The following is a 72,089-nucleotide window of genomic DNA, read 5'->3' as shown; positions in this document are numbered from 1 at the left end:
CCCATTGCGAATTTTGGATTGACTGCTATAAATTTTATTTCTCTGGAGGTGGTAAACTATTTCAATAAACTTGTAACAAGGATATTTTTTATTCATGGTATCTCCCAATGGTACATCTTTATAGACATTATGTCAAACAATTGGGGTGTGTCATGTATTCTAAAGCCTTCCATTAAACAATTTGGACTCATTCTTTAGGATTTCACATGTGTAATCATATCAATCAATCCATTTTCTAAAGGCTTCTACAAATTTGGTTCAACAATCCATTTTTGGCAAATCTTGTTGTCAATGCATTTCATGAGATGAAATCCCTTTGATTTGTTCAGCCATATCTTTCATAAGTTTCTAAAACACATGTAGTTGAAATTTTCTAAATTCTTTTTAAGAATTCAATGTGCAAATCCAGCAATAATTATTCTATGGAGTCACATTTGTTAATGATATTTTGTCAAAGAATTCATATGCCAAGTCGACACCTTATCATCTAATTACAAATTGGCCAGGGTATTATCTAGCTGATGTTAGCTCTCTAGAACTAACTACCTGATCATTTCAATGATGTGGAAAAATCAATAAAGAATTCTACTAGTAATCATTCTTAAATGCAAGAGTAGATCCCAATGGAAAATGGGGAATAAAAAATAAACTTGGATAAGAAATTTTTATACATTAGGTGAGACAACAATAGTTATCAAGAAGGTAGGTGTCTATAGCATATGTGTGTGGAATATCACATTAGGCTTTATTAATTTTGTCTCTATATGATATATGTGCTCAAATTTTATTGTAATCGTGATTCTTTTCAATTTTTATATATAGTTAATTTTATTTAACATATCCTCTATTGTGAAAAAAGAAAAAGATTAAAATCTCAATATATATTAAAAAAGGAATTGAAAAATATGATTTGGACAACTAAAATGAATAATTGCATTTTTGAAATGTTATAACTATCTTTAAGAGCTAACTATTATTATAAGTGAAAAAAATTCACTCTAAGAATGTTAAATTTTATTTCATTAATTCTATAATAATTAAAATAATGAGACATATAAGAATATTAATATTCCTTCATTTAAAAAGATAACTTTTAGATAAATATTTTTTATAAATTATTATTATTTAGAAAGTCTGGAACAAAAAATATTGAATAAATAAATATAACCATTAATAATTGAATTTTGAACTAATTTAGAAAAAATATTCAATAAATAAATATAATAATTAATCATTGAATTTTGAACTAATTTTTTTAAATAAATATATCTATACAAAAAAGGAAATTTAATTTATATAAATACAAATAATAATAAAAATTAATATTCTAAAATTAATTATGTTTTTGAAAGAATGATTTTTGTTGTTTGTCATTTCTTACCTCCAATCGGTCCTAAAATTAATTTGTCAAGTGTGAGTGTATCGATAATTGACTGGTGGCCATACAATCCAATCTTTTACCTTGAGGCTCCTCTTTATAAAGAGGAAGGAAGTCATTTTGATTCCCACATATACAACATTTAGTTTAGAACTCCAAAGAATTGCACTCCTAAAACTTGTTGGGGAATCAACAAGTTATATCATACAACAACATTGTACAATCAAATTTGTGACACTTAATTTTGTTGCATACAATGCTCTTTCAAATATTATACATGCTTGTAAAATAAGAATTAAGAAAACTATTTATCATCTACTATTTTGTTGAGTAAACAAAGATTTGTCCTCATTTGTGTTGAAACTAAATTTCTTATCCTAGCTTTATCTATTTAAAATTTCAATTAAATACATACGACCACATCCCTTGCACCTTCTATTGGTGGAAGTGCTAATCACTAGTCCACAAAACAAAATTAATTTTGGAAACAAATAATGCATTCTCCCCAAAAGATGAATGATAGTGTTGAATATCACATAAAGATAAATGACGGCTTCCCGTAATGTGTGCAAAAATATTTGAATTAGAAAGAAAGTGACAAGAAACCAAACATAGAGTTTTTATTATTAAATTTTTGAAAAGGGATGATACTAGAGAGTAATAGATGCTTCCAATCCCCTTACAGGTGGTCAATTATTGGCGATGTTTATCCATGGTTCGGCTCACAGTCAATGGGGACTTTGGAGATGGTTAGGCCAAGGACTGGAGGTGAGAAAGGCTCCACACCCACCACTCGGCCACATGTATTTTCAGTTAGTAAAATGACTTTGGAGGGAGCTCCAACAAATTGAGCATGAAAATAATGGCCCAAAAATAATAACATAGAAGATCAAGCAACTAGATCTATTGATAAATAAACAACTTGAAATACTTTCTATACAATTATAGACAAAGTCATTCGAGGAGAAAGACAACACATCTGGGATAAGGGAAATGAGGAGGAAGAAGCAAGAAATCTAGCGCCTTATTGTAATGGACTATCAGGGTGTGTGAAATGTCTAAAACAACTAGTGTTAAGTGAGAGAACACAATTCTAGTGAGATTCAGCATGTTTGTCTTAGATTTAATCATCCTCTTTCTTTGAGATGAAATTTTGGCCACTGTCTACAGTACATAATGTAGTGGTTCCACTGAGACTAACTTTGGTTCTTAAAATCTCAACCAGCTGAAGCAATGCCTTCGATGCATATGAATACATCTGAGTTCTTCTCAAGAAGCTTCTAGACCACATACAAGAAAATTCTAGAGAAGGGAAAAAGAAAAATTGTCATTTTTTGGAAGGGCTAAGGCAAATCATCAGAATGCAAAATTCATGCTCATTCAAAGATCCGTAGCCGTATAAATCTCCTTCCTGCACCATCTCTTCTATTTTCAAATCTATCAAAGATTCCACCCCTAAAATTGCAGAAATTTTCCTCAGATTTTTAACAGTAATTAAACCCCGTTGTGGATCCGCCAACAGATGAAACCCTTTACATAGTTTCCCCTAATTGCATTCGGTCACACCCACTGTCTTTTTTTTATTTTTTATTTCCAATTGATAAAGTTAAAAAAGGAATGTTTTGGAGAGATCTGAATTTCTATTATTTTTCTAAATTTAAAAAATAGTTAAACCCTTGGGAAAAAAGTCTCATCCAATCAGATAAAAGAAATTAACACATAAAAATTGATTTTGAAAATAGATCCTTTTAAACATTAGAGATTTGAAATGTTTTTAGATTATAGATTAATCGACAAGTGCCACTGGGATCATTAGTTCTCTGGGACTAAGAATGCAACTCATTCAATGTTGTTAAAATATGTAATGATGTTATGCAAAATAATTTAGGAGATGTCGAATTGTATTCTTGTGACGAAAGTAAAAAGTCGATGCCAATTTCCAGTCATGATGTGCCATGAATTTGATTTCAAAAATTATCTGTAGCATGCATTTAGTTATTCAATACTTTTTTCAACGCATTCTCACACTCCCCGACAATTGAGTCCCAAGTTATCATGCTCTAAAAAATCATATTTCGCCTCTTTATTGCGACCGAAATTTTTCAATCAACGGAAAGCCCCACAAATGTAATTTTCAAATTTAGTGAAAACATAGCCAAGTTAAATTGTTTGATTCAGACAAAATTATACTATGGGAAAATTATTGTAATACGAAGATGGGCTTGCCCCCAATATCTGCCCCTTCTTTCTTGGATTGGTTAACTTTCTTGTATGTTACCAAACTATTTACTTCAATTGACATAAATTTTCAAGATCACAACTTTTCATAAATTCACTATTCTTGGATCATCAAGCAGAAGTTGCGACAAGAAAATCAGTTTAAGAGAAACAAAAAGAAGATGAGGAAGAATGTTTATGGACTATGCCAAGCCTATAGCTACGCAGCAATCTTCACTGCCGTTTACTGCTATCCTTGTGTGATTCTGAACCTAATCATTCTCACCTTTTTGAATAACAAATTGAATAATTAATTTGATTATGTTTAAAATATAACTTTACAATTTATATCATCATTAGGTTTAGTATTAGGATTACTATTACTATATATTTATTATTATAATAATTAGGGATAAGGTTTAGTGTTAATGTGTTTACGAATGGAAATATGCTTAGTGTTAGTATTAAAGTTAGGGATAGGTTAGGGTCAAGGCCTAGACTTATATTATGATTAAAAAAATGTACTCAAGTTATAAATATAGTTTTGTTTATGATACCATTTACAATTACAATTTAATGTTAAGGTTTATTGTTAGGGTTAGATTTATGTTAAGGTTGGATTTATGATTAGGGTCATAATTTATTTTTATGGTTATAATTGCGTTCAACCTTTAAATCAAAGTTGAGGTTACGGTAGGGATTAAGGTTAGAATTATGATTAGGGAAATTGAATAGTTAGGATGGAGAATATTATTAATATTTTTATGATATAATAATAGTTATTATAGGTCAAATAGTTAAGATTAGGATTACCTGTTAATGTTAGAATTTAGATATTGGACAATTTTTAGATTTATATTATTGTTAGGATTATGCATATAATTAGGACTTGCTTTGAGAGACATTTAGATTTTTGTTTATTTTTGGTATATATATTATAAATAATATTTCATGTATATTTTCCACATACATTTAAAGATAACATTTAATGTTATCCATTTTAGAATTATATTAATGATACATATTATATAAAGCTATACAAACAACAATTGTTAGGTTAATATGATTAGGATTAGTGTTAATATAAGACTTCAGATATTGCACAATCTTAAGATTTATATTATGTTTAGGATTATGAATATAATTAGGAGTTTCTTTGAGAGACATTTAGATTTTTGTTTCTTTTCGGTATATACATTGTAAATAATATTTCATCTATATTTTCCACATACATTTAAAGATAACATTTAATGTTATCCATTTTAGAATTGTGTTAATGATACATATTATATAAAGCTATACAAACAACAATGGTTTGGTTTAGGATTTATACATGATGTTTAGGATTATGCATAGAATTAAGATTTATTACAAATAAATTTAATGTTTGATTAATTTTTGTTACCACATATTTGTCACTTCCATATAAAGCAATATTTTGATACCAAACATATTAGAAAGTTGTGCATAAATACTTACGAAAGTATAGCCTACAAATCTTTCGAATCTAGCGTAATGAAAGTATGCTATGCACATCACATGAAGAATTAAAAAAACTCAATTTCCTTTCATTCTAAGATAAGTTATAAAGGAATATGGAAGACATTTATAAAACCACATATATATAAAAATGAATTGTTGATTGTCAAACTTACATAAATCAAAGAGAAAAGAGATGTTCTAGTACAATCATATTTAATAAGCAATAAGTACCAAAGGTCAAAGAAGGAATAACTAAATGTAAAGCACTTTTTCTTAATGATGTAAGTATATGACATGATCTTCAATGATCAGATAGGTATTACGACCTTTATTTGTGAAATGATCACAATGAACTTCTTTCATCATTCATGGAAATGCATCTACATAATGAGATGCCTCACGAACCCTTTTTTGCAACATCCACCATTTTCCATATTTATAGCTCATTGAGATCATCAATCATTAAGGCCATGTGTTCAAGATTTTTCATGATACCTTTGTAGTACTCTATAACCAATCTTACACAGTTGTCAATATCAAATTCAAAGTAAGCATTAGAATTTATGGAGCCATTTAGGCTTCCAATGATGATTTATGATTTGTTTTTTGAAGCATCCATTGTTTTAATTATTTACTACAAAAAATCTAAAAATACAAAATATGAGTATTTCAAAATTATGAGTGTAAAATTATCCATAATTTGTAAAAGTAAGAGTTAGAATAAATAATGTTTAGGACTACATTTTGTGCTAGAAATATTAAAAATACATAGAATAAGAGATTAATATTTTTTACAAGGTGAATCGTCACAAAAATAACTTGAGATAGAAAAAAAAAAAAAAAAATTATAAGGACGTGATGCTATTTTCTCACCAATTTCTAAATCTTTCTTTAGTCTAGATCCTTGTAAATTCAATGGCCATGGTGCATTATACCTATATTTCATTAACATATTTTTATTGGTAAATACAATGATATGTTAAAGGAGAAGAATATTAACATTTTGAATGAACAAAATTTGGTAGGAAGTGTTTACCTACAAACTAATTTCCCTATCTTTTGGAACAAACATGCACCTTCTTTACACATTATGCGTCTTTGTACAATATTTACAATCTCATTGTAGTTCGTGTTGAAATCACTTTTTACCAATTGTCTCATGTTTTTCAAACATGGGTGTAGACTGAAATTTTGATATGCCTAAAACATAAATTTAAATATTTAATATCATATATGTTCTTATCTAAAGTTACCACAATAAAGAATGTTTAGTTTTATAACTTTCTATAATCATATCTGTATATTCCAAAGGTGTGTATCTCGTCAAGGGTTACATGCATGAACCAAATCATGGAGATATGATGCAACATAATATAAATTATCTTGATTGTTCCAATCAATACTTTCCATTTTTGGTGCTCCTTTTAACCATATAAAACCATGGACAGGTCTAGATCCTATGTGCTGCCATTCATATCTGAACCAGTAGTCTTCAACATTCATACCATTCTCAAGTATCTCTTTTTTGAAAGTTGTATTTCATAAATGTATGTATTTTGCAACAATGTGTGGATAGTCAGTGATAGTTTTTTTCCTCCACATTTGTGCTTCTTGTGGATCACTTGGTTGTGTTCCAGGCATCATTGCACACAAATGTGGCTAGTACAAGTCTGCTACACTTAATGTAAAAAATATTGTTGGTGTTCGAAGTTGATGAAGTAGGTCTATTAATATTGTTTGATACTTTGTCCAAAATTACCATGTTCCCCTTAAAATAGTTCCAAAATGCATCAATCTATCTGCTAGATGGGAGTGTGGTGTTTTGTCCATGTGCTCACATAACTCTTGTATTGTGATTGGTATTTTGTATAGACTTCTTTTCATGCAAACACTTGTTGAGCTATGGGCTTGTTGTCTCATGATAATATTCATCATGTAGTAAAAAAACTTTGGATTCTTTCCAAATCTATTATCTCTATATCGAATTACATGCTTAACATATTCTTGAACTAATGTAACACCTTCACCTTCCACTACATGTAGACATGATGTTATGAATTTAAGCCTATTAATGAGTTCCTTGAGTTGATTCAGAACATCACTTGCCAACTTTTGAACTTCTATAACTGTAAAATAATTTGAATCAATACTCAAATGTGGGCTCATGACTTAATTTTTAGAATTGACATCTGCAATCTTGGAGATTTCTACTTCTAGAAGATTTTTGATGTTTGGATTCTTAGCCATGTCTATTTCATCAATATAACTTTCCATGACCTAGATTAAATAATAAAATGATTATTTACATATGTAAATAAAATATTTATGTTTAAAATCTCATTCTTATGTTAGGAACCAACATTTTAAATTATAAATTATACTCTAATTGTAATTAAATTGTTGATTTCTACCAGATCTTCTCCGCTACACCAGTCGTACAACCAATCGACTCCATATCAAAGCCTTTTCTATTTTAGAGATGCCATTTTAGAGATATTAATTCTAAAAGGGTTTCAAGTACTATTGACAAGTCAATCTTCAAAGGGAAAGCAATTGTTCAACTTGCAAAACCTTTTTTCCTTAATCCTCATTTTCATGATCATCGGTTGTAGCTGACATCTAAATGTCCTCCACCTTTTAAACCTAGGACTTCCCCTTACTTTGAAAAAGGTGAATCATCCCATCATCATCAGCAATCTCAGCTACCAAATTCCTTTAGGCGGGACAATCTTTTCCACAATAATCCCTCAACGGTTCATTCATTTCAGCAGCGTAACATTTTCGATTCATATTCATTACTATCTATAAAGGTGAATGTGTGACACAAATCTACCTTTGCATAGAGGAGTGACAACAGAAAGGTGTTCAAAAAACAACCAGTATTTGATATATGTGAAGGTGCTCCTTTTGGCTCTTCTATTCAAATGCAATCTATTCAGATCCAAAAAGGTCTAGCTCAACAAAAGTTAGTCTCAACAATCGATAGAGTCCCCTTCATACCAAAAAAGATTTGGAAGAAAAAAGATAAGGGTAAGGTAGATCAAGGTCATCAACATCTTGCACAGGGTCCACAATTACATGGTCCATAATTACTAGATAATAGTCAAGAGAAATATCAGAATAATTTGGACCAAAATTTGGAGCAAGATCCTTGAACTCTTCACAACAATAGTTACATGTTAATTTTTCAAATCAAATGTTAAAAAATTCGATCTTTACTCTTTAGCAAAAAGCTCTCATAGGTAAGTTTTCTTCTGCTTTGTTATCTTTTTTAGATATCAAGAATTGGGCTTTCAACTTCTGGTCTGGCCTGATAGATATTTTTTATCATGATTTGAAATCCAATTTCTTTATTGTTATCTTTAGTTCAAAAGAAGAAAGAGATGCTATAAATAAGCAGAAGGGTTGGTTTTTTCATGGTGTGGGGTTATTTACCATGTTGTGCATACAAAACTTTAACCCTGAAGATATAAATATCCAATTCTTTCCATATTGGATTTCTTTTCCTTCTTTACCTTTGAAATATCATGATCTTGAGATATTGGAAATTATAGCTAACAAGTTGGGAATTTTTCTAAAGCATGATTTGATTCCGTATGAATGCCCTCATTTGGAAGTTAGGGTGTGTTTATTGAGTAATATGCATAAATCATTTCCTTAATCTATAGCTCTCATATCCAAATGGGGAAAATGGATATAGTTAGTTAAGCTCCAGGATCCTTTTGTGATTCTAAAATTCCAAGATAATCTTGGTCATTTCAGTTATAGGTGCCAAACTAGTCAACAAGATGTCTTACAAGTTTGTCTAGATCATTCTTTAGACCCTAACATTTTTTCTCAAAAATTTAAAATGATGAATTGCAATACTTCTAAGGTAAAAAATATAGTCTCCAGGATAGAGGGCCAATATTATTCAATAGATAGCTTTATATATGAAGAGAATTTGCATGCAGCTCAATTTATGTCAGACTCATTCATGATCTTTCTTCAACAATTTTTTTGGCTCTTTGCTTTATTCAAGAGTGTATACTGCAATAGTAAACTTTTTATGTTGGAGTATGCCCCTCCATTTCAAATGGATTCCTCTATAGATGTGAGCTCAAATTTGTCTCCTCTAGTAGACCTTCCACATTGTGTATCTTCAAAGTCATTAAGTTTGATCACTTTCCAGAACAAAGTTTTTTCACCTTCAATACTAAGGTAGCCCATTTGGTGCCTTTCTATTTATCCTTCTCTTGTCATATTGACTTTTATTTGTGATCAAATTTTATCTAAAATTACTACCTCTATCATTTTTTATATTTCCAAAGAGGAAGGTTTGCATGCTAAAGATTATAAGTCACCTATGATTGACAACTTGCTTCCAAAATTTTAGGTTTGGAATAAATTGATCCCAAGTCAGGCATTTGAAAAATAGACAGTTCTTAACAGTCTTCCTCAAGATTCTGGTGTAGGAATTGTAAGCTCAGTGGTAGGAGATTCCATGGGGTTAGAGTCCAATATTTATCAACTAGTGCAAAAGTCTACGGTTTTGTCTCCTCAAGAGATTCATCTTCAAGATTTTCAAATACAAGATAGCTTTAAAATTCAGCCTTTATCTATAGTGAAAACCCCATCTACATCAGCTTCTCTTGCTAAAACACCAAAGACCAAAGGTCAACAAAAAGGTTCCAAAATTAAATCAAAACTTGCAGCAGGTATTCAAACTACATTGGATGATAGTTTCACTTTTATCAGAAGATTGACAAGGAGAACTAGGTGTTCTTGTTGTCCTCAATGAAAATCATCTCATGCAATGTTAGAGGTTTAAATTCCTTTGACAAGAGACAAAGAATCAAACAAGCCATTGATTCTTTGTAGGCAGATATTATTTTATTGCAAGAAACCAAATTATCGCAAAACAATTTTGAGAAAACCATTGCAAGATGGAAAAAATGGAAGGCCTATCATATGCAAGGTTTGGGTGCCTCTAAAGGTATAGTAGTTCTTTGGAATCCCTTTACAGTTAATCCTTAGCTCTTTCTAAAAATTCAAAAAAATAAAAATAGAAAAAGAAAAAAAGCAAAAAAAATAAAATAGAAAATGTGCCTGGTGAAAACCACTTCTTGTGGCACCTTGGTAGAAAAAGTGAAGAGAAATAAAATTTATCCTATGGTGAAAAATACTTCTTGTGGCACCTTGGATAAGTGACATGATGAAAACCCGATAAACATGCATCATGCATAATTCTTCCATCATCCATCTATTCCCTCTTCTCTCTTTGATCTTGACAATCTTGAGCTATCTTTATATATTGGCTATCTTATCCATGACATTTTCTATTGTTCTCTCTCATTCACTCATAGCCTCCATCTTGAGCTTTATTCTTATTGCTCTATCCCATCACTATCCTATCTAGTTGACCCCTTGGCCTTGATCACAACAAAGAAAAACATGGTTCTCATAGGTGTCTTGACATGGCTACTCTTTTGGACTACATGCTTCATGCTATCTCACTTGTTGACTTTACTACTTATTCTACATGTTGTCTTACTCATTACTTCCATTGCTTATCCAAAACATACTTCATCTGACTATTTCACCTCTTTCCCCAACTTGGTTACTCTTGAGGAGTCAGTCCTTCATGATCACTTTCACTTGCTTCATAATCCTTTCTTATATGTCTTTTTTTATCTACCATCTCGTTACTCCATCATGTCCTATACATTGCTAAACATTGGAGAAAATGATGTGATCTTACTTGAAATATCTAAAACATTCTAAAAAAAATTGAAAAATCATATATGATGCTGAAAAAACCCTTAAAATTAGAAAATGTCCTAATAAAATGATCATCTTAGTGAAAACCTAGCAATAGGATCTTTGATGTATCACCAAAATAATTTAAAAACAAGAAAACAAAAAAAATTGAAAAAAGTCCTAACAAAATTTACCAAGTGGTGAAAACTTGGAAACAAGTGCTACTTGAGACCATTGCACCTATGTCTATCAGTGTCAATCACACACTCTGCAACACATTTCCTAGCTTGGAATTGTTTCTTGTCCTCATCTTGGGAGCACAACTACTTATCCTATTTGAGGTCTCCTTGTGCATTAGGGTTTGTGTGGAAACTCACAAAATAGTGTTTCTCAACACTACCCCCAACCTGACATCAAGTGTTTCTCAGCATTTTTCACATAGTTTACCTACAGTCTCTAATGTTGCAATATTTCTCACTATCATATTCATGTCTTAAAGAAATGGCCATATGACTTACACAAACACACACTTCAACACTTAAACTACTAAGATGTGATGAACTTTATCTTCTTTTTGTGTTGTCTATGATGATTTATTTGCTATGTGTTCCCTCCCTAATAAGTGTTTCAAGGATGTCATGGACTAGAAGACTAGGGGCATGGGGCATGTTTTACTTGTTTTCTTCTTATGGCTATACTTTTTTAGTCTATAGTGTTTTGAGCGTTCATGCTTATCCTACTTAACAATTTGGCTTAAAAATGCAGATCATCCTTGACTATTTTTTGCAAGACCACACTCAAGGGTTATCTTGGCATTTATGCCTTGATATAGGTGTAATATTGCTATACTAAACATAGGGAATCTAATTGCTTAGTCATTTTTACTTATACATCTTTGATGCTGAGGTTGGATTCCCACATTTCTATCTAACATAGATCATAATCATATCCTCATAGTTATACTAGTGATGGTTGTATGATCTCATGATGTCCCTAATAAGGCTTGATGATAAAAATTAGGACCTACTTATGTAACCCTTGCAATTACGCCTTTTCATACTAGCTTGCATTATATGGTTCATTCTAGCTTAGCTTTTGTAATGCCCCACTAAGGGGTCCAAAGAATTAATCTAAAGTTTTCCAAACATTTTTTTTATTTAAAAAAAAACATCAAAGTAAAACTATTCATAATAGCTATGGAAGCAATAGTAACGTCCAACTAAAAGTAAACATAACATAATAGATTGCATTCTTTAAAGATCCCTTAACATTGAATTACATCTAAATCAACCATTCATCTAACATCACATCCTTATGATTCATATACAAGTGTCCTTTTTGTAATTACTGTTTAATTTAGCTCAATCATCCACTGTACATGTTACAAGGTATGAAAGGCTTAAAAGAATAACCATCTGTGTAAATAAAGTACATCAACATCCAATATTAATCCATGATGCAATTAAAGTAAATGAAACCACATGTCATGCATGGTACATCATCACAAAAGATATAAACACCCATCATAAAAGATAACCATACATCACAACATAAATAACTAAGTGCATGGTTCCTCCCAACCATTAATAGCATCATTAGACCATCGTGGATCCTAGCCATCCCTCCGTGTGTAACATTCCAAAGCACTGAAGAGATTATCGGTATTATCATAGTAGGAATGTCACTCCTAAAACATCCTACTAACATACAAAGTAAAGCATAAGATAACATCATCTAACATATGCAAATCATCAATATAAGAAACATACCAATAAATACATCCATCATAATGTATATCATCAATCATAATGATCCAAGAACAAAATGAAGATAAATACCAACCAAGAAAGCTCTAGCCACGGTGTCTCGGATGGATCTCAAATGATACGAGTGGAAAAACACTACCACCCAACCGCGTGGAACCTATGTGATCCACTCCCACCGTGTTAAGGAGATAATCTCAAGTCCCAAACAAGATATCAATTCACAAAGCACAAATCTCTATAAGTCCAAGAATCCTAAAAGTATACCAACTCAAAGGTTCCATCACACAAAACTGACATCTAATTCCTAGAGGCACACAATGAGATGTAGGAAACCTAATCTGCAAGCGAGAAAGTGTCATCACATTTATCACGTACAAGTTACCCTAGTAGTTAGCTAAACTCCACGGGTCCATACTGATCTCATGCGGCCACTAGTATCATCTCATACTGGTGAGGCATACTACAGAATGCAAGGTCGTAACCATGCGTTCTCTCTAATCCCATCCTAGTCTGTACAAGCACTCATGGCATGGGTGAGAACATCAAAACAATTATCTTTTTAGGTTCATTTAATCCTCGTTTAGTGTGTAAATGTTATCACTTATTAATCAAACTTACAATGAGTTACCCTAGCAGCCACTTAGGGCCCCGGCCTCCATTGGAAGCCACTTCCTGACACTACAAGTAGATAACCTACCCTAAGCTCATGGAATCATAAAATCACCACAGTCCTGTACAAGCGACTGTAAAGAAAATCCAAAAGATAATCCATAAAAAGAATCATCAAATATCCACAATATAAGCATCAAATATCCATAATAAGAATCATCAAATCTCCATGAGCATCTGAAAAAGCATCCATAGAAAATCATGACCACAACAGTTCTCTATTGGTAACTGAAGGAATCACTGATAATCATAAGTATCCATTGGTTCTTAATAATCAAAATATATCTCAAAATAAATCACAATATCCATTGGTTCTCAACAAGAAACCAAGAATATCTCAAAATCATACTGATCGAAGACTCCAAAATGGTTGAGTCAAACATGTCACAACATGATATCATCAATAAATAAATTAACATTTCAGTCCCATCATGGCGACTAGAAAATAATCCAAGGATAACTGATCGATGACTCAAAAATGATTAGCTCAAGTGTCTCATATACATACATCTTAGCTTCACACGTGAAGACTGATAAACAATAACAATCAGTAAATACAAACATTTCATAGAGCACACGATCACATAACCATGGTTGGGATTATAAAGATCGAGACCAAATAAGATCAACATGCCATCATATCTCATAACCCCCGAGCCTCTAGTAACAACCTAGGACTAGTCATCACTAGTCAACCCAAAACCCAAAACAAGAAGCATAGAGAATACATGATGCAAACACATGTTTTAGTTTTGCTAAAATCACATAGCTGAATAATGTGTGGAGTTTCAGTTTTCCATTTGCAAGTATACTTCAAGTGTCTTAAGTTTCATCATTTGACCTACAAGTCAACCCCTTTGTACTCCGATAGCATTATCCTTCTATTATTCAAAATAACTTTCTAAGAATAACTCAAGGATAAATATTCACTAAACTAATCATCATTGACCTTTAATTGAATTGCTTTCTTTATTTAACTCAGATCCATATTCTAATTGATTAACTTTTCTTTAATGTTATTTCAACTTTTCATCATAACCAAAGGATCATTATTCGTTTATAAGAGAACCAATTATCAATCTTTGAATAAGAAGATTGTAACGTTATTAAAAAACTCAATTAACAAACGTACACAGTCCATGACCTTCCAACATTCTATTAGTTCTCAATTAGAAACTTAATTAAGTATTAATAAAGTTTGAACCTTTTAATTTATTTTTTATCATCATTGACAACCATATAATATCTAAAGTCATTATTCAAGTCATGAGAGTACGACTTGTCAACTTTGATATACATACTTCACAACTTTCCTAGAGGAATCGATAGTAGCATATCAATAAAAACTTTATTACATAACTTTATTAACTAAATCTAATTAACTCTAATTAATTTAATTAATAATTACATATCCATGGCAATGTTCCAATTAATATTAGTTGACTAATAACAAACTATAATTTTTTAAGTTAAAAGTCAACTATAATCTAGTACACAAATATTCATATTCATAGTTCAATAATAATAACTTGTTAATATCTAATAACAAGCTATATTGGGAATCTTATTAATAAATCTATAATGACCACATTCATCATTCTTTCAACAATGTTCCCATTTTTATTTTAATAATAACAAGTTATAATAGATCCCCAATACCAAGTATTATTATCTCAAATAAGTTTCTCCTATGTACGTTGATTCAATTAATTAATACTCCTCCAAATTATTAACCAATTCAATTTGATTAATATCTGTTACAGTACTTCAATCATTAACTAATCTCCTCTAGATTAACTCTGATTGTATTAATTGATAACTATTTATACTATTTATACTATTATTTATTAATAGTTTATTAGACCCAACAAACATTAATAAATAATAAACTCATCAAAACTATTATTAATCAATCTAGAGAACTTTACATAAGCTTCATTAGTTAACTCTTAATACCATTAAGGTATATCAATAATTTAGTTAATAATATATAACGTATCAATAATACCATAGTAATTCAAATTATAACAATGTTATAACAATGACTCCATGTCAATTAAATCTTAATCCATTATCATTAAAGTCTCGTAATATAAAATTATCATCTCTAAATTATTTAATATATATTAAATAGTATTTAATATATATTATAAAAATTCCACTATATAAACTATATTAAAATCTCTTTTCTTTTAATTTTCTCTCATTTAAAAAATCTACTTACTTAGATTGACTAATAATTAATTACACTTCTTCTACTATTAACTAATCTTAATTAAATTTGATTTAATTAGATTAGATAATAAAGCATATAAAACTAATGCATATTAATATGATTCTACTAAGGGAATATTGCAATAATATCTTAATTCATTCCATGCTTTGATATATTATTTTTGTGAAGTTTAACCATAAAGAACTCTTGGTTATGGGAAATAGAGAAATATCTGTCCTTAAATAAAACAATCCCAGTATGAGGGCCATATCTCCTAAATGAATGGTTGGATTGGGCTGAAATTGAAATATGTTGGAGAGGGCCAAGTTGCGCCAATTCTAATTGGAGTGATCGAATAAATTTGATCATGATAAAAAGTTATCAATGACAAAGTTCGGGTCTATCCAAGGGGCAGCGATAGGACAGTTTGTAATGAATTAAGAATTTCTCCTAAAAGGTAATTGTTCTCTAAATTTACCCATTCATCCATCTAATAGGTTTATCCATACGCATCTAAAAATATAATTTTATAGAAAGATTACATCTAACTATTCAAATTTTCAACTTAGAATTTCTATTTTAATTTCAAATCTTGTCTATCTAATTTCACAATATAAATTCGAACCCAAAGCTGATTCAGATCTAATTTCTTTCCTAAATTGGATCTAGGGTTTTCTACTGTTTTCTTTGCAACCAAATAAAATATCTAGATACCAATTCAAATTGTAGATTCAACCACAAAGAGTATTCAGACACATATAACAGACACGATGAAGATAGGAAGAGGAATAGTGCAAAGAGAATATGCGAATATCACGAGTGCACCTAGACATTGATGCTAATCCGCCATGCCTCAGAAGTCCATAGAAAATCCCTTCCTTCTCCATCATTCACAATTCCTCCAAGATCCAAGCCAACCGAATCCTCCAAATGACTAGAAGTGCTAGAAGAAGCATAGTAGCATGTAGGAACATATGAGCATATGAGCTTCTCCAATGCATGTAAGCTTGAAGCTTGAGGCTTCCATTTTAGCTTGAAGCTTGTAGCTTCCATTAACCTTGTCCAAACACACTAGGAGAGCCTCTATTTAAAGGCCTCTAAGATGTATCTAGAGTGTCTCTAGAAACAACTAGAAGATAAGCATGACAACCAAGCATGGATCTTCTCCAACCTTCTAGATGAGTCTTAAGGTTGTAGAAGCACAATATATACTAAACTAAACAAGCAATGGCAGGAAGTGGTGCATCATGTAGATCTCGACTAGAAGGTGACTATGACTCCCTTCCTTAACCACATCAAACACGCCATACAAAAGCAAACATGCACACCATACACATGCAAGTATGGGGTAAGTATCCATAAGAAAACACATATGATAATAAAAACCATCCAGCTAATAACCATCAATAACTGAAATCACTGAAAATAATCATCATGCATACATGAAATATAAATTCTAAGTGATCTCATCACATAATAAACTGAATCCATAGCACAATATCAAAACAATGTTGCTAACCATCAACATGAAACTAGCACCAAAAGAGCTTGACAATGACAACAAAAATGCAACCTAGGGGCAGACACTATAGCTTTGCATTTTTCATGTTGAGAGAGCTCTCTTCTTTATCTTTCATGGACTTGTTAGCTAACTACATTCATCCTTCTCTTGTATCTTCTAGATCTTATCTTATCTCTTCTTTCCTATTTCTCGCTTCTTTTCTATCTTACCATCTCAGCTATGCTTTTGACCTATCTTTGTTAATCTTGGCATCCTAGATCCATTTTTGGGATTGAAATCATTATTTCTACTCTCTTCCACTTGACCTGATTCTTATACTTTATCTTTCTTGGTCAAAGTTAGTCAAACTAAGGCATATCTTCATTGTTTGGTGGTCACTCTTTGGTTCTAATCCTCTATTTGTCATCTTGGACATTGCTATATCCTGATTTGCTCATATCTTGCTCTTTTTTGCATCCCCTTATCTCATTTTGATTTCAATCCTGAGGGGGCAAAAATATTCTATCATCACCTGCTGCAACTATCTATTTCTTAAGAGCATTTGTTTGATCTATTCATTTACTCTTGGTCTATCTACTTTGCTAGGTGTTAGCATTCTTCTTGAATTCTAACATCATCTTTTTTCTAATTTTTAGTACTATCGCTATTAGGTTGTACATTCAAGATGTGTTATCTCTCTCTGTATGTCATTCTTTGGAATCAGATATCTATATCTATTGCTCCCATCTTCGCTTCTTCATTCTTTGACATCATGTGTTCTTAGATCGATCACACATTAGTCAAAGAGGGGCAAATATAATCAACTAAAAATGGTCATCCAGACTATGAGGCCCCTTTCTTGCATTTTTTCATAACTTATATAATGGTTGTTCTTTATCAAATCCTCAAAAATCTATTTATTTGATTATAAACTTTGGTATGGCCACTTTATCTCAAGTTCATATTTAATTAAAAGAACATGTCCCCCTTTTAATTAAATAAAATTCCCCACTCATCTCTTATCCTAAGTGCACACACATAAAGCATTATTCCTATTTTAGAAATAAAAGAAAAGGTACTTTTGTCTACATATGAATTCACATTTTTTTATGTGAGAGGAATCTTCTACATTTAAAAAAACTATAATTCTCCTCCACAAATTTTAAACCCTCTCAAAAGTCAACAATTAATTGTGATTGGTTGAGATGCTTGTGCACATGGATCACTCCCACTTTCAAGCTCCACCCTTGATTACATTCATCTTTCCTCTTAATCTCTACCATCTATTTTTCTTTAAAGGGAGGGCTCTCTCCTTATTCAAAAATTCTTAGTCTCATGCTATTGTTATGCTACTTGTTTTCGTGGTGATTTTGGAGACTTGGAGCATTCTTGCATTTTTGTATTTTAGCTTAGCTCTCATTCTACTTACATTATTAAATACTATTTAACTTAGTTTCATCTATGCTTTAGCTTAGTTCTCTTTGTTAGCTTGCATTTGCATTGCATTTTATTCTAAATTTTGGGATATTGGCACTCTTGCCTCTACTCTTTGAATCTCTCGTTCTATGGTGCACCTTGCAAGGGTTACATATTTTGGTTCATTTGAGAGCCACCATCTCATAGCCTTTGCACATCATAGATAGAGAGATATAAGCCAGCTCTTGAGACTCCCTCTTTCATGGGTTCTCTCAAGAATAATGGTTTATAAAAGTGTGACACTTTTATGCACACACACATAGTCCATAAGAGGCTACTTCAACTGCATTCAAGTTTGTATATGAAAATTTGTCATTAGATGCTTTGGCTACAAAATATTCATCCAAGTTCTTCTACACATTATTGATCTTTTGTGTTGTGTTCTCTGAGAAGTGAGAACCATTTTATTACCCTTTATATTCTAAGCCCAATGATTTTAATGTCATCGTGAACTTTTGATACTCTTGCCTCAAGTTCTTCAATAATTTTCTAAGCTCAATGATTTTAATGTCAGTGATTGAAGTTTATTTACCTTTGAACTGACTTCATCATTTATATCTTTCAGATATTTTTATAACATGATGCATTTTCCATATAACTTCATTCCTTTCTCTAGACATCTTCTTAACTCCTTGATGCTAATATCAAGAGTCTGCAAATCATTTCTAACATTACTGCATACTATAGAAAACAACAGTGCATCGTGTCTGATTTGAGATTGGATTGATGAAATGTTGATAGATTAGTGAATTCCACATCAAAATATTTCACTAATTCCTTTTCTTTCAACTTTAATTCATTCTCTATCACCTTGGTCATGACTATTTTCTATAATTTCTCAAGAACTTCTTCCAAAGTCTTCTCTAGATTTATGAATTTCTTGTTCTTCTCCAATAGTTTTCTCATTGATGATATAACTCATTTTTGATCATCATCATCATCTGATGAAATGGATAATACTACTATCATAGGATATCTTCCTTTCTTAGGTGTAGCCAATAGAACATTAGCCTCATGATGGGACTTAAATTTGTCATATTCTATTGTAACATGTTTGGGCTAAGGTTTAAATGTTCATTCTTGCATCACAACTTTCCATTTGTGCTTTATTCTTTCATCCTTCTCTTGCTCAACTTTCCTCCTCTTTTCTTTATCCTTTTTCTATTCTTCCTCTTCCATCTTCCTCTTCTCTCTTTATCTTTCCTTACATTTTCCTCATCTTATTTTCTTCTTTGTTCATCTACTCTAGCTTTCTTTTTTTCCTCTTCTTCTAACCTTTCTTCTTCTTCTATCTTCTTTTCTTTCTCTTCCTCTACATTGTCAAAAAATGGTGTAGTCAACAAAATTTTCAACAATGGCTTCACCATAATCTTTGAATGGATTCTCCTTATCATCAATTCATATATGTGTATCGTCTACTTGCATGGTATCAGTACTAATTGTAATCTATGGTGATGATTCAGTCACCATAGTGTCTTTGGCCTCCTCTATCATTGATGTATCTACTAGTAAATTCTCAGTAGCCTTCTCTTTTGTTATTGTGTCCCTCATCTAGTATGCTCTTATCCTCTGTAATATGGATTGCTCCCCCTAAGTCCTTGCTCTTCTTTGCAATAGTGGGTGTGGAGGTAATGAATTTAATTATTGCTTTCTTTGTCTCCTCATTCACTTCCTAATAATTACCACACATCAACAAAATTATTCTTATTTTTTTCTCAACAAGGGATCAATACCCTTCATTATTCTTTTCATGTCTTCATCATTGTTAACTTCAAAAAATTTCCTTATCTAATTTTCTCTTATTCCTTTATCCTCATCTACCACTCTTTGTTTTCTATTAATCAAACTATTATACAAGTCTCGTGGTATGTATTTTTGAATATCTTCAAATCTCTTCTTTGTCAAAATCATATCTCTAACTAATGCATTTGCTAACTACATTCTATCCATGTTACTATACAAAATTATTGTTATCAATAATATGGACATTCAAGTTTTCAACTTTTGGTTTCCAGGGCTTCTTACTAGAAGTTGCCTTTGTTTTAGTCACAACCTTCTCAAGTAGTCCATCCTCAAATTTCTTTGACTCTTCTTCAAATTTATCTGACTCAATCATCTGCAATGCTTTCCTCCTTTTTCTTGGACCACTAGATAATTGATTTGTTCTCTTCTAGGAAGGTGACTTTGTTGCCTCTTGTTTCACCTTGGTGAGTCTTTCTGATTTCCTTGTGCCTAGAGGAGTGATTTTTTGTTCTCCTATTATCCTGACCTTCTCCTCATCTGTCTCCTTATGAATAATTTGTACAATAGTAGGTTGCACCTGTGCTACTGTGACACAAGGTGCACTTGGTATATGAGCGGATGGTCTAGATACTATGACCCCTTATTTTTCTCCTACAAATGCCAAAGTTGTAGCTACCAAAACCTCAGTTTGTCTACTTGCTCTCATTTCCATAGCTATGCCCATTGCCTCTCTTTATTCCTCCATTGTAATGCTTGTCTCCTTAAGAGTTACATCAATTTTCTTCTCAACTTTCTTCTTGATATCTTTGTTATGAAGTTCACTATGAACTTCCTTGACTTTCTCTTCATATGTTCCCCATCTAGGACATTCCTTATCTCTTTTTGATTCCAATATAATCAATGATGAAACTAAACAAGAAACCCTGTATCTTTCTTCAACATAAATTTTTTCTTATTTCACTTATATATATTTTTTGGTACGTATTCTTTTTTCTTTTTGTTTCTTCTATTTTTAATTCCTCTTACTACACCCTTTTTAGCTATTTTCTTTTTGACCACATATCTCTTTCATTATCACACAACCCCACTTCTCAATACGGGTGAATGAGGCAGGGAACTAATGTTGCTAAATGTTGTTCTCGATACGGGTAGCCAATTCTCATGGCTACAATGCACACAATCTTCACTACATTCCCCTGTACACCATTTTCATGAATCAAGGTTGGAAAAATCCAGGTTAGCATTCTGAAATCAATCTTGTTGTTGGATCATACTGGCACCAACCAAACGATAATTTATTTGAGCACTCAATATACTTCTTCGTGCCACCTATTCACCACTCAAGGAAGAATTTGTGCAATAGAATAATCTAATTTTGAATCAGAGTCTCAGCAAAGAATTTGTGGATCAAAAACATGTGACAAAGAATCCCGATACATTGGCCATGTGAAAAATCAACATCCACATAGCTATCATTGTGTAGTGCACACGGAAAAATCAAATTGTCTTGTTTTCTATAGATGCTTCTGGAACATCAATATATAAACATTACAAATTAGTGAGTTCAAAATCAGTAGGTACTTGATTTAATAGTTGGAAATAAGAGATTTTTGTATGGAGACAATAGTGTTATTTGTGAATGGGAGACTAATTTAGTAATAGTAAAAGAAAATATAGAATAAAAATATGAATATTATATTTATAATTTCTAATTTCTAATTTTTTTCAAAATTAATGCATACAAAAGTTTTTCTTAAAAATGTGTATAATTCTAAAATGATGTTTAAAATGGAATGTTAACATTTAATGTTATTCTTGCATTTAGCAATCTGTATTAAAGTACTTTAATATTTACTTTTTAAATTATTTACAAATACAATTTGATTAAATGAATATATAAATTAAAACTATTTTAATTTTATGTTTACATTTAAAATTATTTAATAAATTTAAATATACTTACTTACATAGTTTTCCTTATTTTTAGGAAAAAAATTAAATTTACAGATTATTATTTTAATAGAAAATCTCTCTCTCTCTCTCTTTCTATTATTTTAAAATTTTATCTATCTAAAATCTCACTCATAGCTTGATCTTTAATCAAATCAAACATTATCCATTCAGATTGATAAACTTATTAAGTGAAACTTATTAAGTGAATCTATATATCTGTTAATTTATTTTTCTTTCAAAATATGCTCTGGACTCAAGTTCAACGAGCCCTTTTTAAAAATAGAATATATTTCTTTTCATAAATGTATTCTTATCACATTTATAATTCTTCTTAAAATATCAAATGAAAGTAGGTACTAGGGGTAACAGTCCAATTTCAGCCTAAGGTTCAGTAAAGACCCCCCATGTTTTTCTATATTGCCGGGAGTGGGCAACTAAAACACGTCTACCTAAACCCTCCCGTTATGTGCTATTTTCGTCATGAAATTTTCAACCGTTATGTATTGCCGACATTGCTTTGTTCTGGTGGGCCCGCCCATGTCTTATGCGCCTGATGTTAGACATTTATTTCAATTTTGCTCTGGCGGCTCCATCAAGCCGCGTCGTTGGTGAAATCCTCTATAAATTGGGCTTTCACTCCCCATTCTGAACACATTCAACTCTCTCTCACTTCATAACTAGGTATATCACATCTCTTGAGATTCCTGTGTTTTTATTTTGGGGGTGTTTCTATTTCTTCACAAACTCTCTCTCTCTTGCAATGGCGGATTCAAATGCAGCAGAGCATCAGGATCGTGGGCTTTTCGGCTTGTTTGGGAAGAAGAAAGAGGAGGAGACACATCAACAGCATGGAGGTCCTGTGGAGGGACACGTGGCTGGTGTAGCTCCACATGAGCAAGGCCACCTAGGCGAGGCTCACCCTACCCCTGTGTCTCACGGCCATGTTGGCCGAGCCGAGCCTCACCCTGTGTATGGCCACGTCGGCGAGATTCACCCTGCACCAGTGTCTCATGGCCACGTGGAGGAGGGGAAACTCCATGGCGACGGTGAGGAGAAGAAAGAACAAGGGGGACTCATGGGAAAGTTGCATCGCAGCAACAGCTCTTCCTCAAGCTCTGTAAGTTTTGCATGCCCATAACTTCTTCCATAATATGTTTTAATTTCAAAGTTACACATATTTTAATGTGTTTTATGTGCATAAACATATTTGGTGTACATGCCGAATTTTCAAAAGTATTATACATCGTGCTTTTGCATTCTCATTTCTGCAAGTGCTTGCATAGATTCCTTTCATTGTTCTTCATGAGGAGAAAGTGCATTCCAATTATTAGGTCTACTGTTTATGTAAGTGTAATGTATCTGATCTGATGAAATGCATGTGTTGACAGTCCAGCGATGAGGAAGAGGATGAAAAGGGAGAGAAGAAGAAGAAAAAGAAGGGTGGATTGAAGCTACATGGAGAGAAGAAAGAGAAAGAAGAAGACGGTCATGTGAAGCCTGAAGAAGAAGGGGGAGAGAAGAAAGGTTTGATGGAAAAGATCAAAGAGAAGCTCCCTAGAAACCACAAAGAGGGAGAAAAGGAGCATTGAAGAAGAAACTGGTTTTTCATTTTTATGGGGTTTGATTTTTCATTTTTCTTGTTTGAAGCATACTATGGGCTGTGTGTATGTATGCTGTGTTTTTGTATAAATTAATATAATAAGATTGTAACGATGGTTACATTTTTCTAATTGCAATGTTTTGCTGAGCACTCTTTGTTTCTTTTTTCATATTTATTACAGAGATGGAGAGATGCGTTTAATCACTTGAGATGAAGTAACAGAAAACAGTATTAATAATAATAAACAAATTTTGAAATTTTTAAATAAAAAGGTTTGCAAGATTAGAATTCTGCCTGGAAGACATGAAATGCATTTTCTTTGGTTAATTTTTTTGACATGTCATATGTGCAATATTTTTACAAAGGCATACAAGTATAAAAGAGTGGGGTTCATTTGGCATCTTACATGAAAAAAATGATTTCTAAATGGTGGATCTTCCACATCATAAAAAAACAAGGGGCGCAAGTGCCAAAGTCCCTGCCTTTAGTGGCGGGAACTTGAAATAGAATGCCAAATGTTGTGGAGAGATTTTGATTTGTGAAGGTGATGAAATGCAATGCGAAATGGCATGGAGAGCGTTTAATTTGTGAAGATAAGCTACATGAAATTTACTTATGAGCTTAGATGTTTTTTTTATTTGAATTAGGTTAATTTAAGTAGCCTAACTTAATGTATAGAAGGAAGGCAATAATACTCTCATGATAAGTCATTAGCATTAAGGGTTGTAGAAAATACTACCATATTTTAGGAAACTGCATAAAAGAAATTGTTGAAAACCAACAAAAAGGTTTAAAATAAAATTTTAATTAGATTTTATTGCATGCATTAATACGCATTGTCTAAATATGTAAAAAAGAAATAAAATGTAATATTAAAAACCACAGTTTATTTGAATATAGTGATTGATGAGGCTAAAAAGGAAGAAATAGTAAAAATTCAAGCTAATTAGAACATGAGCAATGCCATCAAATTTAACAAGACAACTATCATCAAGTAGACTTAGTTGATGTCAGCCAAAAATCTAGAACATCATAGCATAGTAAAAAAGTTAACTCGAGTTGTCCTATGCACGAAGATGATGAAGAGAATCTAACAAGTGAAAACCATTATATTCTTGGAGTTGTCCTATGCACGAAGATGATGAAGAGCATCTAACAAGTGAAAACCATTATATTCTTGTTATTATTAATAATTAATTAATGGTAACCATAGTGTGCTCGAACAGAATGATTTGTATGAATGATACAAACATGTGTTGGTCAATGCTTGCAAGGTTTGCATGCTGCACACACGTATTTCTTTGGCATTAAGATCATTTTAATGTTAAAAACATTCTATTGTAGTTTGAAGAAGACATCTGGGCAAAAAATCATCAAGCTTCATGCAAAAATCTTTTTAATAAGAGTTTTATCATCATATTGATTTGAAAAATTAAAATGGTAATTAGAAGGGGTGATTGTGACCAAAACAGATGAAATAACTTTTCTTAGTCACAATTGTCCTGAATTAAGAGCCCAAAGAAGACACTCCTCTGTTATTATTGCTGTTAAGTTTCTTTTGCAGTTCAATTTCCATCCACTTTGATAACCATGTTGGTTTCCTAATAAATGTTCTTCTATATTAACCATGTTTGATTTCAGCAAAGTATGTGAGCCAACTGCTGGAAATTCGTTATGTTTACAACATAATTGCAACAAGGATAGGCTATATATTGTCAAGATTTACTATGTTGTATAGAAATTCAAGCTGATTGACTATTGATTTTGACTGTGCAGGTCATTGCATGACTCATTTGACATGCATTGCAAAATTGGTCCTTAACATTTGACAGTAAAGGCAATTTATCATGTCTGTATTTTTTTTCTTTTAATTGATGAGCTCAAATCATGTTTACTTCAACTTTTTTCTAGAATACAACATAGTTATATGAATATGTTTCATTATAATTTACTGGGTTTTCCAAACTAAAGTTTTAGCCACATTGATGTCCTAGACATCATAAAGTGAATGCACTTTGATATTGATAGCTCGGAAAGACAGGTTATCTATATATCCCCAATAGCTATGTAGTAAGATTACTGGAGTGGATAACATTGAGCTTTGCTCAATTTTCAAGCTAGGGAAGTGAGGAGCTGCATTTGTACTATTATGCATTAGCACTAGAATGTGTCTATAATCCACTTTCCAAACAATTAAAGGAGTTTTCATGATCCCAAGTTTTCTCAGCTCCGTGTGGAGCTTCAGGCATTTCTTTAACTTCTTTAGGAAACCTACTACAAGGGATTTGCTTCAGGCTTTTCTTCATGTTTGATTCGGTGTTTCAAGTGAACCTTCCCTTTCTCGGGGAGTGTTTCATGCAAGAAACCCCTTTAATTTTTTGACAGTTGTTCCAGATGATTTGACATTGACAAAATGTTTATGTCTATGTTTGATGTTGTTAAAAACCCCATTGAGGAGGGTGGGAATTCATCAGGGGAAGAGGTTGTGGATGCGTTCTTGGAACAAAAGGCTTTCAAAATGGAGTACTTTGTAGAGGAACTAGATGTTGTTTTGTCTATTATTGAGTAGTGTAATGTATGGAAATACCGGGAGGATGTGGATAGAAATGACAAGCACCATATTAAAAGATTGATGCAATTGGCATCTAACACAGGCATTAGGGGTCAATCTATTTTTAACTCGCTCCTTGTCTATAGTAACTTCGGTTTCACTCTAAATGCCAAAGACTCAAAGAAGAAGCTGACATTAGTGTTCACTTGAAGAACATCACAATGAATGTTTCATTAAATTTCACTGCATTATCAGATCCAAGACAAACTGATACCAAAGATTAAAGATATGAAAAAGATCCCATCGTGCCCTAGCGGATTCATAAGGGATTTCAAATGCTCCTCATTCAGACGCTACAACTTCTATTGTTAACTTGTACATTGGGTTCTTGCCCTTTCAATGAGAGCGACAATCTAAAAGTCTTCGGAGAGGGCACTAAATTCTGGGGGAAGGTGTCAATGCTCACGAACAAACATTGTTGGAAAGATCTGCTCCCAGAACATTCTGGAAGCTCATTGCAATTTTTGGCTTATTTTTTGTTTGTCAAATTGAATTTTTTCCTTGCCATTTTTCGTGAGAGCCAATACCATAAAGGATATCTATCATTTTAAGAATTTTTAAAAATATATAGATTTATAAACTTTAGTTTAATCTTCATTGTTTGAAAAATAATTTAATATGATTGGTTGTTGATTGGCCGAATTAATTGACTATATGCATCCAACGAATGCAATAGTATACTGCCTATGGCAGGAACTAATAATGCTGGAATTGGAAAATGATTCAAGTGTTCCATTTTGTTTGGTTTTATTTCCAAAATCTCTTCTAGGATTTTTTTTAAAGAAAATAAGCTTTTCATTTTGGCAGTATTGTAAGGGTGGTATTATACATTTAACTCAAAATTGTGTGTGTTTTGTTTGAATTTATAAGTGTTAAAATAGACTATTTTCCTCTCCTTTTGGTATTTAAGGTTTGACGATTTGATTCTAAAAATAAACAATTCAAGAGTAAGTTATATGTTATGCTCCACTTGCAAAGTTTTTACTAATTAATAAAGTTGAATTACAAAGTTTTTATTGATTAATAAAGTTGAAGCTATACATCACACAAAACTCTATATAATCATTTTTAAGACTTAGAATTTACTTTCATGTAAATTTGAAAAGCAAAAGAAAATGTTAATTTTTACTTTACAATCCTTTCTATCAAACATTTGGAATACTCCTCAATATGGTCACCATTTAGTAAGTTATGCTCCACTTACAAAGCTTTTACTAATTAATAAAGTTGAAGCTATGCATCACACAAAACTCTATATAATCTTTTTTAAGGCTTAGAATTTAGTTTCATGTAAATTTGAAATACAAAAGAAAATGTTAATTTTTACTTTCCAATCCTTTCTAACTCTCATTTGGAATACTCCTTGCTACGGTCATCATTTCTTTTGCTCCACAACAAACTCATCAATTCACCCTTCAGAAAGCTTTGAAAGTTGTCCAGGTAACAACCCTTCTACATGTTGAGCCAATTCTCCATTCCAAACTCTTTCTTTGTAATTATACAAACACATGTTTGAGATGAAAAATAGAGCCTTGGTTGCCAACCTTCTCTAATGAATTGCTTCATTATGCACTATTATTTCCCTATTGTGCTTCATTGTCTTAATTTTTTATTTATTTATATGATTTTGATGTAACTTGTTTAAAATGGAATCGATGATTTGTCCTTAAGCTATAATTTTGTATGTTACAAATTATATGTATGTTCATATTCAAGGTATTTTTTTGTGGCTAATATTTGCTAATTGGCTAATTTTAGAATTTTTTGGCTAGTAATTTGGCTAGTAATTTAAGATTTGATGCAATCTAAATTGCCACATTTTTATAAAATTTAGTTACAAAATATTTAAAATTTCTTAGTAATTTATTTTATTTAAAAATGTAAACTCAAAGATTCGCCACAATATTTGATACATGATTAGATTTGATTCACCTAAATATTATATTTTCTTGGATAAATTAAAATTAATTCACCAATAATTATCATAATTATTAGTTATTTTAGGGATATATCACATTTATTTAGTTTTCCCTATTAATTTAAAATATAATGTAATATCAATTTTGATTTTTTATATTCCATGGTGATTAATGAACTTCCTACTATTATTGAGATTTCTCAATATTTTCAATAAAAAAATTTTATGATTCTAAATAATTGCCAAAATGAATAATATTTAAAATTAAAAAATTTAGTGGTTTGCCAAAAGAAATAATTTTGTTTTTCAAAATAATGAAAGATTTGCCAATATTTTCTATCTTTTTATGGAGGGGGGTTTCTTAAAGTTTACATTGTTTATATTCATAGTAATATATTTCTTATATTCTAAAATTGAGACATTTGATGAGAAAACATTTCTATGAGGTATTATTTAAACATTTATTTGCTAGTATCCTAACATGCCTTGTCAAAAACCAACCAATGATATATCAAAAAAACTTAACCTTTGTTTCATGAAATTTAAAGAGGGGGCAATTAAATGTCAATTTATTGAAATATGCTGATAAAACCATGGTAGTTATTTAATGGAGCGTGATAGTTTAATATAGTTTAAACTTGGTAGTAACATGAATTTAATACTAGTGTGGTTCTTATAAATGCTCTACTACTTAGACAATTAAAAAATCATCAAAAAGCCATCTATGATAGATAACGTAGTATGAAAACATTTGTAAGAAATCTTATAAAAGATGAATAGGTGCTTACTCTAATTTGATATTGATTGTATACTTTTATAAAGGAATTAGGTTGAATTTAGATTTTTGATTTCTTTTTAATTTTATTTTTATCAACATTTAAAATCATGTTTTATCGTCTGTAAATAAAACAAGTTAAGTACCATGTAATTTGTTAAAATGTTTGTATGGTGAGCTAGCAACCTTTAGTGCAAGATTTGAACATGCAAAAACTTAGCACTCTCTATCCATGTAAGTCTCAAATCACCACCAATGTTTCTACTCATTGACTTAATTTGTCTTGCCTTCATCTTGTAGCTCATATTTGCAAGACCTTAAACTTTTAGTTTTTCTTATTTTAAAAGTTGTTAGCTCATTGGAAAAGTGTATGTATTACAAGAAGCGAGATGGTGGTTTGAGTCCATCATGCTCTAACATGAATTAGTTAAATATATTAGTGTTTATATTTAATAATGATTTTATTTATTTATTATTTTATACTATCTATCTAATCATCTTAAGAAAGACAATAAGTGAGACTAAAGGTATATTCATTTCTATAAAGACATAATTGAAATTATCTCTAAAAGATAATAATATTGTCATTCCTTATTGTCTTTATAAGATAATAATTTAAGATGCTAGTTTAAGACATACACTTAAAGACAATATTTAAGACAACATGCAACTTTATATTTCCTCAAGTCTAGAGAATTCACTTGAAAATTATCTCAAAAATTGTCTTGAGACCCCACTTTATGTTGTAATGATGTTTTCATTGCATGGGAGGGCCATTTCTTCATAACATCTTTAAATCTTTAGTAGGACTCGAAGTGGATTTAAATAGTCTTGTTACAATATTTTTTTCAAGAAAATTGGTCTACTTTTAAACCATCCACCATTCCATACTATCAACAATATTGTTTCTCCCATTGGCCCACCCACATCTTATCTACATATTGTTGATATTTATTTTACCAACATATGAATGTCATGCATCAGTCAAATATTTTTCAATGGCACCAACAAGTAATGTCCTAATTGTGTTGCTCATGAAATCCTATAAATTAGCATTCATTTCTCAATCTAACTTAATCAACCACTCAAAAATATTTTCCATCTCTTGATATTCATATTCTTTCCTTTTGTTGAGTTTGTATTTCATGAAAAGTTTCTTTATATTGCAATGGTAGAGGAAAATACATAAATCATTAGGACCATGGGCTATTTGGCTTGTTTGGTAAAAGGAAAGATGATACACGTCAATAGTATGGTGATGTCATGGTGTGCCACATGGTGAGTGTAGCTCCTCATGAGCAGGGACATGTAGGAAAGACTCACTATAACCATGTGTTTTATGACCAAATTGGCATAAGTGAAACTCACCATGTGTATGGCCATATTATCAAGGCTCATCCTATATCCATGTCTCATGGCCTTGTAGGTGAGATTCACCTTGTGCATGTGTACAACCACATTGACAAGATTCACCCCACACTTGCTCTCATGTCTCGTGGAAATGTAGAAGAGGGAGAAGTCCATGGAAAAGGTGAGGAGAAGAAACATGAAGAGGGTGCCATGGTAAAGTTGCATCATAACAACAACTATTCCACTAGCTTTGTAAGTTATTGTTTCCTACTCACTTCCCTAATATATTGTAGTTTGAAATTTTAATTAGATGTTTTTTTTTGTGCATAAAAACTATTTGTTATGTGTGCCTAATTTTTCAAAATACTATACATCCTACTTTTGCATCCTATTTTTTTATTACTAAGCATAGATTCATTTCATTGTTCATATAGAGAATGTACAATCCATTTAATATCTAGTTCATTTTATTGGAATGTAATATGAGGAAATGAATGTTTGGACAGTCTAGTAATAAGGAAGAGGGTAAAAAGGGAGATAAGAAGAATAAAAAGAAGGGTGGATTGAAGGACAAGTTAAAGCTTTGTAGACATCAGAAAGAGGAAGAACATTCTCATGAAAATTTTGAAGAATGGGGAAAGAAGGAAGATTTGGTGGAAAAGATCAAAGAGAAGCTCCCTGGACACCAGAATGAGGAAGAAAAAGGGCATTAAGAAGTAACTATAGATTTTTTGTTTGCTTTGACCTTATGTTTGGGCGTTTTTCTTTGGTGGAATTGGGCTGGAAATGGGATGGAATTGTCCTTGTCAAATATGGGAATCAACATATTCTATGTTTGTTTTGAATACATGAAAATATTATAGGGATTTGTTAATTATCCTTCACCCCCAAAAACATCATTTTAATCTTCCATCCAAAAAGGTAGAATTTTGGAAAATGAATTTCAATTCCACTTAAATGGAAATTGGGTGTGAATCATTTTTAAATTTTTTATTCACATGTGCCTTTTACCATGTCACTTCTCTCTTCCTTGTCTATTTCAAACTTTGTAGAATTTTTGTTGAGAAGTTGTTAATGAATTCTCACAAACCATCGATACAATGTATGAATTGACTATCAACTCACCATAAAAGGAATAAGTGTGACTTCTAAACCTAATGTGTATCCAAGCCAAAAGTGTAGTACATGATAGTGGATAAACTTAGATATTATTGAGAAATTTGGGGAGGCAAAAAAAGTTTTGATGTTGCAAGAAGTTATCAACAAGTTCGTGTAGAATATTTCTATGGTGAACATAGCACTTGGAAAAAAACAAATTATAGATTAGTAGACTACATATGGAAGGCTCTCTGTCTGAGATGCATTAAGTGAATTGAAATTTATTCTTGAATCAAAATATTATGAATAAAGATCTCAAGGATACTTTGAAAAAACTAATGGAAGAAAAAAATAAATGAAATTTGAGAGAAGGATTACTCCATATCTCCACCTAATAAGGTAGGGTACTTGATGGGATTAGAGAAATATGTATATTAGTTGAAACAACTTGTGTTGGAGCCTTAAAAAGATGCAGTTGGAGTTACAATGATTGGGGGAGTGAGAAAATCCTAACTGGGTACTGCCATTTTTCATCATCCACAAATCCAAGTCAGGTACCAATGGCTTCTACTCGAGCTATCACTTTGTTTGTAAAAACAAATAAATTTAATTATAACTTTACTTTTCTTTCCTTTAATGATTGTGGTTATTGTTGGCTATTTTTGCCCCCATTCAGCCCCACATATAACCAATCTAAGAGATCTTCAATGGTCTAGATTCTTTGGTAGGTTAACACATTAGTTGGCTATTGACTAGTCATGTTATCCTTAGTGTTTTTTTCTGAGTCTCTCTATCTGTTCTTCTCCTGAGTAGCTTAGGTACTGGTTTAGTCTTTTCTTTGGCTGAGTAGCTCGGTCTCTTCTCTTTCCATGTTGCATGTTATCCCTTCTCGCATTTTTTTCACAACAACACGAATAGACTTCTTCCGGCCATGATATGTTACAAGGATAGTTCATTTAATGTTAAGCAACTTCTTGATCCTTTTTGACATGATGCTAATGCATCTCCATGCCTCTTTAATGCATATAACGATCAAATATTTTGGGATTTAATCTCTTATGGCTAGGTGCATTTATTTTTGGTTGTTCTTGTCATTTGAAACGGAAAGTTGCACTTCAAGATCAAGTTTTATTCTGATATGAAATTTATTGCTTTCTCTGTAAATCAACTCCAGCCTTGTTGGGGTTTGAACATAAATTTTAGATATGAGTCATGCTTGAGCTCTTTAAAAAGAAAAGTTGTAAATATTTTCTAGGTTCTTCTTTGGTTCTTTTGCAGCAACTTATGCTCTACAACTGTAATTTCTTATTTTACCATGCATTAATGAAATCTCTTGTTTTACCTTTTTTTATATTCAAATATCTTGCACATATTCTTATTGCCCTATGTTGAGTGATTCTTGTCTCCATCTTTATCTTATATGTTGTGTTACTCGGCTAGTAGTTGTTGTCTTGTGAATGTTATTCCTGCAATGGGTGAACCCACAATAGTGGGTTACACTTTTTTGCCTAAACTGACACTAAACTCTGAATTTTTAAGAAAACGTTCACTTTCAAATGCAAATCCATGTTTAACGGTTAGGAATTTGAAGATGAAGTAAACTAGATTCTTTTAGGATTTTGGTCTAGATTCTAAATCATTTTTTTTTTTGAAAAAAAAATTATTTTATTGAATTATTTTTTCTCCTACGAAAATTGGTATGATATCAAAAACCTAATTTTTAAAGAGTGACACTGTTTTTGACACACATAATTTTTTTTCTACAATAGATATCAATGTTATTCTTTTGAACTTAGTTTTTTAACATCTATACCTAAACCGTAGAGTTGGTCTTATATCTTTATCATTAGTATTTCATATTTTATTGTAGTTTAAAGTTGGCATAACACTAATTTAGACATACGTGGCTTTTGACACATGTAACTTATTATATATTTACCCAATATTTAAAAAGTAAAATTTGATTGAAAGGTGACTCAAATACGGAGACCGTACTTATTTTTCAAAAAATTTATTTTTATATTTACTATTTTTCCATGAGCATTGAATATCTTAGTTTATTTTTTACAATAAACCTATATTTAATTCATGTTAAAAAATATATACCTAAAATTTTTGAAAAGCACCAAATTCATAGTCATTAGAAAGCTAGTTCAGAGTACTTCAATCATGTACAATTTTAGGTCTTTAGTGCTCCATTTGAACCTGGTAATTCAGCTCCAAAGAAAGGAAATCATTGAAAAAACTTCAAACTATTCATGGGGGCTTCTAACTAGCTAGTTTCGATAGAAACTTACTTTCTATCGAAATTATTTTACAAAATTTCGATAGAAACAAAATTTCTTAGTTTCTATCAAAACTATTGGCAGCTTAACCACGCAGTTAGCAAACCACTTTCCTAGTTCCGATCAAAACTATCCACCTAGTTTCGATCGAAACTAGGAAAGTGGGTTAACCCCTTAGAAGCATACCATAGGGGTGTTTTTCTAGTCAGATCCTTAGGATTTTTCCCTAGTCGGCTAATAAAGAGGTTTTTAAAAAAAATAAAAATTTGTATATAAATATGAGTTTCATTTTTTACAATTTGCATTTATGTGAAATCAAGTTATTGGCCTTTGAATTGGGTAGAAAGAAATATTTGACAAACTTCAACCTATTTTCAAATTTTGGAGGAAGAATTTACGACATAGGCAATAAAGATAAAAGAGAAAGTAAATATGCACGAAGAAGAACTAAGGAACAAGAAGATGAAAATCATCAAAAAACGCTAGCAAGATACTATCTTAGATCAGGTACATATGCACAATCTTTTTTCCAATGTATTTAATTAGTTTATTTAGTTAGGATTACGGTTTAAATCCAATTAGGAATATCATATTTATCTTAAATTAGCATTACTAGATTAACTTAATATTAAGAGTTTATTTGAAATTATGTTCATATTTAGGCCATTAGGGTTTATCCAATTATGTCCATATTAGTCCTTAGGGTGAATATTACATTATGAATAAATTTAAATTATGAATTTATTTAGCATAGGAATTACCTTGTTTATTCAATTATGTTAATAATTTATAGTCCATTAAGGTTTATTAGATTATGATTAAAATTAAATAAATGAATTTATTTAGGACGTAGTCAACCAGGACAACCTATCGACATTGGAGAAGGTTCATCCCAAGTTCAAACAGGTACATGTGCATCTCTTGCAAGTATATAATATAGATCTTTCTAGAATTCTAGGTCTCTATCAAACTTTATATCTTTAATTTTTAAATTTAGTGAGCGATATTTCCTCTTATAAACTTACTTGATTTTATTTGTTATATCGTGCACGTGCAATTCTAGTAGATGATGAAAATGTTGGACATGAGGAAATTGAAGATGAAGCAATGGATATTGAAGAAGGACCATCTGAAGGATAGATAATTTAATCAAGTACATAATATTTCACTCTTGAGTTAAACATGTATATATGTATACATATATGTCCCCTAAAGAGATTGTATCTTAAGACTTTGTTTCATTTTTTCTTGTGCAGCCCGAGATCAAACAACAAATGAGAATGTTAATTTAGCTCAAAGATTGAAGAGAAAAATTAATTATAGAAACATAGATCATTTAATTTAAATGGATGTGGAAAAATTGAGAGAATATGCTAATCAACCTACACATACTACGAAGAGGAAATTGAATAAAAAGTCTAAAGACATAATTGCACAATTTGAGAATCTATCAACAGTGGAGAAAACTCAACTATTATCAATTTCACTTCTCAAAGATGAATTAAAAGAGCCACTGAGACTATTGGGTATAGATACAAGTATAAAAAAGATGAGGACTTCTAAACTAGAAAAAGATATTGTTGAAAGTGTTAAGGAAGGGTTACATTCCATTGGGAAAAAAACTAGATCTGCAGATAAATCCATTGCACGAAGAGTGATACTAACATCTATTTTAAATAAGAAAACATCCCAAAATAGACAGATCTCTTCATCATCATCTCATTTCGGGTATAGTCGGAAGACAGTACTACATTATCTGAAAAGGAGAAACAATTTGAATGATAGTACATTAGAAGGCAATTGGGCACTAATGTGTAGAGCTCCTCGATCTGACATGATTGGGGAAACAGTTAAGAACTTAGTTATTCAATTTTGGATTGATAATACTCGTCCTTCACCAAATAGAAGAGATATCATCAAGAAGAGGATTGGGCCTAAGGAATATATTCAAAACGCAAAACATTGGTTGGATGTCACTCAACATGAATTGTATCTCTCATTTTGTAATTTAAATCCTAACATAAAGATTGGACAAACAATGTTTGAAAGATTGAAGCCCTATTTTTTGAAGATAAATAAATCTTTTGAAACATGTTGTTGTCAATATCATGTTGAATTTGATCTGTACTATGAAGGGTTTCGAAAGATGATAGAAGAAAGTGGTGAAACTTCTCAAAATACTTTTCCTAAACGACCGAGTCAATTCATAACATCAATCTTATGTGACAAACCAAATGATTGTGTCCATGAAATAGATTGCATAAGAGGAACTTGTGAAACATGTGGTAACTTGACTAAATTTCCTTTGAGAGAAGAAGATACTAATACGACAAGGATGGTAAAATGTAAGAGATATAAGTACATAAAGTTAGAAACAAAAGCTGGAAAAGAATCAACAAGGTTAGAATATGTAGAGGATGAGATATCGGCTGGAGAATTTATGTCAAATTTTCGTAAATTGATTCAACCATATATACGCCATGCATTTATTGCTAAGTGGAAAGTAGAACAATTTCAAACACTAAGAGAAACTTTCCCACTTGGAACAATTTTATCTGTTGTTGACTTTACAGAGAATTACTCTTTCGTATCTCAAAAATAACTTCAAGCAGAATACTACTATACAGAGCAGGTTACTATTATGGTTCAAGTGTCTTATCGACATCCACAAATTGATCTGGATGGTGTGGAAAGTACAAATCAAGCACGAGTCATTAAAAAAGAGTATCACTTTTATATTAGTGATGACAAAGAACATGACACACATTTTGTGGAACATTGTTTTAAGACATTTTTTGAATATTTGAAAAACAAAAACATTCAAATAGAAAAACATTTGGTATGGTCAGATGGATATGCAGCACAATTTAAATCAGCTAGACCATTTTATGCATTATGTAGATATCATCGATACCTTAATATACCACACATTTGGAGTTTTTTTGAGAGTGGACATGAAAAGGGTGAGCATGATGGTGTAGGAGCTTGTATCAAACGTGCTTTAAGAAAGTATCAAATGGACTATAAAGGATATCACATTAATAATGCTCATGATGTGGTTGAGTGGTGTAAAACACATTTTTTGGTGCCAACAAATATAGATAACACATCATCAGAAGCAGATCGAGTCATACCATTTAGAGTGTTTTGGGAGGTATCAGGTATATATAAATTAATTTGTTCATATTTTTAAATTGAATCTTAAATTTATATTTAATATGTTACCTTAGATGATCCCTAACTAAATTATGGACCTTGTGTACACATTCAGGTGTTGATAGAAGATCAATGCATGCATGCAAGAGGGTATAGAAGACACGATCTTTGCATTCAGTCATGAGTACAAATAGTAATGTGTGGTCATTGTATACAAGAGAATACAATTTTTTTTATCCTAATTGTATTGATGAAGAAAATGGTGGTTGCATTAATCAAGAACGTGGATATGTGGGTGAATGGACTTTGGTGCCACTAGATGTTATTAATACGAATGAGTTTGAGGACGAAAACTATGATGATATTCCATTGGTTTCTAGTGATTATAACCATATTTCAGGATTGATCAGAGTTGGTATGTATGAACTATATATATACTTGGATCATGTACATGTATACATTTTTCATAATTTTGGTTAATTTTTATTATATATATGCACTCATGTAAATGACGTGTATCCAGAATTTTGACATATATAAGTTTGTGTAGGAAATGTTTTTGTAGTCATAGCAGAATCGAAAAATGTAGAAGGTGCTAGCTATTATTTATTACATTGCACCATGGAAAGAGAGAAGCTAACAAAGACTGAAATAAGTGATGAAATTGTTTTTCCCACAGGTTAGTATATAGTTGAATTATGTATATATGTATGTCAAGTATCTATGTTTTTAATGAATTCAAATTCTTTGACTTAAATTCAAGATTGATGTATTTTTTTAATGTGTACATGTGCACGTTCTGTTGTTGTACAAGGAACATATTTGAAGCAAATAAAAGTACTTAAAAGTGGGATTCATTTCACCGATTATCAACCTAACAATAAGGTATATCAATATAGTAACCATGTTATTGCCACTGGTCTAACTCTCCATCTAGTCAAAGGACCTGGAATACGTAAGTGGAGGCTCCATATTGATGATCATGATAAAATATTAAATGTTATCCAAGAACGTGTTGATCCACTTGATATGAGATAGAAACAACTCCTAATTTGAAATGTAACTCAAGAAAAATTTGAAATTTGGTTGAACAATCATTTGATCAATTTGAAATTTTGAGGAATAACTAATTTTCTAAATTGAACTTTTACTCTTTCATTTTGAATTTTCTAAAGTAACTGATTATAGAAATTATGAACTTATATGTACATGTGTGTACACTAATTACCTGACATGTGCACCTTGAGGGAAAGAAATTCGAACACCACTTGTCTTAAGAGGATGAAATTAGGAGTTTGTAAAATTAATTATATTGAACTTTCTATTTCACTTAACTTGTCAATTTTTGGACACATGTACACTTTCAATTTAACTAATTAGGACATGTGCTTTCAATTTCAGGACATGTGAGCTTTCAATTTAACTAATTACCTGACATGTGAGCTTTCAATTTTAGGACATGTGAGCTTTCAAGTTCAAATTGTGATTTTTTTAACTAAATTTTGAGCATGTACATATTTTAAGTTGGACTTGAATTAGAACATTGGGCTTAAGGGGATAAAATCCTAGGATACATGTGTGCACTTGAATTAAAATTTCACTATGATTAAAATTTGAAATGTAACTCAAGAACAATTTGAAATTTGGTTCAAACTATTTCAAATTGTAACTAATTTTCTAAATTGAATGTTTACTCTTTCATTTTTAACTCAATGCAAGAATTCATTTAACTTTCTATTATATTGAACTTTCTATTTCATTTAACTTTTCAATTTTAGAACACATGTACACTTTCAATTTAACTAATTAGGACATGTGCTTTCAATTTTAGGACATGTGAGCTTTCGATTTAACTAATTACTTGACATGTGATCTTTCAAGTTCAAATTGCAATTTGTTTAAACTAAATTTTGAACATGTACATGTTTTAAGTTGGACTTGAATTTTACAACATTGGGCTTAAGGGGATAAAATTCTAGGATATGTGTACAAATAAAAGGGATGAGTTCTATAGATTTACTCGAGTTAGGAATTATGTACAACTAATTACCTTATACTTTAACATTTAATACATGTTCAATATATTACCAAACATTTAAATTACATGAACTATATATATATATATATATATATATCTAAATTTAATCAATATATTAAACGTGCACGTACATATCTAAATAAATTACTTACATATCTGAGATAGAAACAATTTATAATATACTAGATCTAGATCTAGTATGTACATTAGATTCAACAACATAATGCAACATGTATCTATCTAGAGATCTATCAGAAGATAATATCAAATATAAATATAGCGTGCACACATGTAGACATGTAAATCCAGGTACATCTATATCAAATCAAATATAAATATAACATGCATCATGTGTGTATATAAAGTGTCTATCTAACATATATGAATGTCTCTCTGGATGAAAGTCTACAAAAAATCATCTAGATAAAAAAAACTATAGATCATCACGTGCAGGACTATCATCGCCACGCCTCCTCACAACGCGCTCTAAAGACTGACTACTATCAAGGTGCTCACTAGGATGTGCTGAACCCTATATATAAATTCAAGAGAAAGTGATATTGAAATACATGTACATGTATTTAATCAAAACATAAATAAACATTACCTATCCACTACTGACATCATCTAATGAGTCTCGATGACCTACACGATCTGGCATCAAAGCTGGAGTAAAAATAGGCACGTCCCCCTACATTGTACACATGCACAGGCAACACATCAAATTAAAATTTCTCTACATGATTACATTTGAATCTATGTGCATGATATACATGTACGTGTGCACACATGCACATGTCTAAATTAAATTAGTTTGAAATCATTGAAATTTTAACATGAACTTGAAATTTTTTTTACTTGTGTAGATGGTGGCATCTGATAATACTCGGACTGCCTAGCATTGATCGTCTCCACTAATGCATCCAGATTTCATTGCGTCACATCAAGCTCAATCTCTGCATCTATGCGGGCCCCATGGCTGGTGATTGGCACATGTCCTAATAATGACGAGCCAAGTGGACTATGTACATGAGATGGCATAGAAGTAGAATCATCACGTGTCAACAAGTCCATCCACCCTGTGGTTGACAAGCTCAAATCAACATCATCAAGGCCCACATCTGAACTCTGAGCCTACACTGTAACACTAGCTGAAGGGTCTGTGGTATGTATATGTCTCTGTGGAGCAAAAGAGTGGTCAGTAGATGGATCATCATGTGCACTACCACCATGACCACTACCTGATCGATGAGAGGAATATGGCTGAGGATGTGTCCTAGTACTACCATGGACACGACCTCGAACATCTGATATGGGTATGCCAAGATGCTCTAATACAAATCTATATGTATCTAATAAATCCTTAGCTAAACATATCATAGTATCTTGTGCCAACACTCCAGTGAGACCCTCTAAGCTAGCCACTGAAGGGATGCCTGCTGCACTATACAAGTCTCTTGAAGATGAAGCATAGAGGATGATCTGGAATGCCGACAAGAAATCAAATACTCACCAACCTCATCACTCGAAATAGATCTGACAGCTGCTGCAATCTCTCCAACTCCCTGAAGGACCCCACGTAACTGAGTGGTATGCATGGCCTCATCAGCTGATGGACCTAACACAGGGGAAATAGTAGGTGCCCTCTCTCCGACAATCGATCTATGTGCCAGTGGGGGATGACCTGGCTGCCTATCAACCAATCTACCATGCCCCTATCCTAAATGTCCTGGTAAATCCATGTAGTTCACCACCTTGCATAAGCAAACATCTGCATAAAGCTATCAGGCAAAATAGAGTGGAATTTGGTCGTTATTTGGATAACGACCATGGACAGCAAGGAAGCATGGGTATATCAATGCAGCCATCTATGGATTTGTACACTTAAGGGGAGAATACCCCTTCACATACTTTTGTGAAAGATAATGAGGGAAACATTCCCTCTTCAGGACATCTTTGGGCACCAAGCCCTGCACCTCCTGGAGTGAAAGACCATAGGAGACCTCTCATCTCTTACTGTCAAGGACAACCTGTATAGTATGTGCAGAATATGGGGCAGTGCCATGAATCTCATCTCAAATAAATTTCAAGCTGCGTAAGATAGTCTAGCATGTACCACTATAAACACTGGAGCATGTGCCACTAGTCAGGGATTCCTGGAGTCTATGAATCTCCTGGTTAGTGCGATCATAGAGCTCCTGAGGTGGGATAGGTAGCTGATCACGGGGGACATGATGCTGCTCAGGGGGGATAGGCTGTTGCTCAGGGCCTAGGATAGGCTGCTCGAGCCTAGGTATAGGCTGCTACTCAGGGCTCAGGATAGGTTGCTCGGGCCCGAGTATAGGCTGCTGGAGGGGGACAGGCTGCTCGGGGGGGATAGAAGGCTGTTGATCAACCATGTCAATGTATGTAGGTGTGTGTATAATGTGTAAACCTGAAAATTAAAATTAAAATGTATGAAATTTAATAAACTTGAAATTTATATTAACATATATTTATGTACAATTTGACAAAATTAAAAAACTTGTATCTAAATTGTTTTAATAAAATTAAACATGCACGTACATGTCTACATATATATAAAAGTCCTAAAACTTAAATGAACATATACCTTAAAAGAAAACTAAATTTTAAAACACATATGTTGTTATATATATATTGTTTGTAACTCAGGAACCTTTTAAGAACTACATGTGTGCAAGTTATATATCTATCTAAGTTAGATTGAATGTTCAAAGGTTTTAGACATATGTGTGCACATAAACTTGTCAGATGTAATTTAGGTCCACGAAGTTTAAATATGTGCATATATATGTATATATAGATATATGTGTATATACATGTACATGATATGTATATTTGCACATATAGATCTATCATGCACATGTGTATATATACATGCATACGTGTGCATATATATATACACGTGCACATGATATGTGCAAATATATATATCATGACACATATGCATATATAGATCTATTTGTGTACATATATATAACATTGATGTATCATTTTGAAACCTTGATATCAATGTTTAATTAGTTTTAGGATTAGGGTTCAATTTGGTTTGTACTATTTGATTAGGTTTACATGCTTAGGTTTCAATTAGGACAAGAGTTAATAAATTGAATTAACGTTTCAATTAAATCTTAGGGTAACGGTTCAATTTTGTTAATGGTTGGGGAAAGGATTTAAGGTTAAATTCAAGGTTTCTACTATTAACTTGGGATATATAATTACCTATTTATGATCATGGTTTAATTCAATTTGGTTTATAAGTATAATATTAATTAGTTAAGGGCCAAGGTTACCTTTCAATCTAGTTTGATATATTCAATTTGGTTTAAGGTTGACCCAGGGGTTAGTTTATTTTAGTGTTAAATATTAAGATATAATGCTAAATTATGATATCACTCATTTTTTGATATTTTGATATGATGGACATGTCATAAATGACATTTCTATATGATTCTTTTGATATGATATACATGGATTATATATATATATATAATCTTATGATTTAGCCTGTAAATTATCATTTATAATATAAGGGTTTAGAAATTAAATTTTAAGATCTTGAGGTTAGGGTTAGGGTTTGGATAATTAAATTTTAGTTTTAGGTTTAGGGTTAGAGTTAGAATTATGGTTAGGGCTATGATTTAGGATTGAGACCACGATTAAAGGGTTAGGATCATGTGGTCGGAGGTCCCAAGTACCTGAGTAGAAATTATAGTCTAGATCAATTAGGGTTAGTAAAGTAGGCAAGTTAGCATTTAGGATTTAGGGTTATAGTTATGATTCTAGGGTTAGGGTACATTGGGTTTACATTTCTATTACTACTATTTATAGGGTTAGGATATGGGTTGACATTGGTATTAGTATTATTTTTAGGGTTATGGTTTGTACATCAGGGTTTAAATTTATGGATCTAGGATTATCATTAGGGCTTATAATTTAGGATAAGGGTTGGGGCTTATCATCTAGTATAAGGGAACTTACCATTATAATTTATGATTAGGGTTAGAATAATGGTTTAGTACTTAAATTAGTTTATATCTAGCTAGCTTTTAAAATTAGAGTTAAGTATTTAAATTTAACAAATTTTAGGATCTTAGTGTACATACATCTTGATTCTAGGGTTTAGTATAATTTAGGGTCATGGTTTAACATTTATGATTATAGCTTATAGGTTTGTACATGATCATTGCTAGAAGTATGGTTAGAGGGTTAGGGTATGGGTTTACATCATGTTGAACTAGAAGTATGATTCTGAGGGTTAGGATTTGTATTAACAATAAAAATTTTGATTATGGTTTTAACACATAGTTTAAATAAATTTATATAATTAAAGTTAGGATCAAGTATTAATATGATTTACTATTTAATGTTGGGGTTTATCATTTAGACCTCTACGGTTCAAATTGAGATTTAGAAAAGTTTTATGGTTTCAAGTGTGCATCTAAGATTAGGGGTTATAATTTATGATTAAAGGTTTTTTCAATTAGGATTATGACAAGGTTTAGTATAATTTAGGGCTACTGTTTAGCATTAAGGAACTTAAGACTTAAAATTTAAGTTAAATATATTTAATCTTTACATGAACATTAGATTATATGATGTACATTTTTTTATGTAACTTGTATATTATTTAATCAAGTTATGTTCTTATAATTAACTTTTATTAATTAAAGGTTGTAACATGTATTTTTTAGGTCATACACATTCTAAGTTATATACATTCTTATGTATGTATATGTATGTTATATTCTTACCTAGATGTAAATTAATCTCTGACATTCTTATATATGTATTTAATTTAGGATCTGGACCCAAGTTAAGACATGTGATTGAATTATAATATAGTTAATTATATACTTAGATTATTTTTAAATTCAATTTAAAAAATGACATTATAGTTAATTCTAAATGAGGCCTAGCCAACGGATCCAAAGAACTAATCAAAAGTTTTACTAAGCAAACAATAACATACATACAATAATTTACAATTATAAAAAACATAAGAGATTGCAAATTCCTTAATGAGCACATTTACATTTCACTTTTAAATAATTATAAGTACTAAAAGTAAAATAAATAACACATCCACATGAAATTATATTAACTCTTCAGTTCAATCCATTTAAATAATTTATATACATTTGTTTCGAATGCCACTTGGCAAATTAATTCGGAATGCACAATCATCCACTGTACATGTCACAGGGTATGAAAGGCTGAAAGAATATACATTTATAAAATAGTTTACATCATCCATTTTCGATCCATGAAACAAAGTACAATACAATTTAAGTAAAATCATTTTAAATAGTATTAGAAGTTTTTTGTTTGGATCCCTTGGCGAGTTGTTATGTGATTAAGTACTTAGTTATATATGTTTAGGGTTTTATTGTACATAACTATATTGTTCTAAGTCAAAATTATATTTATTTGTAAAATTACATGTAACTTAAACAATAAATTTACATCTAATCTAATCATTCAACATTGTAATAAATACATAAATTAAATACATTTCAAAACATCTAAAATAATAAATTTTTAAATAAACTTTAAATTAAAAGACAATATAATATACTTAGATCTAATATAGATGAAAATTATCTTTAAAAAATCCTTATTTGTGCATTTAGAGATTCATACTAACATTAGAGACTTAAGCATGAATAGTAAAATAAAATATGCAAAGAAACATACATAAAAAACAATAAAATATACGAAAAAATATATAAATTTTAACTAAAACAATAGAAAAAAGGAAAAAACAAATGTTTCATACCTTTTTCAGACAATCGATAAAGCAGATGCCAGTCTCTCTCCAACTTTTGATCAAAATAATGAGGAGAGAATCCGATTGCGCCACTATTTATGCTAGCAGGTTTCATAGTTTCAATCGAAACTTAAGTAAAGTTTCGATCAAAACTTTAAAACTACGGGGAAACCCACGTTCCAAGTTTTGATCGAAACTTTACTTAAGTTTCAATCGAAACTATTCGGCACGACTAGTTTCGATCGATAGTTACTTTCTATCGAAAGTAATTAGTTTCGATCAAAACTTTGAAAAAGAGCTTCTATCGAAACTATACGGGTAATGTTTTGGACCCGGGCTTGTTTGGAGGAATTTCTTCCTTCGAAAAAGTGTAACCCACTATTGTGGGTTCACCCCAACATATGTTAAATTATAACCTTCATATATGTATTTGGGATGGTATAAGATTATGAAATGTATATGTTGGATATTTTAGTGGTGTCATGTGTATTGTAGGTAGACATGGTAACCAAGTTCAATTTGGTGCATCACCCCCTTTCCCTTTTAGCATTTTCTTCCATGAAATCCTCCGCTATTCTCCTCAAGTGGTAGTGTAGGTGCATCATGATTGTAAGGAAGCTGAATTTCTTTGGAGATTCAACCTTAGAGCACAAGTTTGACAATTGGAGGTTTTTTCCATGTTAAACAAGGTTTCTTAAGGGTCATACCTCAAGCAAGGGTATAGACTTTTTTGTCAATAGTTTTTTGCATGCCCAGTGTGACAAGATTTCAGTTCATAAGTATGTTGGTGAGCCAATTTGAAGATCCATTCATTGAGAAATTGGGTGTTTTTCTTAATGACATCACCCTTTAGAGGCATTCAAATCAAACACCATGGTGGCTATATGCATCTACCTATTTCAATAGATCAAGTGCTAGTATGAATAAATGATTTTTGGTTTTTTATGTTTCTTTGGAATTTCTATGAAGGTTCTTGTTTAAATGCTTTATCATGGATTCCCTTCATACAAATACTACTCCCACTTTCCCCCTTATCATTAAGAGGCTATTCCTCAGCCTTCCTATCCTCTATCTCAGCCACACCCTAGCTATGACCAATATGATTACCTAGATCACCAACAGGCTGATTTTACTCAAACCCATCATTGTCCTTTATGGCCATGAATAAGTTAAAAATTCCCCCTCTAAGCTCATCATAGGCAAAGAGTTCCAAGAGTAGCAAGAGAGGAAAAACCAATCGAGCCTATATGTAGACTCCTCCTTGAGTTTGGTTTCCCTTGCAACATAAAATGGCTAACCTACTAAATCTCCTATAGATCCTTGTAGCGATCTCAAGACAAAGCTATTAGAGCTATAGGATCATTCAAATAGTGTGGGGTTCAAGTTTGCTAACCTTGAAAAAAATTTAAGCCATGTTGAAAATCCATTCCCAAATACACATTGTGGGGACTTTCCTTATGTTATGCTCATTATGACCTCTTGGATTAAGGAGTTGTAGGATGAAAAGTGGATGTGGGAGAATGACCCTTATGTTTATAGCATGGTGTATGAGGCTTTTGATATTTTTTATTTAGCTCACTAAGCCCTCCTTTGGTTGCAATAGGAGGAAGAATTAAGACAAAGGAAATATGAGGAGGAGGCAAGGCTCAAGCTTGTCCAAATGCAAGAAATTGAAGCACAAGAGCCTCCAAGGAGAAAATTTTCTAGCTTTAGATAGAGAAGTCCTCCTCAGAATTCCATTCCGAGCTCCTCTAGTCCTCAATCTATACTTCAAACACCTCCACATGTTAATGGTTGTAAGCCCCCAAATGACTATTTTACCTTCTTTGTTGTTGATGAACAAGTGCATATATCTTTCCCCACATCAGAGATACCAAAAGAGAAGCCAACAATTGAAGAATGTGTGTTGTGGTAGGAGGTTAAGGAGGAAGAATGTCATAAGGACATCTATGTCCTTGAGGAGGAACACATTGGTTTGCATGAGGCTTCTCCTTAGCCTACATGGAATATCACAATAAAGAAGACAATCCAAGGAGAAGAGTTTCTTTCTTCTTTAAGCCATCATAGAGACTATTGTGACATGGGGACATCACAGTGGATGGGAGAGATTGATTTCTATGAGCTAAAGGCCTCATGTCTATCTAAAATTTCATCTTTCCCATATGAAGAGAATGAGTAGTTGCAACAAGAGGAGAGCACACTACCAGCCATAACATTAGAGCTAACCATTGTTGGCCCTAAGGATTTTTAGATTGTAGAGTACAACAATGTGGTCAAGGTTTATTGGTTAGAACCAAATCCATCAAGCAAATACCATATAAGGCATCTAGCTCTACAAAAATGCAAGTTTCCCCTAATCATTCCTAGTCTAGAGCATGAGGGTGAAGATCACAAGGAAGAGCATGTACATTTTTCTCAAAATAGCTGTGTCCTTGTGCTAGAAAGATTTATTTTTCTTAGCATTGGGAGGAGTTCATGTTAGCAATAGATAACACTGAGAGGGGAGGTGGGGGGGGGGTGAATTAGTATTCTACAAACTTTTTCCCGCAACTGAATATTGTTAATTACTTTATAACTTGCATATGAAAGTAAACCAACAATGTTTAATAGTAAATATAACTATACACATAGAGAAATCATAATACTATTATTTGTTAACTAGGGAAACCGTGGCCAAGGGAAAACTCTAGTGGGGATGATACCCGCAAGATGATCCACTAAACAAAAGAATCATGTTAAGGATATTGACCCTGTTAGGAGTTAGTGAAATACATATAGTGTCTCAAGTCCTTGTTAGAGGACTAGGCCCTGTTAAAAGCCTCAATCTGATTAGGATTTGGTAGATCAAATACAATGTATGCAAGAAGAGCCCACTGCCCTAACATGCACATATACAATTAAGTTCCTTCACAAGAATAGATATACATGCATTACTGTCTTACTATTGTATCTTGCACTTTCTCAAATTACACTTTAGATCTTGCATCATATAAATCTTGAACACCATATATACTATCTTCATAATTGTTTGCATCAACACTTATCTCTTGCACAACACACTCTTATATGTGCAAGATAAGATCTTCATATAGACCTTGCTAATTATAAAACTATGCTCTATTGGCCTTCATGCTTCTACATGATTGCCCAAATATAATCTAGGTTGTCATCTTACCAAGATTAAGTTATTATTTTGTTACCAAAATAATTCCTTCAGTCATACAACTCATATCTTTGATATGCTTTGTTCTACTCTGTTAAATACCTAAACTAGTAAATCAACTGTAACTTGCATCTTACAATTTGTACAAGTTTTTTGATTAGAATACATCATCATGACACTTCCATATAGCTATCCTCAACTGTGCATGAGCTAACTCAAATTATGTTGTTCGTACACATGACATATATCTTTGTACTACTACAAATTATCTAACACATAATTTTCTAACTCCAAATACATAAATGAAATATTGAATACATGTTGCCATAAATGATAACATTTTAGACATCTAAACATATTGCAAAAAAAAATCCCCCTTTTGCATTGATGGAAACATTTGGAAAAATTGGCTAGGTCCCAAAATAATGGCATGCAAAAATAAGACAAATAAAAAATAACAACTACAAAAAAATTGCCTTCAAAACAAAAAATATTGTCTTCATGCTTTGATGGATCATTACATTCCTTATCACTCCTTACAGCAATACATATGTGTACTCCCTCTTACATATACATATATACTTCTCCTTAATGCATACACAATTTTCCTTACATATACTTCTCCCCCTTTGACATCAATGAAAAAGGTGTCAAAAATCTATTTACAAAATTGTTTTGGCTATCTTGATCAACTTGTAATTCTGGAAAAGCACTCTACAAAACCATGTTTTAGTATTTGGTTGACTCTATATGTATTGTTAGGGTTTTTCAACCCTAGGTATCAAGTTTCAATGTCTGGAACCTTCCTGGGTGACATAAAATTGACTATTTAAGAAAGGCCTAAACATTATCTAGAATAGGTCTAGGTGATTGTCCACAACTTGTCTTGCAAATTATTGTAATGAAGGTGACTGTGTGGGTTAGCATATTTTACTTTTGAATTATGTAATTCTGCATTTGTGGCACAAATAAGAAGTCAATATTTTATTCTCACATTTGTTGTTATGTTTTTGTTTTCCATTATGGTTTATGGTATTAAGGGGAGCACCCTTCATCAAGTGGTATAAGAGTTAGTGTTCTTGAGTGTGTGGATAGATCATCGACTATGAGGTAGTTCGCACCAAGACTATGGTTTGGGCTAAGCGTGTAGACAAATCAACAATTATGAGGTAGCTTGCACTAGAGTTTGAACGGAAACACACAAATGTTTCCATGAAGAGAGCATGGTGGAAGAGTCAAAGGTGTTACACCTAAGGATTTTGGAACCCTCTAGAGGAAAATTCAAGAAATGCAATAATAGATTCATAGAGGAATGAATCTTGTTGTAGGAAATGATGAAGGTGAGGATGAAAGAGAAGAAGGAAATGTGAACCCAAATGCAGTAGAGGAAGTTCTTAACCCAGAGGAGGTGAGGCTTTTTAGGGCCATTTCCAATATTAGAAAAAGACCTAAGTTTTATGTTCGTACATTTTTGGGAAATCTCAACCCAAAGGAATTGATCGACTGGATCAGTGAATTGGAAGAGTAGTTTGAATATGAAGATATTGAAGATTCAGATAGGGTCAAGTTTATGAAGGCCAAACTGAAGGGTCATATAAAGATCTGGTGAAAGGGGATCTAGTTGGATCAAAATAAAAGAGGAAAGGACAAAATCACTAGATGGGATTAGATGGTAGTTAAAATGAAGCAACAATTCATTCTCATAGATTATGAGCTTGATCTATTGAAGAAAATGCAAGGGTTGAAGCAAACGTGAAAATCTGTTCAAGAGTATACTAAAGAGTTCTACCAAGTTCTCATTGGAACCAGCCATGCAGAAGTTGATAAGGAGAAAGTCATCTGTTACCTTAATGGATTATAGCAAAGCATTCAAGATGAGATGAGTCTTGTTCGAGTGACCAATATTGAGGAGCCATACCAGTTTACCCTAACGGTTGAAGAGAAACTATGCAAGAAGTTTGATAACAAGAATAGTGGAAGAGGTCATGGTGGAAGATATGGCAGACGATCTTATGGGGGTTGTAATGATGATCAAAAGAACAAGGATGAGGCTAGAAGTAGCACTAAGAACCAGAGGGGAAACAATTCCAATCATTTCCATGATTTAAAAAATAGAGATCAGAGAGGAAGAGGTAAAGGACAAGGACTTGAAAGATTTGATGCTCCACATTCACTATATTCTTAATGTTGTAACTCAACTCCTAAATGACTTGACATCCATTTTTTTAATCAGCATCTGAATCACTTGACATATATGATTTGCTCAACACTTGAGTGGATCACATACTAGTTCTTGACACTAACTATGTATATTGCTCGACAGACACTACTTGCTCGACACATACTGAGTTCTATTAAGTAATGACTTAAGCATTTTCTCACTGCTTTGTCAAAACCAAGATTAGATCAACAATCTCCCCCTTTGAAATGAGTGGCGAAAACACTTTCTCACCCATATACAACCTAATTTATGTGTGTAACTCAAACAATCAGTATACATTACTTGGCTCTCATACAAGATTACAAAATTTGTGAAATTGATGACATAACTGACATACCTTATAACACAAAAATTTCATATCTCCCCCTGAGTTGATATCCCCTTTCTATAACTAAATTTTGTACTACTATTGAGTAAGTGTCTAATTGGTTGATGTTCCCTATTTTTACATGAGTACTCCCCATAACTCAAAATAAAATGCATTTGTCAATCTGCAAAATCTTTATGATCCCCATTTTTTGACACTTATGTCATTTAGGTGGTACATTGATAGCGTGTTTTTCCAAAAATGTTTTGTGAACCTCTATGATTATTTTAAATGTTGCATCCTAGTTATTGCATGCTAACTCTAGAGAGTGGTATTGAACATCTAGTTGGGTAGCAAGGTCAACTAGGCCATCATGTGTTGAAAGTTGATTATCTTTCTTCATCAATGTTTCAGAAAAGGCTAGTTCTTTATGCAATACTTCCACGTGTGGGGTCAACATGGACTAGATACTAATAAAGGGAGCCCTTATGTTGGCATCTTGTGTCTGTAGTGTGGCTAGCTTACCTTGAGTAGATAGTAGTCTCTGAAAAATGAGTTTGTCTTTGACCAAGAGATAGTTTCAATGTTGTCTTGTGGACTGTAGATCTTCTTACAGCTGGTCAATAATCCTTTGTACTTATTGTGTGAATAAATTCACATCACAAAGTTTAGTCTATAGAGAAAAGATATTCTCTAACACATTTTTCACATCCTCCATTTTGGTGGCTAAGTCAACCTATCTTAGTGCAATAGCACTATATTTTCAAGAACTTTAGAGTGAAACTTTGTTTCTAACCATTCTAGAAGTTTAGCATTGTAATCTAGGTCTTTATCCTTGATCTTATGAAATAGTTTCTCAATGATTAGTTTTTCCTCACTCAACTCTTGTAGACTGAATGCATTGAGAAATATCTCTTTTATGTCATGAAGTACTTGCTTCTTCTTATGCTCTTGTTTAGGAAACTCTGGTTGTTTCTTGCTCGAAACCTTCAACATTTTCTTCATGATCTTCTCCTTAGCCTTGAGTGAGCACCAATGGGGCTTCGACTTGATGATCTTCTTCATAATTTTAATCTTCTTATTCTTCTTCCTCTCCCTATTCACGAAATCTCTCCTTAAGATTCTTCACAAGCTTGTTATTCTTTCTTATCATACTAGATGTCCTCAAATCAATGGTGATTCTTGATTTGGCTTCCTGATGGATTCCAAATGAGGTGATACTCTTTCCAACTTCCTCTGCCAGTAAAGTTGTAATAGTTGTAGATGCTTCATCTACATTGAATTCATAAGGCAAAGGCTTCATCCATCTAACCCTAGGTATGGTTGCCTACACATATGTGTAATCTATGTCAACTAGAAAGGAAACATCATTGTAGTATTGTTCAATTAGTGTTATAGGAATCCTTAGCCTTTGTTTCATAGACTTCTTGAAGTCTTCAAAGTATCTTTTCATTACTATTTCAAAATTTTCTCCAAGATGCTCAATTAGATTTGAAATTTTTAATGTCACTAGCATGTTGGTCTTCCACTCTATTTGACCAAATGTTGGAAAAGTATTCTACATATAGAAGAAGATGCAGACAAGTAATGAACCAAATTTATATTGTGCACTCTTTGTCTTTCTTATGGCCTCCAAGTTTTTTAATAACTGTTGAAGTGGTAACTAGATAAGGTCATAAGTGTGATCTTTCTTCACTGTCTTGTATCCCAAATCCACAACCATGCATGATACACTATTCAATCTGCTTGATTGAAACAATTTGTGAGCAATTACTCTCACTAAAAAGTCAATTAGGGGATTTGAAATTGTGTCCATGGAAATCCCTCTCTTATTCCATACTGCCCTTGTATTTTTCTCAATTACCTCCTTTGCATCACTTATTTCCATGTCTCCAACATCTCCTATCTTTCTAGTGTAGCAACATTTGGCATCTTTTATCATTAAGACTTTTGGTGGTATCATTGATAACACACAATACAGGTCTCCCTTATATGCTATATCAAGAATAGCCTAGAAGGGTGGTTGTCTAACTTCATTACTTATTAATTGCACATTAAAAACATCTTTTCCTTCCTTCCTAACATTCAAAAATAAGCTAGACACCATTTTATGTATCTAGGGCTCACAAAAATTCAAACAATGAAACTTAGCACTAGTGAAATACATTTTGAATCTGATGTATGATAATGAGTAGCAACAGAATCCATTTTGCAAAAAAACTTAAATCTTTCTCCTCAGTTCACCTTATGCTCTTCATGTACTCTTCTATCTCTGATGAATACAAATGAGTAAAAAATTGACTATATAACCCTTGATATTCAACACTAAATGCTTAATTCTTATAAAACTATAAGCTCAACTATCATAGGATTTCCCACTCACTCAACTAATACACAATTTCCACTATGCTCAACAACCACAAGGAGCTTGGCCACTACTATAATAATTCCATCACTTGACAACAACTGTGAAACCTAACAAACTATAAATTTCTTCCAAGTTGTAACCAATACATTGCATCTTAATTCATGCATATTTTATCTTTTTAGAACTCAGATTCTTGGAACTAATTATTGAAATAACTTTGAAATAGCAGTCCCACACATACCTTTTGATTGCTTAGTTGGGGGTGATGTGATCATCTGATCCATTGGATGATGTGATCTCATCTGAGCTTGATGTGCTAAAATCTTCCTCCTTCTTCCATGATTTGTTCATCTACACTTTGATCTTCTCAACAGTGTCCTTTTCTTTTCCTTTATTATTTCAATTACTTGACACTGGTGATCTGGTAGGATAGTTTCTACTAATATGACTAGTCTTCAAACAACTAAAGCATGTAGTTTCACTCAACTATCTATTGTAGTTTCCTTTAAAATGTATTCTAATGAAATTCTCAGGAACATGTCCATACTCTTGACAATAGTGACAACTATACCTTGTGTTGTAATCCCAATTGTAGGATTTTCAATTTCGTTGTTCCATTGTCTACTTGTTTGATGTCTAATTCGCCTCAAATGTACATTCATATGCTTTATGTCTATACTTCTCACAATAATGGAAATATTCTTCAAATATCTATGTGCTTAATCTCTTGAACCTACATTTATGTTCCTGATGTTCTTGCTTTTTTCACTTATGGTGGTAACCTTGGAATTTTTCCTCTCGCTTCTAATTTGCATTGTTGCTCCTACAAAAATTTATTGAATGACCTAACTTTCCACAATTATGAAAAGTGGGTTTTTAGTTCTTACCTTTTTTTGTTTCTTTTTTCACCACTTTTAGATGATTCTCCTTCCTTGGTACTATTTTATCCCAATCTAGTAGTATTATTGTTAAATCTAGGAGATCTCATCAGCCTCTTAAAGTATTTGATGGCTTCACTAGGTTTTTTAAAACTTTTAGCAAATTTTTTTTTTTCTTAGTCCATTCCTCAGTTGTTCATTCTGTAACTTTAGGGTTGTGATCTCAATTTCCTTTCCATTCAATTCATGATTGGCAATCTTCAATTGATTCACTATTTCCAGTTGCATGTGAAAAATCTTATTTATTTCTGATGTCTTCTCTTCTAGTATGTTGGTCAGAGTTCTTTTGTCATCTTCAATCATGACTTTGTCTTTCTCAAATTTCTTTTTCCTCTTGGTTACCTCACATAGCAATACTGATTGGACTTCTTGTTCTATCTTAATATTTTTGACCTCTTCAGTTAGGGAACCATTCTTTTCCATCAGATTTGCAATTGCTGCCTCAAACTCACTTGAGTTTCCATTCTCAAATAATTTAGTAGTGTTTTCCTCTTCGTAATGAGTGTCCTTTTTCTCAATAGCCATCTCTTTCCTTCTCTTCTTGGTAATGAGTGTCATTTTGCTCAATAGCCATCTCTTTCCTTCTCCTCACTGAATGTTACAGTTCATCTCTTGCTTCCATAAGTTGGTGTTGTTGGAAATATAGATGAAGTAACTGAGAGGGGAGGGGTGAATCAGTTACCACAAAAACAATTCTAAAAATTCCTTAGATGTCTATAATGCTTACTTACTATAGATATTCGATAAATAGTGCAAAAATACTGTAACTTAGTAAGTTAACTAGTTACTGATCATCTAGCATTCAAAGTTATTAATATGCATGCAAAGGTTAACTAAATGAACATAAGAGACACCAAATTTAATGTAGAAACCCAATATGAGAAAAACCACCAAGTAACTAGTCACCAATTTTCACTCTTTTGAAGTGAGCCCTATTAGGAGACAACCCTATTAAAGGTTACAATACACACTATTAGGTGTGACCTTGTTAGAGGATTTAATCACCCTCTTAGGAGTGGCTTGGTTAGAGGTCTTTAGAACAATTCAACTAAATTGTCACCTTGTTAGAGGATTTACGAAATGGTTGTTAAACCAACTCTATAAAGAGATTCTAAATTCACCATTATAATTCTTAGAAAGCAAAAATGAAATGACTTGAATGATATGTTGATGAGTACAGATCTATGTTCTACTTTACTAGATCCTTACTGATCGAATACAACTTTGTAGCTCCTCCAGGATATCCAATCCTTCATCAAAATTTTCTCATTATTCTCTTATTCCTTCTTTAACCATATACTCACTCACATTTCCACAATCATACATTATTCAACAACTTGAACATTTATATATATATCGTTTTGATTTATCAAGTCAGCTCAAATACAAGTTACAACAACTGAAAAACATCAGTCGGCTACATTTATTGCACGAAACAATTGAGCTTAATATCAAAACAAAAATCCTTCACTGGCCAACTCAGATTAGTAACCACTACTCTAGAATGGTTTTCTAGTGTTAACCAAGTGAAGCCCGATAAACACTGCATATCCTGCAAAATTCCTTTGGAGACCGAGTGAACTCAGTTAGCACTGACCTTCCTTTACTGAACTTGTGAGCTCGGTAGAAGCTAACTTTCTGTTACATTTCCTTTGATGACTGAGTGAGCTCGGTAAACACTAACTTTCTACCACATTTCCTTTGATGACCGAGTGATCTCGGTAGATACTAGCTTTCTACCACATTTCCTTTGATGACCCAGTGAGCTCGGTAGATACAAACTTTCTTTTGCTGATCTTTTGAGCTCAGTAGACTTTGTCTAATGACTAATAGGACATTTGTGTAACATCAAAGACAACACTCTATTACCAATTGTATCCAATAGGTGTAGGGAGAGATGGACCAAATTGTAGACTTCCATCTTCAAGATCTTTCCTCAAAGTTGTAAAGCCTTCCTTTCTAGAGAACAAGGCTCTGATACCAATTGTTGGAAATAACAATGGAAAAGTAAAATCAGAGAGTGTGGGGTGGGGGGTAGGTTGAATTAGTACTTCAAAACTTTGACCATAAAAAATTCACCACACATCCATCTCATAATTTAGCATGTAAACTAAAATAACTAACTATACATGTTCATCCATGGCATGAAACAAATAACACATAACACAATAAGTTTGTTAGCAAGAAACCCTCCAATGAGAAGGTAAAACTTGAGTGAGGATGACACCCAAAATCTTCAATACTATAGTTGTAAAGTGTATCCAGTTAAGGTTACAATTATTTGATCATAAAATATGATCTACACTATGAAAGGTTTTCCTTGTTAAAGGCTTACAAAGACTATCAAATCTTACCTTGTTAAAATATTTCAACACCCTATTAAAAGTGTGCCTTGTTAAAGGACTTTAACTCACAATGAAGTAAGCACCTTATTTAAGGATTTACAAAAGCCTATTAAGACTACTCGGTTAAGAGAATTTCTATGTATCACCTATTAAAATAATTCAACACCATGATCCGTTGGTTAGCACTTTGCTGCTAGTTATCAGATCTTCTCTTTGCAAGTATATCCTTGATCCTCCTGATTAGATATGTCTCTATTCTCTCTAACTGATTTTATTATTCATATCCCTACCATAAGCTCCATAGTCACCACAGATTCTCTCTCTCTCTCTCTCTTCACTTAGAATTCATTCTTCTCCTCTCATACACACATGAAAACTCTTTAGGGTTTTCCCTCCTTAAGAAGACTTCAGTAAGCTAGGGTTAGGTAGGAATCAATGATTTTGATTCATCCATTTTTCCACTTAATACATCCCTTTTTCTAATTGGTTGCATGTATTGCATAGGGATTCTCAATATACGTTTTTATTTATCTTCTATAATTGTAAAACAATTCATAACTCGGCCCAAAAATGGTGCCATTACAAACAACTATGCCAAAATTTGTTTACTTGGCACTTGAAAGCTTTGATGCTCAATATTCACTATATTCTTAATGTTGTAACTCAACTCCTGAATGACTTGACATCCACTATTTTACTCGACATTTGAATCACTCGGCATATATGACTTGCTTGAAACTTGAGTGACTCGACACATACCATCTACTCAACACTAACTATGTATATTGTTCAGCATACACTACTTACTTGGCACATACTGAGTTCTGTTAAGTAATACAATAAGTTTTTTTTATCACTACCTTGTCAAAACCAAAATGAAATCAACAAAGTGCACCAAGATGATGTACAAAAAGGGGATATAAGTGGACACCTTTTTTATGAAATCAGGTAAACTTGAACTTGGACTAGACTTTTGAGGGTCATCCACTCAAATTGACAAAATATGTAAACCATATAAATGGTAACTTACTATGAATCTATTTTCTAAACTACTTGAATTTTCACAAAATGGATAAGATTACGTGGGTCAAACCTCGTGCACATGAAAAATAGCTACTGATTTTTTTAGAAAATACAACATCGTTGTTTTCATGTGCAACACAAAAGACATTATTATATACTATATTTTGCAAATCCCTTTGGTAGGATGATAGTTAAGAGTGATATTTAGAGATTGTATTTTTTTAAAAAAAATTATGAATTATTGAACTAACTACATCCTAAAATTTTGGTACACATTCATGTGTTGAGCATAACTTGCATTGAAATAATTGAAAATGAAAGCCTTTTTTTTTAAAAGTGTATGAAATCAAGTGCAGAATAATAATCTGTAATTTATTTTGAATTTGATAATTATATCAAAAGTTATTAAAAAAAAGGTACCCATATGTTTTTGAGGACTATCAAGACATTGCTAAAAATAATTAAAGTTTACAATGATAATGTTGTCCAAAAATAGAAAAAAATATATTGTTAGAAAGCTAAGAGGACATGTAAGATTATGGTGGCAATTTTAGAAATACCCACTTTACCATTAGTAAACAGATGAAGGGAAAGATGAGAACTCATCTCAGAAGATGAAAAAATGTCTAAAGGAAAAAAAATGGAGGGAAAATAGTCTGCCAAGCTTGTGGGTCATTTCCCTATGCTTTTACCAAGCCATAACCTGATCAGGTTTCTACGATTCAAATAACCTAATCAGTTTATGTAAATCAAAAAGTACATTCAAAACCTTGTTAGGTTTTAAAACTTGATCGGGTTTTGAAAAAGTAAAAATTTACTTCTTCAAATCTCGATTGGGTTTTGAAGAAGTAAAAATGGGTTTTACTCCAAAGACCATAACTTTCACATACAAAGTCTAATTTACTCCATTCAAAATGCATTAGAAAGCTATTGAAGAGATCTACAAAATGATATAGAAAAACTAATCCTATGACATAAATTTTTTTATTTAACATCAATTGAATTAAGTATGGTCTAAAATAGGTAGTCATTGTTTCCCAAATATAGAACCAATATGTAAACACAAATGGTAACATGTTTTTAATTATCTCTCTCTCAAACACACAAATACTCACTAACTCACTAAATAAATGATAAGATATCTCTCTTAAAAATTCCTAACCTCTAATATTCTCTCACTAACTTCTAACCTCTCTCTCTCTCTCCCTCTAACTTATTACCCTTAAGTGATTTCTCTCTCACTCTGTAACGAGCACCTTGGAAATGCCCAAGAACTAAACTAACTGCTAAAATATTAATAGTTCTCAAAATGACAAAATCTATACATAGAAATGTATTCCAAAGGCCAAACCCCAAGGGAATGATGTCTAGAATGTTACAAGAGAGGATGAACGTCCTCTAATGCCAAGAAAGATATGTGACTCACACATCCAAGCTCTTATCAAATGCAATTCACAATCATCCGATGCTAAACAATGAGACTCTTACCCCTATTTATCCTTTTCCTTCACCCTTCTAGAAGGAACTAAAACATTATTTAATTTCATTTATAGAGGCTTCCCCCTTCCAATAATTAATGCATTCTCTAGAAAATCCTCCCTTGCAAAACAATAATTAATTATGCTTCTACAAAATTAAATTACTAGAGGCTTCCCCCTTTCCAATAATTAATACACACTCTAGAAGCTTCTCCCTTGTAATACAATAATTAATTTAATTAATTAAATATAAATTCACCTTTTAATTTTAAATTTATTTAATGACTTTATAAAAAATTAATTTAACTGCTAAAGTGGGGACATTACACTCTCTAAGTAACCCTTACCCTCGCTCTCTCACTAACCCATAAAATCTCTCTCTCTCTCTCTCTCTCTCTCACACACACACACACACACACACACACACACACACACACACACACACACACACACACACACACGCTCCAAAAATATCTCTCTGACTAACTCCTAACTTGTCTCATTATCATATTAACACCTAACCTCTCTCTCTCTAATGATTTACCCTTAACCTTTGTCTCTCCCCAAGTAATCCCTAAACCACTCTCTCAATAACCCCCCCCCCCCCTCTCTCTCTCTCTCCCTCTTCCTATTTCTCACTCTTTGTCTCTCCATCTTTATCTCACTCTCTCCATCAAATCTCATTTTCCTCTTCCTATCCCCTACTCTCTCTCTCTCTCTCTCTCTCTCTCTCTCTCTCTCTCTCTCTCTCTCTCCCCCTCCCTCCCCTAACCCTCTCATTCTATCAGTAAATAATAACCTATTTTTCTAACTAGCTCCTAACCCCAACCGCCCCCCTCCCCCCCCCCACCCTCTCTCTCTCTCTCTCTCTCTCTCTCTCTCTCTCTCTCTCTCTCTCTCTCTCTCTCTCTCTCTCTCTCTCTCTCTCTCTCTCTCTCTCCTCTTCATCTCCCCATCATCGTCTCTATATATTTTAGGCCCTAATTACCATCTTTATGCATTTACATCATCTCTCCCCACTGTCCCTTCTATCATTTTTCCATCTCCCTCCACCTCTAACCATTGCTTTTGCCTATTTACCATAGATATATTTGCTTCACAACCCTTACTCTCCTAAACGCATACATATCTCCCTATGTAATCTCTCTCTCTCTCTCTCTCTCTCTCTCTCTCTCTCTCTCCCATCATTGCCTCCATATATTTTAGGCTCTAATTATCATCTTTTCTTCATTTACATCATCTCTCCTCACTATCCCTTATACATTTTTCCCATTTCCATCCATCTCTAACCATTGCTTTCACCTATTTAGGTTCTAGATATCTTTACCTCATCTCTCTCTCTCTCTCTCTCTCTCTCTCTCTCTCTCTCTCTCTCTCTCTCTCTCTCTATTTTTTACTTTCTTTCCCCCATCCTCTCATAATATCTTCCCCCCATTTATTCTCTATATCTATCTCACTCTCTACATATGTTCCCTCCCTCATGTTTATTTATCTATAGCATTTTCTCTCCATGTATACCTCAAATATCATACCTTCTCCCCCTTCTGTCACTCTCTATCTATTATATTTGCTCCTATTATTACCACCTACTATCTTTCTTTTATGTTTCTTTTATCTTTGATCCTATCTTTTGATGTCTCCTTCATGTCTCATCCTCATTCCCCCCTTGTCTCACTCCCTCTAGCATTTCCCCTCTTATTATTACCTCTCTCTCTATCTTCATCCTTCCCTCCCTCCCTTCATTCTTCCTCTTTTCATCTATGTCTCCATCTAATTTGGGCCCTAGTTATCCTATTTCTTTCTTTACCTCGTCTCTCTCCCTTCCATGTTTTCCATCTCCCCCCTCCCACCTCTAACCATGTCTATATACAAGTAAATGTTTTAAAAAAAGTTTAAATATTATTTTTTACTTAGGAAATATGTAGTTTATCATTTTAATTAAAAATAAAATTTATGTGTATTCTTAAGCTTATTCTTAAATAGAATAGCTAAAGTTTATGTTTTGTTTCAATATATCAACTCATTAGATTATTTATATTTAAATACTTAAATATAATATAATATTTAATTTTGGCAAATAGAAGACTGCATGTAAATTTAATAGTAAAAATCAAATAATTTTAAAAGTAATGAGTTGCAATTACTAGTCTTTTGTAATTATTAGAACTTTTGTTACCTAAAACTCCTTTAGCTGGATGTAGAATATTTTTTGAAAGACAGATAATACTCTTGGCATAATACTATTCTTAAATTTATATATGCCAAAGAAAACATTAAAAAAATATTATTTAAATTGTAAGCAAATATTTAAGAGCATTGAGACTATAGACTATAATGGTATTAAAGAGAACAAGTTTCCACAATCCATAATATTATATTGATATGTTTTTGGATTTTATTATGTTAAGATTTTTACCATCAACATTTCAAATCACACTGTGTGATCCATCATCAGGATGAAGAGCAAGAGAAGAAAAACATAGTGTGATTCGAAAAGTTGATTGTAAATTTCTAAACACAATTGAATCCAGAAACATATCAATATAATTATAATAGTATTCTTAATTTTATATATGTGAAAGAAAAAAATAAGATTTTTTAAATTTAAAACTATAAACAAATATTTTTAAAATTACTGAATCCAATTGCAAAGTCATTAAATTGTTGCATTAATAATCAATCCAAATGTGAAGTCCAACTTGATTGGATGCATGATTATAGAATTGGCAAATAATATTTATCAAAAGATGAACAACATTCTCTATAACAAATTTCAATCAATACGATTGAAATGATCAATACGGCCATCAAATTTGAGGCCTGGCCACAGGCACACCACACCACATTGCTTTTCTTTATATTCAGAGAGAGGGTTTAGATTATCATTGAATATTTGCCATCTTTTTAAATTGGTGGATTCATTGTTTGCTATTATCATCAAATGGCTAACAAACTGAGATTATAATATTCCAATTTTTAAATTTTTTAAATCTTGATGACATGTGAAAATTATGAGATTCTTTTATATAAAACAATGTAATATAAAACATAAATATAAAAATAAAAATAAAACTATCTAAATTATGATCTATTTGAAAATCTAATATTTTTAAGCCAAGAGGCTTATCGAGTGGGAGCATCCATCCTAATTTGACAGGGGTATGTATTGACATATGTAATAAAGAATGTTCTGGAGTTGCAAAACATTTTTTTTCAAAAATAATTAAGAGTTGTCATTATGAAAATGATGAAGATGAAAGGACTACTAAATGTTTTATATGAAATTGATGAAGTTAATTAACTGATGAAATTGAATCAATTGGATTTATACATCTACACTTACATCATCTCTATTTTCAATCATTTCTATTATTGGCCCACTTTTCTTTCTAGATGCAAATTGTAAGAGTGTTATAGATTAATAACAATTGAAATATTAGTATGCAAAATATAAGCTTACAAATTTTCTTAGCTTAACATATATTGCTAATTTATAATTGATTTGTAGAATGTTATATTATTTCATAAAATATATATATTTAAAAACTTTAAGATACGAGATGTAAATATTACTAATTTTAAATATTAAAATTTATAAGAACTATTAAATTGTTTTAAAAAATGACAATCAATATTTATTATAAAGCATAAAATGAAAGGCATTATCATGATCAAATAGTTATGAAAAAATACTCGAGATAGAAATTCCAAGACTACTAATTTTGGAGAAATGAAACTTAAGGATTGTTAAGAATATTTTAAAAATAAAACAATTTTAAAACTTAAAATTGGAAGTGATCAATTAGAATGAAGAAAATGGGAACCTTAGTTCCCTGAATAACGCAAATATTGACTCTGCAGTCAAATAAGTTGAAAATAATTTTGAATTAATAAAAAATATAAAAAAAGTCTACCCACAATCCAAACCTTTTATATATATGATTTTTTATAGTACTGGTATCTGTGATAGTAAGAGTCAGTTTTTCCTTCTGATAAAGAGATATTACTGATATCTATGATAGTAAGATTCCTCAGTTATTATTTGACATATGAATCTAAGTGCTAAATTCCTTATATGTGTTTGTACTTATACAAAAGTATTCACAAGTACTGAGTAATCTATCCATAAATAAGTTGAGTTTCTTTGAAACCTATCAATGCATTCCATGTCTCCTTAAGCACCATGATATAATCAAACTTTTTAACTTCACATTTTAAAATAAAAAAATTATATTGTTTCACCATTGCTGGCCTAAATTTCTTGTGGAAAAATTGTTTAAAAGTGTCTCCATTAGAAACAGAGGCCTCATTGAAACATTGAAATTGCAAACCAGAACCAACACCATTACACTCTTTGTGGTTTCTAGGGAGCTTCTCTTTGATCTTTTCCATCAAATATTTCTTCTCTCCCCCTTCTTCTTGAGCCTTTTCATGATCATGTTCTTCTTCCTCTTTCTTGTGTCCATGAAGCTTTAACTTGTCCTTCAATCCACCCTTCTTTTTTCTATGTCGGTGAAATAAATGTTAACGTCATGCAGATAAGATGTGAGTGGGCCCATTGAAGTAAAAGTAATGTCAAAAACATAGGACTATCGACAAAATTCCATGACAAAGATATTGTAAGGGGACGGTCGACGTGCATTCCTAGCTCTACGGAACGAGCTCCTGGCTTTGCGGGGAGAATCTGAAATGTGTGCATTTCAAATAGTGAAAGATAGTTATATTATAATTATGGCGTATGGATCACTTTGCTTTGCCATTTGAAAAATGGAAGGTCTCATGCATGGACTATCAACTTTACTTTTAATGCCTACATTTTGTGTTTTTTTGTGAATCAAAATAGACATATATTACTAGTTCAAGTCTTGCATTTGATCGCTATATTGTTCTTTTTTTATGATGGAAATAGGTATATATTACTAGTAATATATTAGTTTATATATATTATATATAAAATAAGTCGAGAGATATATTTCGAGGTGTCTTGGATAGGGATATTTGTCGATTGTGTATACACACACACACACACACACACACACACACACACACACACACACACACACACACACACACACACAAACACACAAGTTAGTAGCAATCATGTTTTTTATAGTGAAATAGATACTTAATCTATATAATAAATTATATTATTAAATGTTTAATATTTTATGATATTTTATGATGTTCATTTCCAAATATGTTTAGAAAAATAAAGTTCTATTAAAATAATGATTTTTTTTCTTTCTATATATGATAAAAGTATATGTTTTTTTTTTGCAAGTAATTAAAATTAAATTTATGATTGAAATTAGAGTTTTGGTTTACATTAGCTTATAGAGTTTTGAGTTGACATTAATACCATGATTAGCTTTAGGGGCATAAATAGCACTAGAGTTAAGAGGTTAGTGTTAGGGTCAAGAGATATTGTTCAACTTAGGGTTATGATTAAAGTTTGAGCTAGCATTAATAAGATATTTTGGGTTATGACCAAGAATAGGGTGTGGGTTGGGATTAAGGTAAGGATAAATCGTTAGGGTTAGGGTGCAAGGTTTACAAATAGGAGAAGTATGATGTTTAGGATAAACCATAGGATTAGGATTATGATTAAGGTTTGTATCATGGTTAGGGTTGGTGTTTAGAGAAAAGATTAGTATGACAGTCAAGTTTACATGTAGAGTAAGGAATAGGGTTAGGGTTAGGGGTAGGGTAAGGATTAGGGTTATGGTTAGTATTAAGGTTAGGAATACATTTTAAAGGTATGATTAATATCATTTAGGGAGTGAAGGCATGCTTAATATTGTGATTACATTTATGATTTATGATTAAGTTTAGTTTTAGAATGGTAATTATAGTTAATGCTATGGTTAGGTTTTGAGAAAGGGGCAGGAGTAAACCTATTATTAAGATAACTTTAAGGCATAGGTTAAAAATTATAGTTAGGGATGATGCTTAGATTATATATTTTTGAAATAAGGAATAGAGTTTAGATTATGATTACAATTAAATCTAGGAGTCAAAATAGAGTTTTTATTTGCATTAGGGTTAGATTTTAATTAGAAATAGTGTGAAGGTTGTAGTTTTGATTATGATATATGAGATATTTGGCCAAAAGGTCTACTTTGCACTTAGGATAATGATAAATTATATAGTTTGGATTATGAAAGGATAAAAAAATATGAAATTAGAGTTTTACAATTTTTATTAGATTCCCTATCTAGGAATATATTTTATGGTAGGACTAGGATTAGGGTTTAGTATATAGGATTTAGGCTTAAAAAGATTCAGAGCTCAGGTGAAGGCTAAAACATGCATTTTATAAAAACAATCTTAACCATGAACCTAACTTCAATTGACTTGTAACTTTAACCCTAAACTTTAATGTACAATCTTAATCCTAATAACTATATAAAATCCCAACCTTAATTTTAAGCATAATAAAAACATAATCATAACCCTAATTTATTTAATATTTTCATTACAATAATTATTAGGGTGTTTGAGGTTGGGGTTAAGGTTTAGGGTTTTTAATTCAAATTATGATTATGATTAGGATTAGTATTAGGTAAGGTTGTATTATTATTAGGGTTATGGTTTATGATAATGATCAAGACCTAGAGATTATAATTAAGATTGTGGTTGGGTTTATTACATTTCAAACATTTTAAATTTTAATGACAACCTTAACCACCTCACATATACATTTATGTAATGTCTCTTCTTACTTTTTTCTACAATGCAATATGCATAAGTTAAAATTTGTGTGTAGTGTTTTCCTAATTTTATTTTTTATGTATTTTCCTAAAATTCATGGTGCTTAGAATTGAACTCCACTTTATTTCAATCAAACACATATCTATAAATTTCCCCCAATTAAAGTTTATTATTTTATCTATCTCACAAAATTGTTTATCTTTTTTTCAATTTTAAACATTTTTTGTAGTAATTATTAAAATCAATTATATGTATTTTCAACTATCATATATCATTTCTATTTATATTTGAATTCTATCTAAATCATACTTTAGATATTCTAAATAGTTATTTTAAATAACTTTAAAAATTAAAATCAATTATATGTATTTTCAACTATCATATATCATTTCTATTTATATTTGAATTCTATCTAAATCATACTTTAGATATTCTAAATAGTTATTTTAAATAACTTTAAAAAGCACAACCACTCTTTGTAGTTAAATGTTCTAAATTGCTAAACTTGTTTTCTTAAAATTTTCATTTATTTATTTTTTAATTATGAAGATAATTTTTTTATTTAGTATACCTTCTATATATTTATTTTTAATTATGAAGGTAAGTTTCTTATGTTTGGGTTCATCACTTAGTATGTTGGTTAGTTGTGGTATCTTAAAGATCAAACTAATTCTAATTCTATTTAAAAAATGACATTTCAAGGTCTTTTTTAGGATGTTGTAGGGTCAATAGATATCTTAGCTATCAATGAGACCCATGAAAGTTTGGGTCTTGATGGTTATTAATGGTTGTTAGTCTTTAGGGATGAGGTTCACTCCTCGAGTGGTGTGTGGGGGTCTGGAGGTGTTGCCTGCCTGATTAGAGACAACCTCTTCAATGCTACTTCTATGGTCTATTTCTAAAAAACATACAAGATTTATGTGGATTCAAGTATGTCATGACAGACACCATCCTCGTGATTTGTTACTTTTCACTAGCCTCTTTACCCTATGCCATTCACAGTACTGAGGACAGTGATCCACTTATTGATCTAATTGAGTGCATTTCTAGATTTAGTGCCTTGGGTAAAAACATTATCATAGGTGACTTCAATGCACAGACTAGGGAATGGAAAACCCCTATACATGACTAAGGCATGGACTGGACCTATATTATAGAACTTGATCATGTCATTTTGGGACTCCAACATATTTTTGAGGATCACCATGGACCTTTATCTATCTATGGTCATCACCTCCATTAGCTATGTGTCTTCTAATCTAGTTATTTTGAATGACCTTCTTTATTTTCCTAGATTTGAGCCTTTTACCTATTAGCCATACAATGGGGGTGTATTTTGGTTGACTACATTATCATTGATGCTTCTTTCATCTCTTGCATTTGTAGCGTCACCATCACCCATCTCTTCCTTGCCTACTATTCTCTTTTGTGCCTAGCGCTTCACTTCTCCCCCCTCTCATCAGTCCCCCCTTCCCTTTATGAGGAAGGCCACTCCACTCCTTCACCTACATCCCCACCCCCCTGGCTTCTTTGGATCATAGCCCTAGCCATTTCCACTTTCGCTTTGCCTAGGGTGATGGGGAGCTCTTCATTTTCCACCTACATTGACTCCTCTTGTCTATTATTTCTTTGAGTGTAACCATGCTTCCTCCATGTTTGATCTCTTAACTATAGCCATCTGGGAGTTGACTTTCCTTTCCATCCCCCACCACCCTATCCTTAGATTAAAGCACTAGAACAAGTGCCCTATGAACTATTGGTTTGATGACAACTGTAAATCCTTTCACTGTCCCTTGACTTTAACCTTTGAGACCTTCCCTTCAGCTATTATCAATTTTTGACATTCCTACCATTAGTTTCTTCATGTGAAGAAATGTGCTTACATTGTTTCATAGTGAAATTCCTTACACGATATCCTTAGCCAAGACTCGAAGCTCTTTTGGCGCACCTTGTTCCCATGGTATCCACCCTGCCTTGCTCCATTGACCTATGCTTCATCATCTCCCACACCACCACCCTTTATGACATCCTAGATCAACTTCCTCTTCACCTCATCTCACACCCTCACTATGATATCTTTACTGCTTCCATCATCTATGAGATTGTCAGAATGGTGAAATGCGGTAGAGTTGTTGATGAGTATGGTTTCTAAGTAAAACTACTCAAGCTCCATAGCTCAATGATTGGCTCCTATCTCACCACACTCTTTAATAAAGTGGTTTGTACTACCTTTCATAAGGCTTGGTCAAGGCATGTGATCCATCTATTTCATAAGACAAGGCCAATTTTTTACCCCAACAATTACAAGACCATTGTGATTGGGTATACCTTTGCCAAACTTTATGTCACACCATTCAATACTATTCCTTCAGGGGAACTCATAGGCCAACGATGGGGAAAATAATAATAAATAATTAATAATTTTATGATGAAGTTTGGCTGGTCTATAAGTGTCAATTTGAGAGCGTAAGCTTGCGAAAGGTGTCCGAGCAATATGCCATCAAGGGATGATAGTTGTGAAATAAGGGATTATGAATGCAACTACAACACACAGAATTAAATTTATGAAAAACTAAAGAAATCCCAGCAACAGGAACATCAGAAATAAAAACAACAAAATTAATTTGCAATAAAAGATAACTGTAACTCACAATAGATCAAATTCATATGAAATATTATTATGCAATAAAACATAGGTATTGAACTTATAAACTAATATAACATGATTAAAACACATACCATGTAATTCTAAACTGATCAAAATACAAATTAAAAAAAGCTTAAACACACTCCATAAAAGAAAGAATCACCAAGTGACTTTAGAGTGGGCCCTCCTCCTCAGCTTCCTGGTGATGAAGAGACAAATTTCTTTTACATCTTCTTAACCATGCACATGAATATAAAACTTATGATATAAAATAACAATATTTTTGTACAATGTTGTGTGCTTTTCAAAACTATATGTGTCTCCCTACTTCTATCTCCTATTGTTTATATAGATCTAGCTCTAAAAATTTAATAACTACTTTGTTAGGCACTCTATAAAAAGAGTGGTTATTACATAACATAGTTATAGCAAAAATCTATGGCTTGCAAAGAATAGCCAATTTGTTGTCATTGCTCAAACAAAATGTATTTCCTTCATTTAAATTTGTTGAACCACGGTGATGGTTTTATTATAAGAAATGATAGTGGTTTTTTATGGTCCAAGCTTACTTCCATATGCTGCCATGTGATTTGTTGTAGGTATAGGTAGAATATGTGGCTTAGAACAAAAATATATCCCATGCCAAGAATAGGCAATGATTAGCAGCAACAATGTTGTCTTCAGCTAAAATTATTTGTATGGATGAGTGATTTTGATTTCCACATGAGACTCTATATCTCTTCTCCTTGGCAGCAATAACCTTTTATGCTTGGTTGGATTCTTTGCTACCCACGTAAGAATTTAGCTAAGTTGGAGGAGTTCTATGTTGAGCTAGTAATATGGTCATAATACCAACAAAAGATAGAAAAAACTTTGAAAATTGAAATTTGAACCCGTAATAGTCAACTAGAAAAATCATGTTTTGAAAATAGCGTCTAACTTTTCAGTCATTCACTTTCTGAAGATTCTGCCATGAGGGATTGTAATTGGGCATGTTCTGGACAATACCCATGTCTCAAATTTTTGAGACTCTTCTATATCTATTCGTGAAAGAAAATGCAAAACTATCTATCCTTATTTTTAGTTGCTAATTATTCTAGTCAAGTTCTTTCTCAACATACTCCTTGATCAATATTCTTGGAATAATGCTTTAAATTGTTGAGGAAATAAGGAATGCTAATAATATTCTTACATAGAAGGTGATAGGAAGAATCATAACATATTATCAACTTGTTAGATAAATACAATTTTATCTATTTATTCACATATTCTATCTAATAACTATATTAAATATTACTCATAAATATTAGATCATATGCAACATAGAAGGAGAAAATAGAATAGAAAATGGAAATTAAAATGAATATGAAGGTTTATACCAAGGTCAAAATATGGCATAATCTAGGACATAAATTGCTCTCATCAGAAACTAGGTAGGATGAACTATAGGGCTAGAGGTCAATCTGGTTTTAGAGTAGATTATCAGACTATGGATCATATCTTGATCTCATGGGTAGACTTATTATTTTCTCATTATTTCATCCTAAATTCTTTATTTAACATTTATACTTTACAATTTTAAAATAAATTCTATTATTCTTTAAAATCTAAAATCAAATATATCAGTTGTAATTGAACATAGATTTCTTTTATGCTTTACTACTAAGGCTTGTCTTATTTTTCATTGTCTTGCGATATTTTCATTGTGAATTTTTTTTTAAAAATTAATAATTATTATTATTATTTAAATCCACTTCAATTATTGCTTAAATAGTAGAAAGAAAAAGGAAACAAAAAATCTATATAACCAATAACATATGACTAATCAATCTTCATAAATGTATATCTATTTAAAATGACTAATCAATCTTCATAAATGTATATCTATTTAAAATATTCTTCTAAATAGATAATATAAAATTGAATATTCAACTTCCATTACTAAATTACATAAAAATAAATAAAAAATGAGATTATTGATTTGAAAATCTCAAATCAAAATATTATCTTAAAAATAATGAAATTTATTTTCTTATTAAATTTTAATGGAAACTTAGAAACAAGGGCATGGTGATCTTTTATGATGAAATAAGTTTCAATAAAGCAAATCAAAAAATGAAGAGGATTGAAGATTTAGTCTTTCTTATCCCAATTTCTTTGCAAAGCAGAGAAAGGTCGGTAATAGAGGATGGTTGAAAAGCTGACCAAATTTCATAAGGAGTTAGGACGATTGGTATGCATTCCACGTTCTACGGAATGAGCTCCATGCATTATCAGAGAATCTGACACGTATGTGTTTCAAATAGTTGAAGAAAGTTATTAGAATTATGGTATTATAGATAACCCCACTTTACCAATTTAAAAATGGAAGTTTGTCAAATGAAAATTTTAATTATGACACATTAAATTTAGTCAAGGCCCCTCTGGTACGAGCGTTTAGCGAAATTAAATTACAACATATTAAATTTAGCAAATTTGAAATATAAGGCATTCAATTTCGTTTAATTTTAATTTGTTTGAGATTTTATACTGTATCCAATTAATACTATGAGAAATTGGAGCCTATAAGTTTAAGAGTAATGCAGATTTCTAATGTCACAAGTCTGATTTATTTTTATTCACTTGTACTCTAAAATGTCATGGAACTCATAAAGTTAGATTTTTCTCTTCTATTCACTTTTAGTCTACAACTTCTTGGAACTCAACTTATTTTCTTTTTGTTTTGGATATTTTTAAAAATTATTTTAATTTTAATTTGTTTCAAATCTATCTTCGACTTTCCACCTTTGTTTGCTACAAGTGTCAGTCCTTCAACCAAGCTATCATTAGAGGAGTCTAGACATTGTCAGCTGATAGAGATTAACCTTATTTCAATTAATAACAAAATGATATAATTAGTAACTAGTAAATAACTTAGTTAGAGGATAAAAAGAGATTTGTCCAATGAAGAAAAACAAGATTTCCATCAAGTTTTCTCATAAGAAAGAGTTTGCCTTCTAAGATTCAAGTTTCTAAATTCTTATTGATGAATATGTTTATTTTTAGAAGAATGTTGTAAGTGTACTGACACTATTTTTTATTTTTATTATTTCCAAATTACATTCTTAATGCATATTTATATGACATTTAAAAGACATATCTCCATTTTTCTTATGCTCTCACATCCTCTCTCCTTGTGGCACTTGTCACAATGCTATGGATTTGAGAAAGCACAATCCATGTGCTGCCCTCTCCTTCCATCCTAGTCCTCCCTCACCTTCTCTCGACTATGCATCTTGGCCCTCCAATCCACTACCCCTTTTCCTATAAAAATGAACCCCTCTCCCTTCATATTTATAGCCACACTTGAAGCTAAAGTTATAATCATCTTTTGAAGAAAAAAGTCATCAAATACACCCTTACCATGCTCAAATTCACACTCATTTCATAGTCAGTCTCCCATCCATTGAGGGCTTGAGGCACACTTGAGCACACATCTCAATCACTTGGACAAATCCTCTTCATCATTGGAGTTACTCAAAGGAGTGAGGCTTGCAATTCCTTTAAATAATTATTTTTGGTTTCATGTTGTAAATTAAGGATTATGAGATGTGTCTTCATTACTCATTAAATTTTCTTTGTGTGAGAAATTTTGCGTAGAATATGGGATTTAAAGAGAAGTAGATTTTTGTTTAATTTGTGCTCTTGTAAAGTATAGTCCAATTGATAAGAATGCAATTTGCATAGTTCTAATTAATAGATGTTATTGTCTACACTCATAGCAGTGTTTCTCTTCATTGGATAACATGACTAGAAATAATGCTCAGAAAATTTAGCTTTGTAAAGCTTCTCTATAGTGTGGTCATCACTTAGGTCTATTGTGACATGATTACATTGATTTGAACTATGAGTCACAATGAGAGAGAATGAACTACCTGATGAAGTTATGATATTGGAATGAGTTTTTCTTATCTTGTGACATGCTTCTATTGAGTCACAAATGCTATTCTTGTGTAATTGATTCAAATGTGTTATCTTTCATTAGCTTTAATAGGTTGTGTTACTTTCTTGCTAAACTATGAATGAAAATTTCTTATTATATTATCGAAAATCTCTACACAATTTCATTATTCTCCTCTTAGTTTTTC

The 72,089-nt window shown here is 31.8% G+C and overlaps 1 protein-coding gene across 1 annotated transcript; it reads left to right on the top strand.

Annotated features, from left to right (window-relative positions):
• Window positions 1–22,899: 22,899 nt before the first annotated feature.
• LOC149528524 (uncharacterized) lies at window positions 22,900–31,106 on the top strand. Its single transcript, XM_089808041.1, has 5 exons — window positions 22,900–23,256; window positions 23,528–23,721; window positions 23,921–23,934; window positions 30,332–30,645; window positions 30,900–31,106. Exons 1-5 carry the CDS (start codon window positions 22,900–22,902, stop codon window positions 31,104–31,106), a joined length of 1,086 nt encoding a protein of 361 aa, XP_089664167.1.
• Window positions 31,107–72,089: the final 40,983 nt, after the last annotated feature.

Source organism: Cupressus sempervirens, chromosome 11, assembly GCF_028749045.1.
Source record: "Cupressus sempervirens isolate cs-2001-9-10 chromosome 11, ASM2874904v1, whole genome shotgun sequence".
NCBI lineage: Eukaryota > Viridiplantae > Streptophyta > Pinopsida > Cupressales > Cupressaceae > Cupressus > Cupressus sempervirens.
Note: the sequence above shows the minus strand (reverse complement) of the source record. Positions and strands in the feature narration are given on the sequence as shown.

Coding starts and splice junctions, on each gene's coding strand:
- LOC149528524 (XM_089808041.1), top strand. CDS start 22,900: ATGGCGGATTCAAATGCAGCAGAGCATCAGGATCGTGGGCTTTTCGGC. Junction 23,257..23,527: donor ACAGCTCTTCCTCAAGCTCT/GTAAGTTTTGCA, acceptor ATGTGTTGACAG/TCCAGCGATGAGGAAGAGGA. Junction 30,646..30,899: donor ACAACTATTCCACTAGCTTT/GTAAGTTATTGT, acceptor ATGTTTGGACAG/TCTAGTAATAAGGAAGAGGG.